The 72,089-nt window shown below is 36.3% G+C and overlaps 3 protein-coding genes across 11 annotated transcripts; 2 read left to right on the top strand and 1 right to left on the bottom strand.

Moving 5' to 3' along the window:
- The first annotated feature begins 20,681 nt into the window (after positions 1-20,681).
- Positions 20,682-26,532, top strand: LOC121996418. The gene is made up of 4 exons (XM_042550392.1): positions 20,682-20,976; positions 24,688-24,896; positions 25,874-25,934; positions 26,013-26,532. The coding sequence occupies exons 2-4, from the start codon at positions 24,700-24,702 to the stop codon at positions 26,253-26,255; spliced, it is 501 nt and encodes a 166-aa protein (XP_042406326.1). The 5' UTR covers positions 20,682-20,976; positions 24,688-24,699; the 3' UTR covers positions 26,256-26,532.
- Positions 26,533-27,228: 696 nt separating this feature from the next.
- LOC121996417 lies at positions 27,229-49,677 on the top strand. 9 transcript variants are annotated; one of them, XM_042550388.1, is made up of 11 exons: positions 27,229-27,598; positions 28,111-28,215; positions 28,432-28,553; positions 28,855-29,040; positions 35,919-36,026; positions 36,902-37,105; positions 37,174-39,182; positions 41,999-42,547; positions 43,269-43,330; positions 43,428-43,536; positions 49,205-49,677. In XM_042550388.1, exons 1-8 carry the CDS (start codon positions 27,523-27,525, stop codon positions 42,522-42,524), a joined length of 3,336 nt encoding a protein of 1,111 aa, XP_042406322.1. In that variant the 5' UTR covers positions 27,229-27,522; the 3' UTR covers positions 42,525-42,547; positions 43,269-43,330; positions 43,428-43,536; positions 49,205-49,677. The 9 variants fall into 9 exon arrangements, with proteins under 9 accessions (XP_042406322.1, XP_042406321.1, XP_042406319.1 ...); XM_042550387.1 differs by having other exon boundaries at positions 28,420-28,553; XM_042550385.1 differs by having other exon boundaries at positions 28,111-28,553; positions 49,205-49,547; positions 49,630-49,677.
- A 14,180-nt stretch (positions 49,678-63,857) lies between these two features.
- On the bottom strand, positions 63,858-65,115 carry LOC121993993 (probable BOI-related E3 ubiquitin-protein ligase 2). Its single transcript, XM_042548199.1, has 2 exons — positions 64,637-65,115; positions 63,858-64,546 (listed from the first exon to the last, which is right to left on the bottom strand). Exons 1-2 carry the CDS (start codon positions 64,877-64,879, stop codon positions 63,986-63,988), a joined length of 804 nt encoding a protein of 267 aa, XP_042404133.1. The 5' UTR covers positions 64,880-65,115; the 3' UTR covers positions 63,858-63,985.
- Positions 65,116-72,089: the final 6,974 nt, after the last annotated feature.

Below are 72,089 nucleotides of genomic sequence, written 5' to 3'. Positions count from 1 at the left end.
TTCCAGCTCTAATGTACCCAAGAGTCCATCGGCTATAAGCCTTTGAATACTACTTAAATTAATATGACCAAACCTTAGATGCCAAAGATATGTTTGGTTCATCTCCGAAGGTTCTTTTCTCTTATTAGAGTTAGAAGATGTGTTATTAATTTCCATTTGTTGCTTTATGGAAGAAATTGGATTTAATGTATATAAATTGCCAACCAATGCATCAGAACAGATAATAACTCTATTTCTCTTTATAACTACATTGTTACTGAAAGAAACAGAATATCCATCCAAATACAGTTTAGAAACTGAAATTAAATTCTTTCTAAAACTGGGTACATAAAGACAATTTCTTAAAACCAAACTTCTATTCCTATCAAAAGATAAGTAGACGTCTCCCACTGCAACAGCTACCATCTTAGTAGCATTGCCCATGTAGACGGTTATCTTTCCTTCAAATAGTCATCGGGTTTCTTGGAACCTCTGCAAAGAATTGCAGATATGATCAGTGGCTCCCGTATCTACACACCAGGTGCTGGTAGATAACACCACTAAACATGTTTCAACTACTAGAGAATGAGATATACCTTTATTGTTTTGATTCCTACGAGGACAGTCCGCCTTCCAATGTCCTGACTGCTTGCAGATGAAGCACTTGCCCTTCGGTTTCTTCATTCCAGCTTTTTGTCCTATACCTTGAGGTTTATTCACTTTCTTTGCTGAAAAAACCTGTTTCTTCTTCTTCTTACCTTTCAACTTAGAAGTAGAACCATTTTCAGTATAGTGAATCTGAGAACTGTGACGAAATATACCTTCTGCTGCCTGTAGTTCTGTAAGAAGTTCCGCCAACGTATACTCCCTTTTATTCATGTTATAGTTCAGGTGGAACTGCTCAAAACTTATGGGTAGCGTTTGAAGAATTATATCGACCAGGGTTTCCCCATCGGTTTCACCTCCAAGGACTTGTATTTCATTCAGATAAGCCATCATTTTGAGGATATGATCCCTTACGGGTGTCCCCTCCAACATGGTGGTTGTCATTAACTTTCTCATTGCCTCTTGCCTAGCAGTCTGAATCTGGTGCCCAAAGAGTTCTTTGAGATTGTTCATTATATCATAAGCAGTTGGTAAATCTTGATGCTGATGTTGGAATACATTTAACATTGAAGCCAAAATGTAACACCGCGCCATCTCATCTATTTTTACCCATTTCTTATGATACTTAATCTCCTCTAGGGTAGAGTCACCATTAGGTGTATCTGGGCATACCTCTGACAGTACAAACTTATAGCTTTCAGCAGTTAAGACAATATCTAGGTTTCTTTTCCAATCTATATAGTTTGGATCAGTAAGTCTATTCTCTCAGAATAATGGCCAGTGGGTTGAAAGTCATCCTAAAAATCACAAAAATAAACTTTGGTCAAGACTCTAAATTTAGAATAATATTGATTCCTCAAACAATACTATTTTAAATTAACCAACACCTCAAATCACCGTGAATTTTGCATGCCATGAAAGTGTGGACGTATACAAAATCAAACATTTGTAAGAGGAGGTTTTACCCATTAATTTTATTCTTGTCAACCTAACTTTATGACAAATAAAATTAATAGTTGATTTTTCTTCGGTCACACAAATAATAGCAGTGACTCCGATGGGGAGGATACTATTAGACGTGCCTAAGTGTATACCATTACTTGACACTTAGTCCATTAATAAGATTGTGCCTCTTCCGATGGGGAAGATCACACGCTCTTAATTAATTTCCTATAGTTATCCAAAATGGAAGTTTGATCTAGTGATCCACAAACAAACTCATCCGATATGGAGGAATGCACTTAGAGCCAACGCGCAAGTTTGTTTGCATCACTTACAAACCAGTAATGGAGACCGTGGAATTTATTTTTTAAAAATCCCTCTCCCACTTAGTTATTTAAGGTGAGGAATTTTAACCTATGCTAGCATACATCACATGCACACATACATCACAGTAAATAAAAGCAATAAATATGAAAATTAATTTTCTAACTATTATGGCCTTATCTGTCACTGTTCTCCGTATGCTCCAACCCTAGCTGCTGCCATCTTTAGCCACTGCCATCGGGTCGAGTTGTTGCATCTATCTTGCTTCTTATTCCGCTGCGCCTCTAGCTCTCCAATAAGACCACACCTTGCAAAGATACGATCCGCGACAAATATAGAATTTTACATATATCGATCCTATATTCCATAAAGGAATGTACATGTATTTTAGATCGAACAAAAAAGTAAAATTCTAAAACTAATACAGCTCCTACTGTATTTAATACATACAATCATGCACACACAAAATAATGCCCTTGACATATCCAAGGGTCCAATCACACACAATATCTAAATGCCATAATAGTTGGAGCCTGCAACCACAAAGTTAGCACATCCTTCTATTATCCTGCCTAAATTATGTATGACATGTGCATAATTAATTTGAAAACCAAAACACACAGAGGCAAACCCTAGCTCTGATACCAATTGTTGGTTAGTCCTAGGAAGATCGTACCGGTTCCACTGTACAAAAATTTTGTACAAGTGTCAAACCTTTCCTTAATAACCTATTGTGTTCTTTATAAGTTAAATTAGGAATCGTAAACGGATCTTAACATTATTGATTCCAAATTTAACTTATCTGTTCTTAATAGTTTAGACTTGGATCACAAGCGGAACTTAACACTATTGATCCAAATCCACCTATGTTATAAATTCAATAAAATATTAATTTCCAAAATTGGCTTCCAGGTTAAACATGGCAAGGCACAAGTCCTTCTTGGATATGGGAGCTATTGGGACCGAAAAGTAGCTAGAGGGGGGTGAATAGCTCGTCGCGTGCTAGGTGCTCGTAGTTGCTTGTTTCTTCAAAGATGTGCAGCGGAAATACAAGAAACAAACCACACAACGCTAACAAGGTTGGTTTACTTGGTATCCACCTCACAAGAGGTGACTAGTCCAAGGATCCACACCTACTCACGCACCCTCCACTAAGAAAATCCTCCTTTTCGGTAACTACCGAAGGCGGAGAAGCCCTACAAGTTCACACTACAAGAGGAAGGGGAAATGATACAAAATACAAGCACAAAGCTTACAATGAGTACAAGAAAACCCTAACCCTAGCTTTCTTCCTCTTGCAATAGATCCGCCTCTTGACTTGGAAGAACCTCCAAGAACTTCAAGAACTGGCGTGGAGAGCTCTGTGGAGTCACTGGTGAAGATCTGAGCTCTGTTGTGGAAGCAATGCCGAAGGAAATGAACGCCTGCGGCTTAAATCGACGCTAACGGTCGAATCCCGATCGATTGGAATGCTCCCAATAGATCGGGGAGGCTTTGGATCGATCCACGGATCGATCCAGAGCGCCTCTGTGCTTTGGAAAAATGCCTGGATCGATCCACGGATCGATCCAGCGCTTATCGCGGGAAGCAGCAGCGTCCCAATCGATCCACTGATCGATTGGGACCTCTGGATCGATCCACTGATCGATCCAGAGGCTTTCTGTGCACTGGGAAACTGCCTGGATCGATCCACTGATCAATGCACTGATTGATCCACTGATTGATCCAGCTCTTGGTTTTTACCCAAAACCAAGTCCCAAGCCTCCCAAACCAACATTCGGTCAACCTTAACCTGTTGGTACGTCATGCCTAGCATCTAGTCACTTCCTTGACCTGCTAGGACTCCCTCACCAAGTGTCCGGTCAATCCCTTTGACCCACTTGGACTTTTCTCCTCTTGCCAAGTATCCTGTCAATTCCTTTGACCTACTTGGACTTTCCTTCATCATGCCAAGTATCCGGTCACTCTCTTGACCTACTTGGACTTTCACCTGATGTCTGATCAACCTTGACCCATCTGGATTTTCCCCCGTGCCTGGCTTCACTTACCAGGACTTCCATTTTGCCTAGCTTCACTCACTAGGACTTCTCTTCTGCCTGGCTTCACTCACCAGGTCTTTCACCTAGCTTCACTCACTAGGATTTTCCTCTGCCTGGCTTCACTCACCAGGACTTTCACCTAGCTTCACTCACTAGGATTTTCTCACTGTCTAACTTTACTCGCTAGGTCTTTCACCTGGCTTCACTCACCAGGACTTTCAACCTGCCTAGCTTCACTCACTAGGTCTTTCACCTGACTTCACTCACCAGGATTTCCCTTCTACCTGGCTTCACTCACCAGGACTTCTCTTCTGCTTGGCTTCACTCACCAGGACTTCTCTTCTGCCTGGCTTCACTCACCAGGACTTTCACCTAGCTTCACTCACTAGGATTTCTCCGCTACCTGGCTTCACTCACCAGGACTTTCATTTCGCCTAACATCCCAGTTAGGACTTCCCAGTCAAATATACTGTCAATCCTTGGCCTACTTGACTCTTGTTCAATCAACCTTGTATTGTCAAACATCGAAACTCAAACCAAGACTCAAGCTTGGTCAACCAGGTCAACCTTGACCTGAGAGATGTTGCACCAACAATCTCCCCCTTTTTGATGTTTGACAATACCACAAAAACACTTACAATACCACATGTAAGTTAGGCTAATCCCATAGCCTTATTCTTCTTCATGCCACTAGGTAATGAACACATAAGTTAAGCTCTCCATTCTCCCCTTAAAAGGGAAAACTCCCTCTAGGTAATGAAAGTCTAACTTACTCCCATTCACAAGTCCTTTCATTCTCCCCCTATTGGCACACATCAACCTATCTTTGAGCACACATCAACCCATGCCCCAATTGAAAACTCTCCCCCTGAAGAGTTGCTCATCATGGTTCACAACTTCACTCGTTGTGATCAACACGATAATGAAGGGTTCATTCCCTTCATTATCAACAATGCTCGCCCTGGAGCAATAACAAGGTCCAATGACCCAAATGAAGGTCTCATACCCTTCATTTACCCTACATTCTTCCTCAATGTAGGCAAATGTCCATCCTTGAGCATTATCCACTTGAAATCAGTTGAAGAATGAGGATATCCACTCCCCAGTAAAGTCCAAATGCTCAACCTTGAGCATTTTCTAACACAGAAGGTTAACCACCTTCCAAGGTTCATGAAAAATAATTTTCATGTCTTTAAAGAGTCCCTCCCCCTAAAGACATGGTGATAACTTCTGCCATTGCACCAACAATGACTTGGAATCCCTAAACCTTTAGGAAACCCAAATTTTGAAGTTGTGAGATTCAAATATTCAAAATTTGAAACAAACCTCAACCTAAACTTCAACATAGTCTTCCTTAACCAATTCATCCTTGTTTTCAACATGAAAACTCCCTTTTATCTATACAAATGTATTTTGAGGGGTTTAGAATGGTTACCTAGACTAAAATAGGTTCAATATGCTGAAAATAAGCTTTCCCAGTCAAAATCAGCATCTTCGATCGATTGGAGTTGGGTTCCAATCGATTGAACATTGCTGAATCGATCTACTAATCGATTCAAGAGGGCTGGATCGATCGGTGGATCAATCCAGCGAGCTTCTGCTCACGAGAATTGCCTTCTGAATCGGTCCACTGATCGATTCAGACACTCCAATCAATCCATGGATCGATCGGAGCTCTGATAGTTGCTGAATTTCAAATTCAGCCAACTTCAGAAACCCCTAGAAAATTCTACAAAAATCCAAAAATCATGAAATTTCGTGTAGACATTATTTAGGGCATACTTTATCATGGAAAAATAGTTTTCTATGAAAATACATCATATTTTCAAAGAATGACACAAGCTTGAAAACTTGCTAAAACTTTAGCGTTTTCTTTAAGTTTGTGTCTAACTATTCAATGGTGATTACTATCAAAAAATAGCCTTCACCAAGGTTTTCCAAAAGCCTTTTAAAATAATTTTCAAAACCAATATCCCATCACATTCCTTGGGCTTAATGCACATGACTTGTACATTAGCTTTCCCAATGATGGGAAAACACATAACTATGTGTTTTGATGAACCTAAAACTCAAAAGAATGCACTAAATCAACATCTTGAGTTTTATTCATCTTCCTAACATCTCACTTGTATCTAATGTGCACTAAAACACATACAAGTCATTTTATGTGTCTTTGTGAGATGTAAAATTTGGTTTTGCCCTAATCTAGGGATCATGCATATCTATCTGGCCATTTTGAGTGGTAAACATCCACCAAGGATGTTACTTGTTGATTCACTTGTTAAACAACTGCCACTTGTTTATTCCACTTGTTAAACAGATGCCACTTGTTGAACTAATGCCATTTGTTCTTAATTTAAAGAAAATAAAATAATGCATGATAATGTTATGGCATACATCAAAAAGAAATAGCTTTCAAAAGAAAGATTCCTATAACTACACGATGTATGTATGACATGACATGGTATTTTTATATTTTTCATAATAAAAGAATGAATGCAAAATACAAACCTAAATATGATGTCATGGCATATCATGGGAAAACAAGCATGGCAAGATTTAGCATAAATAAAGTATACCTAGATTACCTATCTAAGTATCTTTAAACCTTAGCTAAACTTAAAAATTAAACCTAGATCACCCTAAATGCTTCAAGAAAATGCCAAAACATAAATTGGCATTTCTAATTCTCTTGATTAACTTATTCCAATTGAAATCGAGCTTATTCCTCAAATGTTGGCATATTTCACAAGAGTACCATTTTAAATTAAGGCTTAGATTTGCCGTAAATTACTAAGCAAATACCAAAATCCCAACTTGGTATTTCTTATGTCTTTCCTAAACAGTGCCATTTTAAAATAAGATCAAGACTTCTCAAATTTGACACATTTTACTCTTTTCGAAGAGTAAACAATAATCCTTTTCATTCTCAAAGATTAATAATAACCTTAAAAATGCTCCTTGAGTGTCAATTTCTTCAAAGTTGGGTTAACTACCCTTCTTCTTAGAGTTGACACTCTCTAACCCATCTATGGGGTAGAGAAGATGCTCCTAGGAACCCAACACCTATTGGTGCTCCTTGGATGCTCTAGGTATTCACTAGGGATAACTTTCCTAGATACCTTCCTAGTGACCTTGTTTGGCTTCTTGGAAGCCTTGGTCACTTTTTCTAGGTCAACTCTAGGGATAACCTCCCTTGTGACCTTGTTTGTGACTTTCTTAGACTTCTTAGAAGCCTTAGTCACATTTATTGTAAAAATACTCTTAAGGATGACTTCCCTAGTATTCTTGACTTGACCACTAGACCTAGGGTTAGTTCCATAACTATATGGAACCCTATGGTACGAAATTTCATCCTTCTTAGCCTTAGGTTTGTATCCCAAACCTCTATGGCCATTAGATGACTTTGATACTCCTAAACCTAGATTTTTACCCTTAGACCCTTGTGTCATATTTATGATTTTTCTAAGGGTCTTTTCTAATTTATCAAATCTTGATCTTAAGACTTGATTTTCCTTCCATAATCCCTCAACCATAGATTTTTCACTAAAATCATGATTTTTCTTCTTCTTAGGTACATACCTAGAATCCTTAGGGTTCTTACCTAAGTTTCTATCTACCTTTCTAACCCTAGATTGAGAGGTTTTGGCATGATAAGCTACATGATTTTCCTTAACGTTATCATGCTTCCTATTTTCATGGTAAATAGCATTAAAATGATATAAATTTGACCTAGCATGCTTTTTACCATTTTGCAAGGAAATAGGCTCAATAAAAGATACCTTCTTTTTTACCTTGGAGGCTCCCCCTTGAGTTGAGCTTCCTCTATGAGCCTTGACCACCTTCTTCCCATTAGGGCATTGACTTCGGTAATGCCCCTTTTGATTGTAAGAGAAGCACACAATGTGCTCCTTGCTCTTCTTTGTTCTGGGGATGGTCTCCTTGGGCTTCTTCTTGCCCTTTAATGCCACTTGGCCCTTCTTCTTGGCCAATTTAGGGCATTTGCTCTTGTAATGCCCATGTTCCCTACATTCAAAGCATATAATATGATTTTTATTATTAATTGAAATGTTTATACCTTTTTGTGTAGGGATGACACTTTCTCCTTTGGATCCGGAGGTAGAAGCTTCCTCTTGATCCGAAGATGATATTCCTCCATTTGATTTTGCTTGACTTGTGGAGGTGGAAGCTTCTTCATCCTCTTCTTCTCTTGACCCGGATGTGGAGGATTCTTCTTGCTCTTGTTCCGGTGTCAATGAAGATTGCTCCCCCTCAATCCTAGAGGTGGAGGCTTCACCTTCTTCTTCATCTTCATCCTCTTGTACATGAAACAAGGAATATACTCCTTCCTTGCTCTTTTGATTGCTCTCCTTTGAGGATGAAGCTTCTTGGACCTCCTCTTCGGAGGTTGAGCATCTCTCAACCTCGGAGTCCTCCTCTTCTTGGTTTTGATCTATTGAGTCGCCCTTTTTGGATTCTCCTTGATTTGGTACAGTGGAGGGGATCTCATGAATCCTTGCCAATTTGCTCCAAAGCTCCTTGGCATCTTCAAACTCTCCAATTTGCTCCAGGATGTTGCTTGGCAATAAATTGACCAAAAGCTTGGTCACTTTGTCATTGGCCTCACATCTTTGGATTTGGTCTTGGCTCCACTTGCTCCTCTTGAGTACTTTGCCCTTGGAATTTGTGGAAGCTTCAAAACCTTCCATGAGAGCAAACCATTGCTCTATCTCCACCATTAAGAAGTTTTCGATCCTTGATTTCCAAAGATCAAAGCTTGTAGATGTGTATGGTGGAGGCACCCTCGTGTCGAATCCGAGTCCATCTCGGAATTCCATTTGAAGTTGAGCTTCTTGATGAAGTCTTGGACTTGTAGAATTTTGCTCCAACTTCTTCACCCTCTAGCTTTGCTTGTTTTGTTTGCCCCTTTCGGTGATGATTCCGGTGAAGAGCGACCTTGCTCTGATACCACTTGTTGGGATCGAAAAGTAGCTAGAGGGGGGGTGAATAGTTCGTCGCGTGCTAGGTGCTCGTCGTTGCTTGTTTCTTTAAAGATGCGCAGCGGAAATACAAGAAACAAACCACACAACTCTAACAAGGTTGGTTTACTTGGTATCCACCTCACAAGAGGTGACTAGTCCAAGGATCCACACCTACTCACGCACCCTCCACTAAGAAAACCCTCCTTTTCGGTAACTACCGAAGACGAAGAAGCCCTACAAGTTCACACTACAAGAGGAAGGGGAAAGGATACAAAATACAAGCACAAAGCTTACAATGAGTACAAGAAAACCCTAACCCTAGCTTTCTTCCTCTTGCAATAGATCCGCCTCTTGACTTGGAAGAACCTCCAAGAACTTCAAGAACTGGCGTGGAGAGCTCTGTGGAGTCGCTGGTGAAGATCTGAGCTCTGTTGTGGAAGCAATGCCGAAGGAAATGAACGCATGCGGCTTAAATCGACGCTAACAGTCGAATCCCGATCGATTGGAATGCTCCCAATCGATCGGGGAGCCTCTGTGCTCTGGAAAAATGCCTGGATCGATCCACGGATCGATCCAGCGCTTATCGCGCGAAGCAGCAGCGTCCCAATCGATCCACTGGGACCTCTGGATCGATCCACTGATCGATCCAGAGGCTTTCTGTGCACTGGGAAACTGCCTGGATCGATCCACTGATCGATCCACTGATTGATCCAGCTCTTAGTTTTTACCCAAAACCAAGTCCCAAGCCTCCCAAACCAACATTCGGTCAACTTTAACCTGTTGGTACGTCATGCCTAGCATCTAGTCACTTCCTTGACCTGCTAGGACTCCCTCACCAAGTGTCCGGTCAATCCCTTTGACCCACTTGGACTTTTCTCCTCTTGCCAAGTATCCTGTCAATTCCTTTGACCTACTTGGACTTTCCTTCATCATGCCAAGTATCCGGTCACTCTCTTGACCTACTTGGACTTTCACCTGATGTCTGATCAACCTTAACCCATCTGGATTTTCCCCCGTGCCTGGCTTCACTTACCAGGACTTCCATTTTGCCTAGCTTCACTCACTAGGACTTCTCTTCTGCCTGGCTTCACTCACCAGGTCTTTCACCTAGCTTCACTCACTAGGATTTTCCTCTGCCTGGCTTCACTCACCAGGACTTTCACCTTGCTTCACTCACTAGGATTTTCTCACTGCCTAACTTCACTCGCTAGGTCTTTCACCTGGCTTCACTCACCAGGACTTTTAACCTACCTAGCTTCACTCACTAGGTCTTTCACCTGACTTCACTCACCAGGATTTCCCTTCTGCCTGGCTTCACTCACCAGGACTTCTCTTCTGCCTGGCTTCACTCACCAGGACTTTCACCTAGCTTCACTCACTAGGATTTCTCCGCTACATGGCTTCACTCACCAGGACTTTCATTTCGCCTAACATCCCAGTTAGGACTTCCCAGTCAAGTATCCGGTCAATCCTTGACCTACTTGACTCTTGTTCAATCAATCTTGTATTGTCAAACATCGAAACCCAAACCAAGATCAAGCTTGGTCAACCAGGTTAACCTTGACCTGAGAGATGTTGCACCAACAGGAGCAACCACCACTTCCTAGACAAAGCCTTTTAAGGAAAGCTAATATTTAATTTCCTTATATAACTCTAGGTTTAACTAAAAGGAACAATCGAATCATAAATTCGAAAAACAAAAACACAAATTTGAATAACAAATCCGAAAAACTAGAATATAATGCCTCTTGTGTTTGGAATTCTAACAAAGAAAAATAACTAGCATGATGTGGAAGAAAATTACTAGTTATACCTTTTCTTTACAAGATAATGACCTCAAGATCTTCTGTTGTATTCCTCGCCTTGCCTTGGACGTCGTGTGGGTGACGATCCTCCAAGATGAACACCACCCAAAAGAGCTTCTCCTCCTTCTAGTATTCAGCCACCACCACTAAAGAGAAAAAGAGAGCAAAGGGAGAAGATAGGGAGAGAGAGGGTCGGCCACTTGAGGATCACCAAGCAAGAGAATAAGAGTTGTGTTCTCATGAGGCCTCCTCACCCCTTCTTTTATATTACTTGCCCAAGACAAATAAGGGAAGAATTTTTACAAAAATTAAAATCTTCCTCTTATATTTTCCTTTTCCCTTTTTATTTTTCCTTTTCTTTCCTCTTGATTGAATCAATCACAAAATCATTGATTGGTTTGATTTTATTTGGCTGGCCCCTTGCTTGGGCACCAAGCAAGGGTGGTCGACCCCTTAAAGAGGAAGAAAAATATTTTTTATAAAATTTTATAAAAGAAGAAAACCTCTTATAAAATTTTACAAGCTCTCTTTCTAAAAGTGGATGTTAAAAAAGGAAAGTTTTAAAAATTAAAACCATGTTTTAAAATTTAAAACTTCTCTTCAAAAATTTCCTTTTTTAACATGCTTACAAAAATAGAAAATTTTAATTTTAAAACTTATCTTCCTTTTTTCTGAAACCATGAAGATGGTTAAAAAGGAAAGTTTTAAAACTTTTAAAACTCTCTATTAAACCATGTGGCCTAATTCAAATATGGAAAGTTTTTAAAATTAAAATCTCTCTTTTAAAACTTGTAGTTTTCTACAAAGAGAATATTTTAAAAATTCAAAACACTCCTCTTATTTGAATTAATTATGGGCAGCCCCTACTTGCTTGATCACCAAGCAAGAGGGTCGACCCTCTTAAGGAGATGGTGGCCGGCCATTACTTGGTCACCAAGCAATGGGCCGACCTCCTTCTTGGACACCAAAAAGGGCTTTTATTTGGATGGACTTGAGGCACTAATCAGGCTACGACGGGGACCTAGAGGAGAAATTGGTTTTGGCCTTCCGATGAGCTTGAGTATCTCGTGTTCGCCCCGAACACACAACTCAAGTTCATCAACAATAACTCATTCCACTAGAGAGTTATTGTTGCACTACCGCACCAATCCCAAATTACATTTATGGGCTCCTTCTTATCATGAGTGTGTTAGTCTCCTTGTGTTTAAGATAACGAATGACCACTAATTAAGTAAGTTACTGACAACTCACTTAATTAATATATAAGTACAAGAGTAGTACCACTCAACCTCATTGTCATGTCGGACTAAGTCCATTTGCAGGGTTTAACATGACAATCCTTATGAGCTCCTCTTGGGGACATTCTCAACCTAGATTATTAGGACACAGTTTCCTTCTATAATCAACAACACACACTATAAGTAATATCATTTCCCAACTTATCGGGCCTATTGATTTATCAAACTAAATCTCACCCTTTGATAAGTTAAAGAAATAGATACTAAATATATATGCTTGTTATTATATTAGGATTAAGAGTGCACACTTCCATAATAACTAAGGTCTAGTTCTTTTATTAAGTCAGTATAAAAAGAACTTACCTAAAATGTTCCTACTCAATACACTTAGAGTGTACTAGTGTAATTTATTAGTCAAGATAACCTAATACTTAATTACACTACGACTTTACCAATGGTTTGTTCCTTTCCATCTTAGTCGTGAGCAACTGTTTATAATTTATAAAGAGTTGATAACATGATATTCTGTGTGTGACACCACACACCATGTTATTTATTTTATAAATTAATTGAACAACTATATTTAACAAATAAATATAGACATTTGACCAATGTGATTCTTTTATTTCAAAAATAAATGTTTACAAAAGCTAGGTTTTTAGTATAGACTCTAACAGATAAGTCAAAGAAATAAATACTAAATATATGTGCTTATTATTATATTAGGATTAAAAGCGCACACTTCCATAATAACTAAGGTCTTGTTCTTTTATTAAGTCAGTATAAAAAGAACTTACCTTAAATGGTCTTACTCAATACACTTAGAGTGTACTAGTATAATTTATTAGTCATGATAAACTAATACCTAATTACACTATAACTATTCCAATTGTTTGTTCCTTTCCATCTTATCGTGAGCAACTATTTATAATTTATAAAGAATTGATAACATGATCTTCTGTGTATGACACCACACACCATGTTATCTACTATATAAATTAATCGAACAACTACACTAATCATGTAGACATTTGACCAATGTGATTCTTATTTCTAAGTAAATAATTACAAAAAGCTAGGCTTTTAGTATACATTCCAACAGGAAAGTATTGGAAACATTTAATTGTCATATCGGCCAATTGGGGCTAACAGCTATTAATAGTAGCAATCTGATAGTTGTAATTTTGACAACTGGACTAAACGTTTATTGAAGTCAATACCTGGTTGTTGATTAAAGTCTTTAGCAATAAGGTGAGCTTTGTAATGTTCAATAGATCTATCTGCACGATACTTAATTCAATACCATTTAGAGCCTACAATTTATAGATGGAGTACAAGGAACTAAGCTTCAGGTTGCATTGCAAAGAAAAACATCAAATTCTATAGTCATTGCAGCACGCCAATTTGGATCTTTGACTGTCTGTCTAAAGCTAGAAGGTTCAAAAAAAATTGAAGAAGTAATAAGAGAATATGAAAGAGGATAACAAGTGGAAACTGGTTGACATCGTGCATAAATATCACTTAGAGGAAGCATTCGTCGATGAGTATCATCATTAGAGCTACTTGGAGATGAGTGGTCAAACAGATGAGAATCAGAACTAGAGAGTGGATCGCCACTAGCCACTGAGTCTACAAGAATATGTGGAGATGGAGTAGGACCCAAGATATCATCCCCCCTTATACTTTCAATATGTCCCGATGAATCAATATGTGGGGATTCTAGTATATTACTCGGTGATATTAAATAGGTGTCATGATTATCTGAAAGAGGATCCAAGGTAGCAACTACAAATGAAAAAAGATATTAATAAAAAATAACATATCAAAAAATATTTATTCCTTCAATCGAAATATAAAGGCAACAATACCCATGATGTAAATTACTATAACTAAGGAAAACACATTATAGAGAGCAAGGGTTGAACTTATGTTTAGAGTAAGGTCGTAGCCAAGGATAACATGCACAACCAAATATATGAAAGAAAGAGTAAGCTGGAAGATGATTATAAAATCTTTCCAATGAACACTTATTTTGAAGTAGTGAAGTGGGCAAACAATTGATAAAGTAGACTATAATTTGGATGGTATCATTCCAAAATTTAAGTGGAATTGAGGCATGATTAAGAAGAACTAAGGCAGTTTCAACCACAGGACAATGTTTTCTCTTGACAGATCCATTTTGTTCAGGAATGTGGGGACAAGATACTTGATGGAGGATGCTAGAGGAAGTAAGATGACGATGAAACTCTTGATACTCTCCACCCCAATCCGAATAAAGAGAGAGTATTTTATGATCAAAATAACGCTCAACATATTTTTGAAAATGGCAAAAAATATCAAAGAGATCATATTTTCTTTTTATAGGAAAAATCCAAGTGAACTTGCTAAAGTTATCAATAAAAATAACATAGTAAAGAAAACCCTGATTAGAAAGAATAGGAGTAGGACCCTATATATAAGAGTGAATAATTTTCAAAGGAAAGCTAGAGTTGTGAATAGAGGATATAAAAGGTAGTTTATGATATTTTACTTTCATAGAAGCTTCACATAAATGAGATGATAACGCTAAAGAAGTTGGTAAACCAAAATGATTAATAATGTCCTGAACAAGATGTAAAGACGAAAAACCAAGACGTGCATGCCAAGAGAATATGTCCGTGCGCTCTCCAACAAAGGTTTTGAGAGAGGTGGGTTGAAGATGATAAAGATAATTTTTAGTATCCCCTTGGAGTAAAATAGTTCCTGTCGTGGGATCCTTCACAAGACAATGATGAGGATGAAATCCAAAAAATACATTATTATCAAGAGCAAAATGACATACGGAAAGTAAATTTTTAGTGATAGAAGGAACAGGAAGAGTGTTGCACATGTGAAAAGTATGACCACATAAATGAAAGGATGTGTTTCCAATATGAGTAATTTGCAAACCTGAGTCATTGCCTATTTGTATCATGTTAGGTCCATGATAAGGCAAAGCTTTTATAAGAATATCATACTCCGATGTAACATGATGAGTCGCTCTAGAATCCGGATGCCATCTTGGTGGGTTTCAGGAATCGATGACGTTAATTAGGAGGGATGGAGAGTGAGAATGGATAGAATGAGATGATTGAGTACTAGATTGCCAAGATGAGGAAGGGGGGCAATTTGATGATACAGGTCTTCCTTGTAAATTTGAATTATATCTTTTGTAATAATTTTGAGCATAATGACCATAGTTGAACAGTGTCCTTGACCTCAACCTCAACCTCGACCTCTGAAACCTCCAATCTGATTTTGATAACCATGTTGGGGAGGAGATTGATTATGTTGATTAGATTGTGGAGCTTTACTAATTATGTGTGCCGATAAAGATAGAGAATCTGACATTCTTTGAGATTGTATTTGTAGAAGCCTTTCATGAGAGGATAGCATACCATGAAGAGTTTTGAGTGATAATTAATCCATGCGAGTCGTCACACTAAGAACAAAGCTATCATATTGAGGACCCAAACCTGTAAGAACATGCATTAATAGTTCTAGATTAGAGACCATATGTCCAATTGCAGCTAGGTTGTTGGCAATGGTCTTGGCTGATTGTATATAGTCAATGATAGAGATATCTCTTCGTTGCACAAACTGTAATTGTAGATGAAGTTGGAGAACCCATGCTTGAGAGTGGGATGCAAAAGAATGGTCACGAGCTTCCCAAACCTGACGAAGGGTGTTGAGGCCAACAAGCATGGGAAGTATATGCTCAGTAATTGATGAGATTAACCAAGACAATACTAATTGATCCTTCTTAAACCAAATAACATAGGATGGATCATCTTTTTAAGGCGGGGATGAAGTACCATCAATATGATCAAGTAAATCATGAACACAAAGTAAAGAAAAAAATTATAATTTTCAAAGTAAATAGGTATCATCGTCAAGCTTAACAAAAAAAGAAGAAATCATGTGAAAAAGGAAAAATGTATTTTGTGATGGCGTAGAGATCTCAGTAGAACTGAAAGAAGACATTTTTTTTCTCTGTTTTTTCTCCTGCTATGCTTTTTTCACTTTTTTTGCTATTTTTTTCTTCAGTTTTTTTCTACTTTGCTTTTGTTTTTATTTCTACTCTACTTTTTTTCCTTTTTTTCCTGGTCTAACAGAACAGAAAAGAAAAGAAAAAAAAAAGAGGGAAAGAAAAAAGAAAAAAGAAAAATGAAGAGAAAAATAAAATGAACAAATAATAATTTTTCCTTGCTACGATTGGCGTTGTCGAAGTTGTTGTCGTCAACGGAAAAGAGATGTCGATGAAAAGAGAAGAAAAGCTACTGCTACTGAGCTACTGCTATTGCTAAAGTTATCGTTGTCGACAATGATATCAAACTTAGATGTAGAAACTCCTTTAGCTGCTTTAATAAAAATTCGGAAGAGGAAAATTAGGAGGAAGAGAAGATGACTCTGATACCATAATGAAACTAATAGATGAAGAAAAGAAATAGAATAGAGAATAATTCTTTTGATCTGTATTTACTAAAGGCAATAAGCTTATTTACATAAGTTGTCCAAACAATAATGGAAATATTAACTATGTCATATAATTTATAAGCATAGTAATAAATATAATAGATTTAGAAGTATTATTTTTACTATTTGATTCATGTCGATCTTGATTGTGATGTCAAATATAATAAATCTCAATTGATTGAAATCAATTCGATATTATTTTCCATTATTGTCAATGACAAGGTGGGGCTTCCAAGTTAACCTCGACACTCATTCTTACCTCTTGCTGAGTGTTGCAGGGATCCTAAGAGCTTTTCTTACCACCATGTAATCTATGACCTTCTCCAAGGCAGTTGCTCTTCGCTGACTCACCCAACAACGATCTCAAGCAAGAACATTGACCTTCTCAACATTTACAGAACTTACCATTCCATCTGCATACAACTACACTATGGCATTGGAAAGGATTGCATTTTGTCATAGATGTCAGATCTTCCCTTGAGCTCTCATCAATTTTAGCCAATCCTCCACGAGAAACCCTTGCACAAGTTTGTTCTCCCAAACCAACCCTACCAAGGAACTCCTTGGGCACTCAAAAGGTTGCACACTCCCCTCCCCCCAACCACTGCCTTGCCGAACAAGTGGAAGCGGTTCCTGGACCATGGCACGATGGTTTTGTGAGCAACCCTACGCAACCGTGGTTCCTGGACCATGGCACGATGGTTTTGTGAGCAACCCTACGCAACCGTGGCAAGTGGAGGTGGAGCGACGTTACGAAGAAGACAATGACCCACTAGGGCGAAACGCCAGACTCAAGCTCGCTTCCGAGGCGAGAAAAAGGTGAGTTAGAGCAGGAATGAAGATTTTTGTCGACAAGTCTGCACAAAGGAGACGACATGATTGAGTTTAAACACCGAATTGAAACCAAAAGAAAACCTCAGACCACGGGCTCTCAAATAAATGTGTTGATGCATCATTTTACGGTGGTGGTGAAACGTCAAAGATGAAAAATCGACGACGTAGGATTTTAGCAAAATGGGGATCGATTGTTTCATTTTTATTGAGTGGAAATATATTAAACAGTAAAGGAAAAAGTGTTTTAGCCGGTTCAACTTATTACTTCAGTACTTAGAAATTATAAATTTATTTCGTGACTTATTATTTTATCAAATAAATATTATAAAGTAAAATGTCACTTAAATATAGGAGTGTAATCGAGTTGAGCCGAGTCGAACTCATGAATGTTTGAGTTTGACTCGTTTATAATCAAGCCGAGCTCAAGCTTTATTTAACAAATATATTCATGACTTACGAGCTTTTATCGAACCTAAACGAGCTTAATAAATATAAATTATAAATTTAAATATTATTGAAAACTAAATTATATATATTTAGAGAAAATTATAATATTCTTATTAAATTTTATAATTTTATTCTAATAAATAAATTTAATATATTTGTCTATATGTTTCATAAGTAGAGTTTAAAATCTATAAATTCAATATCAAAATTATTATTTTTTATTTAAAAGTTGATTCATGAGCTTAACGAATATGTTCACGAGCTAATGAGCTGAATATTGTGAAGCTTGAGCTTGGTTTGTATATTTTAACTAGTCTCATTAAACGGGCTCAAACGAGCTTTTATCGAATCGAGCTTCGAATATCTTATGAGCAGCTTGGTTCATTTACACCCCTACTTAAATAGAAGTGAAATTCGTGTTTTTTAACATATGAAGTCTAAAACGGTATTTTACCGTGTCAATTTTATATTTGAAGTTGATTACCATATATTATTTCGTAATTGATAATCGTTGAAGTAATAAGTGGCAATCTATTAATAACATTCTACTAGTGAAGTTTTACGATAAATTATTAGAAATATTTTTTTATATGTTGTTACAATTTATATGTTCATTATTTAGAACTTTTCGATTGTATTTGGCCATCGTTTTCTAATCATCTATCGAGTCAAACAATGCACGAGGTATTGAGGTTTGATATGCATAGAATTGGTAAATAATGGTTGAGAACCTAGAAAAGTGGGAACTACTTCTTCTCTTAAAAAAAAGGAATGGATGCTACTATCGAAGTTGATGGAGACCAACAAGTTAGGAACTATTCGTAATCACACACCTAACCAACCATCTATCAATCCTACTCCTTTACCATGAATCGATCTCTTCCTCATAGCTTATGATTCAACACGCACTTGCTATTTTGCATTCGTATTGCATCGCAATCTCGTGCCGACAAATCGAAAGGATGAATCGGAGACGTGAGAGATTGGGGTAGATGCATAAATCATCTCTTCTATTGCTCGTTTCTTAGACAAATGAAAATGAAAGATCAAATGCTTCGAACAATAATTTAAGAATATAGAAATCGATAGTGCCAACAAGTTTTGCTTTTTGCCTAAGGAATTTGTCGTAAGATCACTTTTCATGTCCAACATATCACGAGGAAGCTTTTTAAGTTTACATCAATGATTGAATTAATGAAAATTGTATATGCTCGATCAATTTAGTTAATTAATTTGACATTTTTTTCAAAAAAAAATATTGCTACCATTAGTTTAGCTAAGCATAGTACTATGAAACAATATATTATAGGTGATAGATTTTAAAAATAATTAAATGGGGAAAAAATTATAAAACCGTGTGTTTGATTTGTGTATTAACTTTAAAAAAAAAATCCAAAATCTCAATCTTGTTTACTCATGCCAATTAATTTCTCCAAGTATAAACATACATTCGAACAAATGTGTCTTAAGTTTAATGTACTCCTTTTTAAAAAAAAATGATTTAATTGCATGTATAATTATTAATCTCATTATTTTAATTTTACTCAAATATTTTTCTTTCCATTAAAGATTCGGTAAAAATAAATCTATTATTTTTAAAAAGGGTAATTTAATTTTAAAAATATTTAGATAGCACTTCATCCTATTTTTTATATGAAAATACTCGTCTTCCAATAATTTCAACTAAAACTACTATAATATAAAATAAAATTGATTATAATTAATCATAATTATCAAATTATGACCCATAGAATATTATTATATTAAAATATTTACACATTATAATAGTTTTAAATAAAACTACTACATACTATAATAATTTTAATTCAAACAACTATAATACATCTAGAATAAGAATATTTTTATAATTAAGGAATGAAATGTTTTCTTGTCTAAAAAAAATTAGAGTGTTATTTTAACGAAAATAATAATATCAATGCTTTTTGAGTTTTTATTCTGAAAGAATCCACAGTTTTAAAGGAAAATTGAAAAACTTAGGGGTAAATAAAAAAATGTCCAAATTATAAACACTAAGTTTAGTCAACATCTAATTCAGCTATAAGTTATAGCAAATTTTAATATGCCCCTAAAATTTGTTGGGTTTCAATTTGCTATATAGATTTTTAAAAAATAATTATTTGTGCTCTATAGTTTAGTGTTTGATTAGAGTAAAAGATGATATTATTGATCTCAATAAGTAAATTATCAAAATATTTTACCTTAACATATCAATCCGTTTAACAATCGAATTATGGATCATTGGGAGATTGCATGACGCTTGCCGAGAAACGGTAATTTGAGAACTCTGAAGCTAGACAGTTATTCTTTAAAACACAGAGGTAAATTAGAGATTAAATAAAGTCTGGGGAGCAAACTGGAATTTCGTCCCGTATAAAATCGTATAAAATATAAACGTAGGTGATTTATTTCCATATTGTATTTCCTTATTAGTGAAATTCCACGTCATTGTTCGAATCCGGTACTTTTAACGGAAATAAAGTTTTTCCACCGTAGGATCATAATCGGACGGTTATTAGAGAAAGTACGCTTCCAAATTTGAATCGGTGCCGTGCTCAAACGAATGACGGCCGTTTTGTAAAGTAACGGCAGGTCGGGCGCTCGGGTGGCGGGAATCATAATATCCCGGTCACGCGTACGTGGCAGGCCCGAGGCGAGATTCGTATCCCATTTAATCACCGAATACCCTGTGCAGATAGACCCGCTCTTCTATTAGTTAAAATGTGGGCCCTCGTTTTGCGCCATAAGGAGCTTACCTTCTAAAATTGAATAGTCAGACGTGTAGCGTCCAATAAAGAACGTACTGCTTAACAAATTCCCAGTAACTGGCGAATCACTGATTTGGTAAAGGTTGGGTACATTACCAATGTGTAGTTGGTTAATAAGAGGAGAGTAAAAACTGTCATTGGAAAAGAGAAAAAATTAGAGGAAACGAACGAGATTAATTAGATTTAAGACGAGGGATTAGGACGTCTGTAACCTTCGCTTAGGAGCGAGTATAAATGCCGCAAGGGAGCAGCAGCTGGGGCTCGAGGAGGCGATTTTGCAGTTGTTGCTCTCCCTGTTCCTTCCGCGCTTGGCTTCTCGGTGAGTGCGATGATCGCCGTCGTGGTCTTACTAGCGCGTTTGCTTCGATCCTGTTATGATCTAGCGGAGAGTCACGAGATCTGTACATTTGGGGCGAAATAAGAGCTAGATCTGGTGTTACGCTGGCTCTGGGCTCCGATCTTATGATCTAGGAGGAAATCGGCCTTTTTTTCTTAACCCGGTGAGAATGCGAGATGCGCTAGTTGTAAATGATTTTTATTATATTCTGGAGATGAAAATTCTTGGATCCTACATTTAAATTTTGATTGTTCCGCGATTTCAGTTCGTTTATTCCCTGGAATTTCTGATAGGTATTAGATTTTAAATTTCGGAGCCACTGATGATGTTGTTTTGCTGGTTTCTTACGGTCATTGTTACTTATTATAACTATCTGTAACTTGGGTCATCTGATCTGTTAATATTTTAATATTTGACTACCAGATGGATAATTGCTTTTTCCCCAAAAGGGGAACTTTGTATTGGACATGCTTCGATCTATGATTTTACCTTTTCTTTGTAGCTGTAATATACTCTGGTCGAGTTCAAATGTTCAATTGGTTGGGATTCCTTGTTTCCTGTCTTTTCTTATCGGGTTTTGTAAAAAATTTCCTTTTCCTTGACTGTTTTTTTTATAATGTAGTCATTGGTGTTTGCTTCTGAAATAAATTCTAGCATATTAATATCAATTCTTTTCTTCTGTATTTTTTTTCTCTCTTTTCAGATAAACTAACTTCTATTTTGGTAGATGAAAAGCATGAAACTTATAGTCATCTAGCCGTTTTTGTTTGTATAAAGTCTCTTTTTGAAAGTTTTTTCTGGTTAGTTAAATTTTCTGCATTTTATTCGATTTTCTACAAAAATCATGCATATCATCAAACGGTAGCTAACAAAAACTACCATTATCTACGTTTTTTCTTTTAAATTCATTGATTCTTAGTTTAACCACGTTCATCGTTAAACAAAAAAACAAAAATAAAGATTCATCATATAGGTAGTCTCTTGTTTGGTTTATTTCATTGTGTCCTAGTGGATCATGTTTTTTCCATTTTAAGCATCATTCTATGTCAATAATCTTAGATAGATATGATGAGACGAAATAGTCAAACACGACCACTAATGGATATTTATATCACACCTCTCACATTGAGAGAGAGAGAGAGGATTGATATCCTACACATCTGCCTATGTGTGTCGTGCATGGGCAACTAAGTGTGCGGGACGCTGGGAAGTGATCATTGCCCAGATCACTTCTCGGCATCCCACGCACTCAGTCGCTCATGCACATCACACACGGGCACCCGCACACCCCATGAGCACCTAATGTAATTTTTAAATTTTTTTTTTAGACTTAATAATATACTAACTCCTTAACCCTAAAGCCAAAACATTAAATGGTTAAACCCTAAGCTTAAAAAAAACAAAAAAAAATGATTCGCAGTCACACACCTGTGCGCTGCGCGGTGCACAACATAACAATAGTGTGTATGTATATATACACACACTAGATGCAAAGATTCTAAAATTAAAATTGCAAGATGACCTAGACTTATGAGAACTTGGACAAACTAATTTTTTTTATAGAAAATGATGAAAATAAAAAATAATTACTCTTTAGATAATTGTTAGATGATGGCACAAAAACTATGATACCTGATATAATAAGACTCTTAACTTGACCTATATGAGATGGTACATGGAGTTGTACCAACATTTTTCATACATATGCATTGTGTCAAGACAAACTATGCAAAATTATCATAAATTGTCTGATTTCCATGAATGTTGTTTCCACAAAGGCTAGTTCCTACCTTATTGATTCCTGGTAGAAAACAGAAGGATCATTACTTGAGCCTTAATACTTAATTAAGAATAGTCCATCATTAACTTACTGTTATCAAGAAACATTCAATACATGTAAACAAATAAACTTGTATCTTATTTGATCCCTTCCATGAGGCCCACGGACATTTAAGAAAACCACCCTAATACGTGACCGTAAAATTACCTCTTAACAAACTACCTCCTTCAAAAAGCATCCAAGATGATGCTAATCATACCTACACCACCATGGCACTAAAATATGAATCCAACATGATACTAATCAACTCACATTTAGTTACACTTCTCTCATCTCTAAAGAAGGAACATTTTTATGTGTTATTAATTCTTACCTCAACTTATAATTACACTACCCAAGGGACATGTTTGCTTAGACAGATAAGTCAAAGATGAGATGGGTGGACGAATACACTTATATGCACATTTGTAATTTGTTTGATTGTTTGCTTAGAAGGATGAAACAATTAGGAGGGATAAGTTGGAACAAAAATTTCAATTTCTCCCTCATTTTTTGGCTAATGTAGAATGAGTGAACTAAGGGGAGGGTAGATGAGAATAATTAGCTAATTAGTAAATTAACTCTGTAATCTTTATAAACTAAATGATGACACATTTACTGTCTCCTTGTGGAATATTATTACATACATCTGTCACATATTTGTGAAGATTTCTCATGTGGCTCATGCACTTATGTCATCCACACACTAGCAACACCAATGTTGTATGCCACTTTATCATCAACATTTTTCGCTATAAACACTAACATCAACACACTATTGATTGCTTGCAATGACACCAACATTTGCCACCTAACCACCAATGCCATTTGTTGTTGGCAACACCAGCCTTTGCAACTCACAACACCAATGTCGTTAGTGACCTTAGCTCCAATGTCCACCACCAGCAACACCAACTTGTTTGCTTGACCAACACTGCTTAGCGTGGTGCCGTCATTGGCTTCCACTACATAGCTGCAACACCTTGCTAAATAGGGAAATCAATGCAAGGAAAATTGCATTTATTAATTACATTAATTAGTTGGATTCATTTTGAAAGAGATAGGAGTTAACAAGATAATGATATGATTACCATTTTTAAATTTAGTTATCGTTCCAGTTGAACAGTGAAAAGATGACTGAATGGATGGATCATTTCATTAATTTGTCCATCCAAATGAATAGACAAAATTAATCCCCATCCATATTCTCATTCATGTATTTGTCCCTATTCATCCTTTGAATTATACACAAACCCTAAGGGTCTGATATGACCAATTAGGCTAAATGTTGGAAAAATCAAGAATGCAATTTTCTGTTTTTCTAATCGATAGCTTTCCTTATAATTATTCTGTTAAGGCGTCTGTGAGTTTGCGTCCATTCATTTTCACTTCTGAGTCTAAAGCTATAGTAAATCTTTTTGATAAATGCTAATAGATGGTGATATTGTTTCTTTTGTGAAGATGTTATTGCTCTGTTATATATAACTAGTTTTTAAACAATACCCTCCAAGTGTATTTACTATCCTCATCTCAGTCTCCTAATCACTCAATTGTTATTCATTACTCTTCATATTAATTTCTTAATTTCTACAATCTTTCATGAATTTCTTGATGTTAATTTTTGTAATTGGTTAGAACCCTCTGATATCTTGTCTTAGTTGTCTTCTACTATGCCAAGACATATCTTTTAATAAAATTTATTTTTTATTTTTGGCAACTTTGTGTATCATTCTTGAGATTTTACTATCCTTGACAACACTTGGTTTCAGTCAATGAATTCATTGGTTTTTGCCAGTGTTCCTTTTTTGCAATAAACCTGGACATGTAGAGCAGTAGAGGGATTCTGTAGCAGGCCTTTGTACAAACCAAATTCCACAGAAGATTAACAGTTTCACACTTTATATTCTTGATAGAATACTAAACAATCTAATAAGCCGGAAATAAAGACTAGGCTTCAATCATCATTGCTTGATTTTTTTTTTTTGTTTGTTTACATTGAGGCATACTTACTGTGATGATTTTTGGTGGTTAATAATGACCTATTGTGCAACACAGGAAACATTCAAAATGGAGAATTATCCTGTGAGAGTTAGTGGCATTGGACAATTCCTTCCAGATTGCATGGCAGATAGAAAATCAAGGTTTTGTCAAATTGATAACCAACCAAGTCCAAGATCTGAAGTCATCTGTCCTCAACCTCATCGTGCTACAAGAGTTCCGTGTTTGATTAATACTCTCACTAGAGTCAGTTCCAAGACGAAGGGGTGAGTTCTAATTTTATTCAAATCATTATGAGATATGTTGTCTTCATTTTCTCAACCTCCTATTATTCAAAGGAGCATATGCCAATTTACGATTTTGCACCCTTTTTTTTTGGAGTTTGTATTGGAAATAAGTTAGCAGGAGTTTCTCTGTTTTATCTTTTGGAGTTAGAAAATTGCAAATTTTGCCTCTACGAAAACAATATGTTCCTGTAAATTATTCAACAAGTTGTAGTTATTGCCATAACTTGTAGGTTTTATTCAATCAAATTATGCATGATAATCATATGGAGTAGTGATATAGACGTATAAATAAAAAACAGACACTAAAATACTCTCTCTTATTGAAGCTAATAATTGTTCTGTATTTTTTCATAAGAATATTAATGGCAAAGATTTTTTTTTTTTTGCTTATAATTAACACTAATATATGTCAATAACAGAAAATCTTGTTGACATAGATACTAAACAGATTCTTTTAATAGTTTAAATATTTAAAGTTTTTGTTTATTATTCCATCCTGCACATAACTTATAATGACATTAGAAGGTTTCAAATTTTACAAGGTTAGTCATCCTAGCATCAAGCCATGTTATTCCCATAAGTATGGGGTTGACTTAATGGATTTTCCCCCCTCCAATGTACTCTAGATCACTAGGAATGTTCAAATTTCTTAATTCACTTTATTTACGTAAGTAAAGTTTTATCTGACCATCTTGTGTTTGTTGCATGTTAAATTCTGACGGATTGAACTTGTTTATGAATCTATTAGTCATCACATATTTAAAATACAGACAATTATGAAAGACAAATTTGGGTTATAGATGTCCTTACTTTCTTCAATCACTTTTCTTTTCTTAATGTTTCTAAGAACTTGTTTATGCTCATTATTCATCGTAATTATATCGAGGCTGTACTTTCAAAAATACCCATTTATAGTTTTAATCTTCTAAATAAGAATCGAATCTACTTCACTTCAGCATGAAGTCTATTTACCGAGTGGACTGTGCTCCTGAGATTCTTGATCTTCTTCTGAATCAGGTAACTACCCCCCTCTATATGATACTTGTTGCTCTCTTGTTCTTTTGTTATTCATCAAAATAAATTGTTTCTTACCAGGACTATGACTCAGACAACGACACGTTCTTCGCCGGTTCTCCTCCCGCGCGTACTAACAATCCGGTCATCCAAGATTCTCAGTTTGTCAAACAGTCCTCTGCCGCTTCCCTGATGAACTCTCCCTCTGCGAACCGAGGGTCGCCAACCTGTGGCTCTTCTTTTGGGGGGAGCCCAAAGGTGAGAATTGAAGGCTTTGCTTGTGGTAGCCCGGAGAAGCATCGCGTTGCTGCTGCTCTAGCATAACCTCTCCTAACAATGACCATCCCATTGCCAGTGTAAATTCCACCTTCTCAATTCTAAGTTTCTGTTTTACCTTTCTGATCTTCTTGTCTACTGATCCTGGCTGTTGAAGTTGCCTAACTGACGGCCCCAACTAGAGTTTCGTGTTGTAAATACGTGAGGTATCGAAAGTTAAGAGTATGTATAGTAGTAGCTATATGGTGCCTACGAGTTGAAAGTCATGCTAGCATAATGGAGCGAGACTGGTTCTTGTGAATATGATCTTTTATCCTTTAGTATAGTTTGCATGTTTCAGATGGCAGTGTTTTTTTTTTTTGGGTGGTAATCGATGCTATGATTATTCAATTGGTGTGTTTTTCTTAGCAATGCTGTTACTACGAAATAGCTCAATGGATTGATAAGAGGTTTCATATAGTTGATTCAAAATAATTGAGACAAATATATTACGATGAATGATAAATTTTGTGAATTATTTTAGTTGGTAGAGTGCTTGTAGGGAAAGAAGGATTCTGTCAGTTTGATATTAAAAATTTAGTTGTTCATTATTCATTGTTAGAGTTTTTTTATTATCAAGTTTGATAAGAAATTTACTCAGAGCCATAATTTTTCTCACTGGAGGAAATATAATTCGGGTAGAGTTTTTTTATTATTAAGTTTGATAAAAAAATTCCTCAGAGTTATAATTTTTCTTACGGGAGGAAATATAATTCAGGGTTTGGGATGACAAATCCGTCCCACCCTACTCCATTATTATCTCTAAATTTACTCCTGTTTAATTTATTTACAACTTTATTATACTTATATGGTCAAATATAAAAAAAAATTATAATAAATATTTTATTTTTTTACAATCATTAAATTATATTTTTAAGAAAACAACGGAAACAAATTCTCATAAATCACAGATGGCCTAGGCCAATCCTTGTCTAATAATATGGGCCTTGGCCTCTTTAATATCGCCATAGAAGGGCAGGCGGCCTGGTCTCGTCTCACTCGTTCTTCACGCGCCGCGAGCGGGCGCTTCCGTTGCTCTTCTTCGCGATCACTGTCGAGCACAGGCGGCGCAACTCCTGTAGTTCCGCGTGCTATCGCAGGTATTCGTCGTGCTCGGTGGTGGCGGTACGAGGCGCATAGATTAACTAACTTGTCTGGAAAGGAACCCGTGACTTTGAAGCTTGCTTTGGCGGCTACTCTCCGAAATTTGGCGGCCTCTGAAAGCCCTCGAATCTGGTCTCCCTGTCTCCTTTATTTACTGGTTTATCGCCGGGCGATGGAGAAAATTCCAGCGGCCTGCGCTATGACGTGGAGCATCGAGCTCGAGAAGGGCCTTCGCTCCAAGTGCCCAGGTTGGTCGTCTCTTCTACAGAATTCTATCTCTCTACAACCATGAATTTATCCAATGCATTCTTTGCAACCGTAGAAAATGAAAAGGAGGTTTTTTGGAGGCTAGCATGAGCACACTTTATCTATCTGGAAATATGATTCTCTGTTATGTTTTCTAGTTTGCTCAGAAGAAGTGCGCTTTCTTTATGTATGAGCATGAAAAGTGAAGAGTGAGACCTGGAGGTTTATTTCAGCCATGAGGTCAATGATAGCAACTTACACAAATTTTGTTAGTTACAGCTAAATTGATAAGCGAACCAAATTCAGAACTAGGATTGCAAATTGTTGTTGTATCATTGGGATATGGGATTGATGAAATTATGGACAAAAAGAAGCAAAAATATTGTGAATATTATATTTAAAAGCCTATTGTAGAACAATGTATCTCAATGCTGCTTGTTGGTGCTTCTTGTCATTCTCACTTGAAACTTACATTTGCTTTATGCTCTCTATTTACCCATGCTTGTATATCCAGATAAACGCATTCTAGCAATTGAGAAGATGGGACCAATACTCCAAACATGGAGTGAGGAGCTAAACATTACAAGGGAAATTGCGGATATGTACAATTTGGTTGTAGGTGAGGACAGAACATTTGCAAACACCATTCTTCTTCGGCTTGCCAATGCATTTAAGTGTGGAGATAACCATACAAGGCAATGTGTCTTGAAAGTATTCCTCTTAGAAATGCCACATATTAGGAAGGAAAGAAAACGGTATAATGGAATTTTAGCAAAGAGAAGAGTACCTAATTATATAGAGATGCTTAAAAGAGTGAAAGTAGTTTATGACACAGGTGATGCTGAAGCTAAAACTTTGTCGTTGCGGCTTTTTGGTTGTTGGGCTGATCTTGCCAAGGATAGTACTCACATAAGACACATTGTACTTCAGAGCCTGCAATCTTCCAATATCTCTGAGGTGATCCTAGATTTTCCTACTTTTCTTTCTCTTCAAATACCATTTTCTCAGTATCTCATGTAATGATATCATTGTCTTTTTACTATGTACACATTTGAGAAATAAATAGTGAAACTGCAATGGAAAGCAGAAGGCCTGTTTTCAACAGCCTAAGCGTGCTCTTATCTTATGGTGTTTATCGGCATCATGTATTAAACACATTAGGATATATTAACTATTCACTATTTTTAGATATAAATTATTCACTATTCTTATACTAGGGACACTAATTTGGTATGTCCTGTGATCTGTTTTTTTGCAGGTAAAAGCATCTTTATTTGCTGCAGGATGCTTTGCTTTGTTATCTGAGGATTTTGCGCTCATCACTTTGGAAATACTGCTGAATATTGTTGGCTCATCAATGTCGCCCTTTGTTGTGTCCATTGCTGCAATTCATGCCATTCCTAGAATGCAATGCTCATCTATGGTTGCATCCAAAGCATACAAGGTGCATCATGCTTATGACAAAAAGTTGCCTTAAGTTGATTTACTATTAGTTCTGAATAGGAATATTGAATAGTCATTTTATAACTTACAGTATAATTATGTTCAGGATTCTAGTTTCCTTAGGCTGAGATGCTAGGTTATGGTTGAATTCTCTTACAACTCCTTGCTTTTTCTATGACTACATGGGTTATATTGATGGTTTTTGTAAGGAATTATAGAAGAAAAAACAATGGTCAAGGGATGGCATTCTTCACTTATTTTCTTTCAGGTTTTTTAAGTTCGCAAATTTCCGACTATGCAAAACATTAGATATGTCCTATTTTCTTTTGGGCAGTGTAAAAGCAGAATCTCATGTTTAGTTTCAATGACTTGCTAAGAAGTGCTCTCTTGGCCATTGAAGTTAGGCACTTCGTTCACATTCATTTCTCATAGCATGTTGTATATTATGTCTATCAACTTTATATTTCTTCGGTTATTAATTTACTAGCAACTAGAAGTGAACTAGACCTGACCACGATTCGGAACCGACGGTTCGACGGTTCAGAACTATCGGTTTGACGGTTCTAGGCAGGTCGACCCTTAACCTTAACCGTCCAAGACGGTTACGGTTCACGGTTCGGTTCATTGTTCATCACGGTTCAAGATTATTTTGTTAAAAAATTTAAAAATTAAAAATTACAAATTACAAATTACAAATTACAAATTAAAATTTATTGGAAAAAAAGGCTTGCACTTATTTAAGTTGTCTACATATCCCCTTAGGGGAATCAAAGTCCATGTAGTTCTTTTACATTTTTATTCTTTTACATTTTCACTCACTTCCATTTCCCGTTCCTGTCGTATTCGTTCCTTCAGTATCAAAATCTTCAACTTCGTCATCTGAAAGTTGCAGTCCTTGGATTCTTTTCTTCGTTCTAGTCCAATCATCCAGTAATAATTGGGCTTCCAATGAGTCGGGAGACAAAGTTGATCGGCGTTTATCTAATATGTTGCCGTCGGCACTGAACGTCTTCTCCACAGCAACAGTTGACACTGGACAAGCTAAAATTTTTTTGGCGATCACAGAGAGGACGGGAAAGCTTTGAGCCTTCTGTGACCACCACTTTAAGATATAAAATAATTCTCAAGTTCCCGTGGAACTTGAGAATTCTCGACGCTTGTCCGTTCTTTTGTCCTCTTCGCCGTGTACAATGGATCCTTCCCCGAGACCCCGCATGGCGGGAGCTTCGTGCACCGGGCTGCCCTTTTTTTTTTGTAAGTTTTAAATTACTACTAGTAGCTTGTTGTATTTTAGAAATATTAATTTGTGTTCCATATTTTGCATAATATGGATTATAAATATCATATAAATAAATTCTAACATTATATATAATATTAACTGGATCAGGAGAAGAATAATCTTTAATTGGAATTAAAGCGTCATAATATAAAGTTAACATTTCTTGTAAAACTTCTAATTTAGATCTAGGATCTAAAGCAAATGCAATTAAATAAATTTCAGGAATAAAATAAAAATATTTTTCCCATTTAATTTTCATAGCTAAGATGCAAGGAGATAAAGATTCATTATTAATATGTTTATTTAAAACTAATACTATATTAGAAAAAATTTCTAAAACTAATTGAGCAGTGGGATAATAAACACTTGAAAATTGTTCGTTTGTATCATTAAATACTTTTAAAATTTCACAAATATTACTACAAATATTCCATTGTTGTGAAAACAAATATATATTAGTATTAGTATTTTGTGCAAAAAATGAACATAATAATTCTTTATATTCAAATGAATCTTGTAATAATTGGTATGTTGAATTTCAACGTGTTGGTACATCACGTGGAAATTTTTTAGGTCTCATTCCATTAGTTTTACAAAACTTACCCCATTGTTTCATTATAGATGGATGAGACCATAAATAAGAAATTGCAATTCTAATTGGTTTAATATAACTTTCTAAAATTTTTAAACCATCTTAAACACATAAATTTAAAACATGACATACACAACGAATATGAAAAATAAACCGCCAATAATAGGTTGACAAACAAATTTTAGATCATCTATACAAGCAGTATTGGAACTAGCATTATCTAATGATATTGAAAATATTTTATGAGATAAGCTATATTCTTCTAAAATTAAACATAATAATTGTGCAATGTTATGAGCATTATGTGATTCATCAAAAACTCTATAAGCTAACAATCTTTTTTTGAGGTTCCAAGAGTTATCGATCCAATGACAAGTCACACTCATATACGAATGTGTTTGCCAATGATCACTCCAAATATCGAAACATAAAGAAACTTTATTATCTAATTTACTAAATTCATCAATTAAATTCTTTTTTCCTTGTTTTACTAATTTTTTAATTGTACGAGTAAGTGTAGTTCTAGGAATACATGGATTAAAAGATTCTTTACAAAAATCTTAAAATGTACATTTAGATCCAAAACTAAAAGAAAGATATTCTACAGAAACAAATTTAGCTAATGATTCTCTTAATTTATTATCCGAATATAAAAATAAACTGGAATCGGTATTACCGCTAGTTGAAAATCTTGATAAGTGTGTTTGAGAACGGTCGAGTCCAAATTCCGTCGGGTGCTTCATTTCTACATGTCGTTTCAACGATCCATAGCCGCTGCCGGCTTGGAATTTGTAGGAAGTATTGTAGTGCTTACATTTTGCACGCATTTCTCCCTACGGAAGAGTGACCTTCTCAAAATGTTTAGTGAAAATAGAAGACTTTAGAGGAGGAAGTTCCCGAACCTTAGAAGTAATTGCATCGGTACTTCCTTGTGTTTCGGGTGTCAGATTCGGAAGATGCTCGATCTCATCATCGGTGGATTGAATGTTGGGGTCCTCCTCCCGTGGATTCATTATTTCCTTTCCCTTCCGAGCTTGAGATGGCGCACCTCCGCGACCTCCTTCCATTGTAATTGAAAATTGAAAACGAAAGCGTGTAGAGAATACGAAATTGAGATTAAGAGCAGAGAAGATGTGTGTGAAAATGATGAAATAAGCTCTCTATTTATAGAGTTTTGATAGTAACGGACACTAAATCATAGCCATTGATCAAAAAACGGTCAAATGATCCTAACCGTTGAAAAAAATACCCAAAAAAACCCCCCACCCTCTCCCAACGGCTATGAACCGCCGGTTAACCTGCAGTTCAAGTCGGTCAAAAAAAAAAAACAAATGTTGAACCGGCGGGCCGAACCGGCGGTCCGCTGGTTTTGCACCAACGGAACCGGCCTGACAACTTGCCGGGCCGGTTCCTGTTCGACCCGGCGAACCGGGTCAACGGGCAACCGGCCCGTTGACCTGGTTACGGGCCCAGGCCGGGTCCAAGTCGGGGTTCGGGCCAGACCCGGCCTGGGGTCGAGTCTACATTGAACTAAACCATTTATTGTGGAAATCATGAAGAGTACTTAAGTTTTATATATGTATATATATAGTTTTGATGTGCTTTCGGTAAAGATTTAAAATTTCACTTGAAGGTCTTGAGGAACTAACATAGGTGAGATTTTTTTACATTATATTTAAAATTATTTAAGATTTTAAAGTTGTTTATGCAAATCAAAATTTTAGAGGTTATTATATTTCTGGAAAAATTTTAAAAATTATTTAGAATTTTAATTTTTATTGTAACGAACTGAATCACTATTTTGTGAAAGAACAAGATTTTACTATCAATTTCTAAAAAGGGTTGAGATCCCACATATTAGAGCATATTTTAGTAAATAAAAATTTCTTTTGATTTTGCGAGGTCTTTTATGTTTGTGTGATTGTTTGTGATATTAGCATTGTATTAATTGGTATTTGGTATTAGATCAGAATTCTTAATTTGGTGTTTGCAATCTCCTTCACCACTTCAGCGTGATTCCTCGCAAGTTTCATCCATTTTTATCACTTTTGTGCTCACATTGTCAATGCCATTTCATCCTAACCCCTTCATTCTTTCACTATCCATTTTGTTGCCAACAATTTCATCACCACTTCCTTTTGCAAACTTTCTTTCCAACAACACTAGCTTCCATTAATCTCTCGAGCAACTCCAGCCACAACGAACCCTTTTTGTTGGTGTGAGAGAAGAGAGTAATCTTTCTTTCTCCTACCACACTCTTCCAACCTATCGATCCCTCCTGTCATATTCCGTAATCAAAGCATCTCTTTCTCTGCCTCTGCCCTACTGTTGCTTCCCTGAGTTGCCTCGTTGGTTCTCTTGTATGCTGTCAGTAATAGATAGTGCTGCTTGCATAGAACCTAGCATCACCAACCTGCATACTTACACTGCTTGACATCCACCCCTTCTATCGCGGCATCCCATACAACACCACACCACACCACACCACACCACACCACGAACAGTTTTGAAGCACTCACGCCTAATTTATTTAGCTACATTGTGAGGAGGAAGAGTCAAGGCTCACAAGAAAAGTAAAAGTGTAATACTTTTAACTCATTTGAAATGTCGCTCATTGAAGTATAGCAATATAATCATGCTCAATAGACTTGACAAGGCCATCACTACTTATGCATGGAAACCATGAGAAGAAAGTTATAACTATTCGCTTGGAGCTAAGGTTCCCTTGGTTAGGGAGAATCACACATTTGAGATTTTCAAATTCTATTAACAATTCTTTAAAATTTTGAAGTTGTCTAAGATGATTGAAATTTTAGATTTTATTATATTTCTAGGAAATCTATTAGAGAACTTTGTTTATATTTTACTGAAAAAGTATGAACCAAGTCATTATTTTATGAAGAGTGATTCAGATGAATCTAGTCATTAGTTTATGAAGAACGAGTGATTTGGATGAATCGAGCCACTATTTTATCAAGAATGAGTCATAAAGTCTTATTGTCTAACTATAAAGCACTTACGATCTCATCTATTAGGCAGTTTTTAGATAATAAAATTTCCTTTTTAGATTCTAATGTCTTTTTCCTTTGTGTGAGATACTTATATTTGCATCAACACTTTCTTCTTAAGTTTTTATGTGATTTGATTTGAGGTTTGATTTTGGTGTTGCGTCTGGCACCCTTCTGGAGAAAAATTCATTTGAAATAAAGAGCTTACTGGTGCCTTGAAAGCATTTGCAGAAAAAGTTAATATATTTCTGCCTCACCAACCTTTTCTTTTGAATTCTTCTTATTTGCAAATGGTGGTGTTAATAAGTATTTTGTTCTGTTGTCTAAAGAAAGGCATTTGAGTGCTTTGTCCAAACACACAATGAGGGCAAGAGAGATCTGAGCACCTTGGCATTGCTGCTCATAGTATCATATTACACAGTACAAGAAACACCCCTTTCATTTGTTGATTTGAGATGGTTTGGTTGCTTAAGTAGAACAAGGTGGCAGATACAAAAATCCTGATTAAGCTATGAAGCTCATTCAAGCCTACTTAGACATTGATCCTATTTCTATGTTATATGCAACATTCCTTGTATCTTCATAGTGCTTCAATTAATATCCATGCTCCACTTGTTTTTGTTGAATGTTGCTTCTTTGTCATTGACATTATGAGATCTCTGAATCCATCAGGAGTGCCGATCTGTGTTTAAATCCCAATTGTATATGCCTAGTTAGTAATTAATTTGCACCCATTATTTGGTGAACCTCAACCTAGTATAGTTTTATAATAACAATTTTTCAAAGATAACCATTTTCTTAGTGTTTTAATGTTCACTAGTGTGGGATCAGTTTTCTTTATGTTTTTTCTACCATAATTTAGCTTGTAATGCAGATTTGCAAATTTCAAAAATTTGAAAAGAAGCCATTGAATGTGGCAAATGCAAAGAGCTCCCTTCCCCAACATAACACTCTCCATTCACAACCTTGCCTTACAATTCATTGATTGTTTTCTTTCTCTCAGTTGCATTTACCTTGGAAGGAGAGAGAACTTGTGAATTTGCTTAAAAAATAGTGCATCAGTCAAAGTTTTCTTCTTCTACAGAATCACCTTAGTGAGTTGATGATATGTCCAAGTTCCCCATACTATAAGGCTAATTAGCTTTAAATTTGGATGTAGATACATATTTTACATCAGTGATTATATTTACCTCTAAATATTTATATTACTTAGTGCCTTGCTTTGGTAATAATAGAGGGCCTTAGCTTTTTAGTTTGCCTAGTGGGATAAGTAACATTTTTTTTTCAATAAAAAACACTGTTTGTGATGAGAAGATTTCTTTCTGGTAATTGTGCTTGGTCTGCTTGTTTGATGGTGGACAGGTACTACTTATTGTCTATGCTTGTAGTGTTGGATTGGTTAGATAATTTATTTGTATACTCTAGTGGAATCACTTCATCCACTAATTTTGTATGGAAATTCTTTTGGTCAGGAGCTATAGCTGCGGCATTAACAGTGGTAGTACAGAAATTTGCTAACGAAATCGTATATGCCCCATCCTTTTAAGTATATAAGTGAAACTAAAAAAGGTAGAATTAAATGCATGAAGAAAGATCTGATACTTGGATGCAGTTTTTGGGCTTGGAAATGCACATTTAGTAAAGAATATTCTCCTAATGTGAATTATTGATGAACAAGGCAAGCTGGCTTGAAGTTAACACTAAGATTTATTGTTTTTTGTTTCCATATTTTCACCAATAATAAAGAATTAAATTTTGAAATATTTTTCCTTCTGTAGTTCATGATTAACTGTGTGAGAAAGAGTGAGTATCTATCCTGCAAGTAATTTCATATAAGAGAAAAACATACTTATAGTTCAATACAATTGTGATCTTTTTTTAAAAAAAATTAGTTCATTTACAGTCTTGTAAGAAACTATTATTGGGTGCTTTAAATGATGAGTTTAAGGCTGAGATGCTGTCTGCTTGTGATCTTTTTTTAAATTCTAGTTCATTTACAGGCAGGTAAGAAACTATTATTGGGTGCTTTAAATGTTGAGTTTAAAGCTGAGATGCTGTCTTCACTTTCAAAGCTAGCCTTCAAATCAACCACCTTGTACTTTGAACAGGTATCTTCGTGTAATTTATAATTTTATGCTTGACGAAATGCTCTCTCCGACTAAAGTGTGCCCAGCAGTTTAGTTTCATTGATTTTTTTCTTTATATAATCATGTTAGAACATTTGCCATAGTTTTAACTTTTAACGCTGGTTGGCAACCTAACGCAATTCTCATCCTTTATCCGGGCTTGGGACCGGCCATGATTGGTTTGTCATGGGCAGAGTTAGACGGCTTGGTTGTTGTTGTATATAATCATGTTAAGAAGGTAAACTCCTATAGCTAATGGTGTGTAACATGGTTATAAATCTTGATCGGAAGCCTAAAATATTGGAATATGGGTACTACTTATCACTTAAGAACCATTAATTATATGTTTTAATATACATTGCATGTCATCCAAGCCCAAACCATTTTTGTAATTTGAACACGTGTGCTAACCTTGTGGATTATATTTCTATATTCTCAAATTTATTGGAAAATTCTAGTTCACCTTTCATATTTTTTTTTTCAATTACAATTGTAAATGAGGAAATCACTGACAGAACATAGTAATTCGGCAAATAGGGTTTGTCTATACATCCAGTTCACAGCTATGAATTTGAGGAATGGCATTTTAGTTATTATTTTCTCACACAAATATTTGTATAATCTGCAGATGGACTTTAAGACTGTTCTATAACTTTTTTTTTGGTCTTTTTTGTATCTTAAAAAAATGCTTTGGTTATGTTAACAAATAGTTAATGCAGTGAATGCTGAAGTGATACTTCCTGCATCATTCTGTACTTCACTTTGTTTCTTCCATATTTAGACCTAGTGTGTGTGCTAATATGCTTTTCTATTATCTAGAATAATTTTTTTTTACTAGAGTTTCTTTATTCTTGCAGGTTGACTTACTCCTATCATTTCTAAGCAACGATACTACTTATCCTTTGAAAGTTAGAGCTTTAAAATGTCTATATTTCTCTTTTGGTAGACCTACTTGCTGCTTTAATGCCAATGAGAGTGTAATTTTGAAATTACTGCATGTTGTTGATAACAATGATCATCAAGTGCATGTTCAATGCAAAGCTTTAAAGATTCTATGCAAGGTACATTTTTCATGTATTAAATTGATCTTTTTTGTTTATCCATAGTAACCATATATCCTTGTTTGCAGTTGTTCAGCAGTGTGCTACCAGATGTAACATATGTGGACCTGCACGCTTTTCTTAAGAGGCTTCTGTTGATATCAGAACAAAAGTCCAGTAGGACAAAAATAAGTCTTGTTCATCAGCTTCTTGTGCATATCTTGTGCAGCCTTAAGATGGCAGAGAGAGGGCATTGTTGTACAGTACCTACTAAGTGGTGTAGGAGGTGCTTTGAGCTGCAAAGAAATCCAAATGTTTTGACCTCTGAAATAGATGCTTCAGCAATTGAATGCCAAGTTATATCAATGATTGTAGATTATTTAACACATATGATTAACCAAACTATAACTAATCCCAGCGAGAGAGGTATAAACATGGAGACTGATATGTCCTGTACTGATTTAATACAGGAATGCAGGAGAAAATTTAGACTTATTCTACTTCTGGCCACAGAATATCCTCTAGCACCTTTGACAGGTCTAGATAGGATAATATGTATGTTACAGACCCTCAAGGGTATACATGATAAATCTTCGTTGGAAGGCATTCGTGAATTAGTTTCTCAGGAAGAATTTCATATGAAAAGTTGGGGGCTTCAAGTGTGTCATAAGCAAGATCTCTTTTATTCAGAAATAGCAATTTGCATAATCAGATTCATGAATGCTTATATGAAAAAACTAAATGGTATTGCTTCTCTTAGTAGTGAAGTTCGTCAGAAGGTGAAGCTTTTAGTGGAGTGTATACAGCATAGCTGGTATGCCAGTAGTGCTGCTTATGAAATTTTCTGCCTCTGCCAGGATCCTTTTGTTGTATGCTCCTTAGGTAGAGAAGCTGATAATCAAGCACAAAATTCAGATGAATCAGGGTCTGGTAGCATTGATAGGATATATGATAACATTTGCTGGGTCAATCAGGAGTGGAAGTCAATGGAATTCATTCAGAGGATGCTGCAAAAGAGAAATTACTGGGCAGCATATAGAGCTGGAAAATATTCTTGTCTTGAAGGTCTGTGGTTTTCAGCAACTTTTGCCTTCAGGAAATTGATGGATCATATAGATTCAGCAAACCTTTTTTGCTGGTTGAAGTGTTTGATGCTGTTGGCTGGTAGTGAGAGTGAAATTAAACTGCTACTTTTTCCCAAAGCAGGCAGAGAATTGGTCAATGGGTTGCAGACAGTTAAGAACTATAGCAAAATCTTGACCTCTGTTATGGGAGGAGATAATGATACAATTGCAAATTTGAGTGGATGGGATGGGAAATTCACAAAAGTTTGTGGTAGAATATGCTCTGCAGAAGAAACATTAGCATCAGCTGGTGTTTCAGATGGCATCTACTATTTCCAGAGGTGGTTCCTCCATCTTAGAGCTAAGTTGTTTAATATCCTGGCTGATACACTTGTATTGCTCAATTCTAGTGTACCATCTTTTATAAACCTTTGTAATGAGGAAGAAAACAAAATGCTGCACGGTACAAAATTTACACAAAATTTGAATGTTTTAATGTCTGGCTTGGCCTACGAGTCATTCAGGTTGAACAATTTAGCCAAATGCTATGATCTTCTTGCTTCATCTTTCTTAGATATTGACAGCCAAAGTTTTAAGGCAATCTCATCAATGGCACTTCACTGCTCTTTGTTGTCCTTTTGTATTGCATTTACCATGCACTTCCCATGTTCACCTGCTTACAGAAATGTCCCGAAGTTTTCATCCACTTTGATCTTGCGAGACCTTATTGAGCGTTTTTGGACCACAGATGACAAAATTTCTAGGCAACTCATGTCCATGGCTGCCTTATGCAATGAAAATGGGCAGTCATGTTCAGGAATATGTACTGCTACTCCTGATTATGTAGAGAGAGATAATTTGCAGGTATTTAACTTCTGTATATCAAGTACTCTTAGCATCCAAGAAGAAGTGAAGGGAGCGAAAAGTGAGGAGATACCTTTATTGTCATTGCGTGGGCTGCGGCTTCTTTGTGATATTTTCAGAAGATGGATGGAAATACCTTTCCATATTCCCAAATATTTTTTCACTCTCAGGTTGGTATCTCTAATGTTATACTTATGGACAGATGTAATTTATTTCAGTCTTGTGGTATTAAATAAATCAATGGCGCCCTTTTTTGAAGTAAAATTGCATTTCAAGATATATCTTATATTGTTAGAGTTACTAGGTTCGTCGGTTATAAATGTTGCAAGGGTAATCCCACATTAGTTAAGTTGTAGGGTATTGTGTTGAATCCTATATAAATATGATATGATTGGATAGTTCTCTTTTTTCAAAAAAAAAAAAAAAAATCATATTTTCATTTCTCTCGTCTTATTAGTGCAAGTGTTCTCCTAGGGTTGTTGTTCTCTTCTCCATTACACTTAGAGTAAGACTGCCAGTTAATTTGAGGATGTGGCCTTCTTTCTCTTCACCACCACACTCTATTTTCTCTATTATTTTTCATCAAATGAACCATCTGTTATAGACCACCTCTTCATCTCTCAACCTTTCCCCTATTCCACATTCTTCACACCATGGCCTACATAGTAACAGACATTAGCTAGGTCAAGCAATGAATATCATTCAACCTTCATAGGTGAACAATCCCCAAATTTATCTTTTGTCCTCTTTGCATCCATTATCATTGAGTGGAGCCATGGATGGGTTCCTCCTCTGCCATCATCAACACTTTCTCAATCCACTGCAACCTCGTCTCTGCCAAGGTGGTAGTCCCTTTCTACTCCCAGCCTCCTCTCTACAGCAAGGAAAGACACCCTTTTCCATTGTTGGCTTTGATGTAGTAGAAATCTTCCCATTTCCTAGACAACATCCCTCAGATGTAGGTTTAACACCAACCTTGAAGAAAGATCTCCTCTACTTCATTGGATCTAACTTCCTCATTTACTACAAACATCATTCCTCTCCACTCATATTCTCTAACTATGGTACTCCGCCCCACTACTAGCTATCACAATTCAGTAGGTGTCATGTCAAAATAAAGCTCCTTTGCTCCCTCATCTCCATTGCATCATGCCTTGTTGAATGCAAAATCAACTCTTGATATGTTAACGGTTGTATGTTGTGATGGTTGACATGTTCCTACCTTGTTTCCTGATGATTCTTGTTGTTTGGCTTATGCCTAGCGGACCAAGCCCATTAACAAAAGAAGGTACATTCAAGGGGGTAGGAACAAAGGCAAGCAATCTTTTGGACCCAATCCTATATATATAGAGAGAGTTAAAGAAAGGGAAGTGGAATAAAAATGGCAAAGCAGGAGAAATACTCAAAAAAAAAAGGAGAGAAAAATGAAAAGAAAGAGGATTGAGACAATTAAAAGAAGCAAGAAAAAGGAGTAGATAAAAGGGGATCGATAAAAAAGAGACGAAACATAATAGTAGTAAGAAGAAAAGTTGACTAATATGAAGCATTTACTTTTGCAATCTTCAAATGTTTCTCTATCCTAAAGAACTGCTAGTTTCTGTCTCACTTCACACCATCACTTTTCCTTATTGTGTACATCATTTAAAATAAGATTAATTTTTATCTCTCCTTTTTCAATATAACTCCTCTTTCAGAGACAGTGTCAGGTTTTACTCTGTTTATCTTAACACCTTTTTCAAACTAAAATGATTGAAAACTTAATTTCTTGCTCATTAAGAATAGATGCTTAGAGCCTTTATCTCACTTTCGCCTAAAAGACTTCTAACTTTGTTAGTCATGACTTTGAAAAGATAGGCGAGTGTTTGTTTCTCTACATCTGCTCTTTGATATCGTTATCTCTTGTGGTAAATATAGACCTTTACTTGGTCTCTTTTCAATATTCACTTTCCACCTTAAGGGTAGATGTTGGCACCACAATCTATCTATTATACTCTCACAAGCTGCCATTTTAATCTTGTAAAATTCAAAAATCCTATGGCCTCTTTAGTTTGAAGGGAATTAAGAAAATGATGGTGTCAAATCCTTTAAAGTTTGTCACCAGCTTTATCTTTTGAGATCTCTCTTCTGAAGATTGTTGTCAATGATTTGATCGAGTCTTGTCATTTCTTTATAGATCAATCAACAGCATTGCGCCATTGTACTTCTCAACTGCTGCTCTAATATTATCCTTTTGTTTTCATCATTCTGAAGTGTATTAATCTATGCTAATTTACTTTTCTAAGCTCTTTTTCAAGTTTATATGACAAGCTAGGTATAGATTAATATCTATGCTACAGTGATTGTGGGATTGTTAAAGTTCTTAGGATCATTAGTTGAGTTATAAAATACAATATTGAGTCCTATAAATTCTGTGTGCTAGTTTTTTTTTTAATAACAACACTACAATATTTCAATCCTTGCAGTTTGTCTATAATTCAGTGAAATACTCCCCAAGCTCAACTAACAACGGTAACTGAAACACAGTATTCCATAATTTCCATTTCCCATGCTTTTGCATACATGCATTCCCTTTCAACTTGACTTATATTTGCTAATTTTGCATTTGGGTTCAGTTTAAGAGAGTTCTGATTTGGGGGGGAAAAAAGTTGGTTTCAATTGGTTTAATGTGAACCTGTCTGTTATCACTTGAAAATGGAGATGGGTTTTCACTAGTGCATTTGTATTTAATCAATTCAGTTGCTTCTGTCTCTTTGCTGGGATAGAAGTAGTAGACATTTCTCTCCACTCCATGGCAGCTTGAGTTGTATTACCCTTTTTTAGGTTGCTTAGTTTCTCTAGTATTCTAATTGATAAGCCCTCACCGCCTGTGCGCTCGAGTATAATTAAGTCATGTTCTGTGACTGGGGTCTAAGATGGCTTTTTGGACATTATGGCCTATGTACAGAAAAGGAAAAAAAACAAATGCTAAGGGAAGCTGCTTCTGCAGGTCTTGTATTGGTGCTGAGCTCTTCATCCTAAATGCTGACCCTGGGAACAGAAGTGAACTATCTGTCCTACACGGTGATTGTATGTCCCTAAGTCTGTGCATCCAACTGAAGAATGCATCAACAGCCCTATGCCCAAAAGTTATGGAAATTTACTCCATTCTTGCTGCAAAACCATCAAAGCAATCATCCCCTGAAAAAGGGAAAGAAGATTGTTTCAATGCTTTCAAGATTGATGAAATGCTCGAGTTGAATAGTCTTCTAATGATGCATGTAAAGGATACCACTCGGAAGGACAATAAAATTAACTTTATGGATAGTCCTGGATATGAATGGGTGATTGCATTTTCATCTTTTCGACCAAATAAAAGAGGCCAGGGATTTTCATCTTGTTTGCTGGATGTTTCTGCATTCCCTGAGGGCATTTATCAAATCCAGTGGCATAGTTGTTGCATTGATGAAAGTGGAACCTATTGGACTTTATTGCCTCTGACTCCAGGTGCATTCTTTACAGTAAAAATGTCGTGACTATCAGAATATGTTTTTTAAAGGTACACATCTTGGTTCGATCGCTACTAAATAATGGCTAATGGGAAGTTGTATCTCTAGTTTTGTAGAGTTAATTCTTAACTCTAATATAGGTTTACTTTATCTAGGCTGAATTTTACATGTAACAAATCTAGCTCACTGAAGACTTGTTGTCAACTTCGGTTAATTATCTTAAGGTACGAGCCCGTGTGGTCTGGGTCCACATGTGAGGTCATGAGCTTGGTTAATTCAAATCTTGCCAAGTTTCAATAGAAACTATATATAGTTTGAATTAGCAATTTAGCATGCCTCGTTGTATGATTTAACATGCCAACTCATCAGAAAAGAAGTGTTATGCAATGCTGCTAGGATTATCACTGACTTAGTTGATCTAGAGTGAATGATGAGCTAGATTTGGTAACATGCAAATTTCATGCCAGATCTGTAAAATCTCTAAAGCAAAGATAAATAGAGTATCTTGCTTTGCTTAATGGTTTGATTCTTCCAAATATAATTAGTGCTTATAGTTTGTAGTATTCTGAATGGAGTGTTATTGAATGTCTGTTGCAGAAAGAATCTTAATAAACAAATTCAGATTTGGAACTTACATAGTAAATGACTGTTCATGTTTACCAAATGTTGATGCAGTGATGCTATACAGAAAGAAATTATATTTATGATACGAACTTATACACAAGTTAGTTGATCTCAAATATTGACCCACCACCATGAATTGTGCGTCAGGTGTTTCAATTTATTACTTGATGCCGCCAGTTGGCTGATTTTCTGGAACTGAAGCTGAATAGGTGCCTATTTACAACACCTTTGAGATAGTTCATTTTCCTTTTTATAAACTTATTTCAGCTGTGTAATACTTGAATAACCTGAAATTTCCTTTTGCAGCTTGGTGACCGTATATGGTTTACTATGACATCAATACACTGCACTAAACTGCAGGATTATTAAGGAGTACTTTTTTCTCAAGAAGGCATCAATTTTCATCAACCAATTGGTAGGTTTGAAATGATCACTCCATTTCTTCAGTAAAGAAGTTAATTATTCCTTATTTTTAACCATGGAAGAACCATGGGTCCTATCCTCTCTATCGATATACTTTATCCAAATGAAGCATATTTGAAATGGTGTTGATTTGAGAAAAGATAGGACCCTATGATAACGGCATGAATGCTTTAAAGCAACATTAGCCTAACTAAGCTATGCTTAATTCAACAGTTTAGTCAATATACACAGCTGTTACCTCACCTGATTACATCAAAATGTCTATGCATGCAACTAAGCTAGCAAAGAGACTGGACTTGTCTACATGTTAAAGAAAAACTTTAACATCTTTTAGTTTTAATCTAATTTGATGTCAGGGTTAAATGTTCCATTTGATTCAGAAGTTGACTTCGTTGGTTGCAGAAAACAGTTGATCCACTATTTTAAGAGTTGATGGATGATTTGTTTCAACTAGCATTTCCCAAGTTAAATTTGGTAGCTGAACTCTTACTCGATGCTGAACTAAAGTTCCAACGTAAACAAATATAATACGAGATCTTCTAAAATTAATCCAAAAAGGAAAAAGAAATAATGCAAAAAGAGAATGTGCTGTTTTACATACTATGTATCCTGTAAGTTACAAGAAAATGTCTATTTTTCTGTATAGGTCAGTTTAGAAAGTATATTAAGTTCTGTGAAACTTAAACTTTGTGGTGGTCAGCACCTTGTGCGTGATAAATCGTGTACTAACTGTCGTAACTCGTGCAACAGCTTTAGTAAGTCACATGTGGATTGTCAAATAGCATGCGTTCCGATGCTAATATGGATGTCAATCACCTTTCTGAAACTCAGGTTGTTTTCAAACTGGACAACTTACTACCGAGATTAATCTTTTATCTTTTGCAAAGGGGGGAAAGTAATTAAAAACCAGTACATTATAAGTGCTGCTATGGACATTAAGAACGTCAATTGCTTAATATCACACAATAGCGTTAGGTGTAGTACTGGGTTTTATTGTTTAAAACACAGTGCATGCCATAATAATATTAGAAAATTGAGCCTGATAATGAAAAAGGTAGTCGATCCTCTTGATGCATGTTGTTCAAGGAAAGAGATTACCTATAAACTTTAGAGTGAAACTGTTGTTACTTGTAGACTAGAAGTTGTACATAGTTGCGAAGTAGAATAGAAATCATCAAATACAAGGAAATAACAAAGTAGGAAGTGTAGAATATCTGAAACCACCCACCCAACCTTGTCCTTCCTTTTCAAATTGGAGATGCTAGGAGTATCTTCAATTTGCATTGAGCATGAATAAGTTTTTCGGAATTATCAAGTTGGCGATCGCTTTGCCTAAGGATGATTTGCACAAATTTCAGGATGACAATATATATAAGACATGTTCATGGTTTCCAGATTACTGCCTAATGCCATATTAGAAGATCCATATGGCTCAAGGATGATTTGTGTATTATAGGATGACAAGATACTTTTCAAATGAATCTTCAGATGTTGTATGTTGTCTGTGATCAACCTAAAGGCAAGGGTGAGGTCACAAGGTGTTCAGTTGGGAAAAGCCTCTGACTAGAGAGTATTGTTAATGGACAACAATTCTATAAAGGAAGCATTATGGATCATCAAATCAATGGAATAGTGGAGGAAATAGGGGAGGAGAGCAATGTTGTACGAGAAGGAAAGGTCACAACCATTCTACCAAACACAAGGGGAGTTGACTTTCTCGTTGATGTTTCAAACACGAAAATACTAGTGGTACGAGGTGATTGTAGTGAGAACAAAGTGAGCTTATGATGATTGTTGAACGAGAATGACAGAGAAGCTTTAATAATCACTTAAGAGTTTGGGAGAAATAATTCTTCATTTAATATGTTTCTCTAATCATATATGGTATAAAAGGAAATATAATATATGTTGATATGCTTAATGGAAGTATACCAATGTGAATCAAAAGGTTAATAATCTCTTATAGATATAATTTTATTTAGATCCGTATCTAACTAATTCTCAATTGACCTCTAGTATGTTTCTCTAATTCTTGATTCACATATTAACATATTTGCATTTCCTATTATGATGTGTTGTAATTCCTATATAATAGTGTAGCATTTATGATTAGAGAAACATATTGAATGAAGCAAGGTTTAAAATCTTGACCTGTGTCGAAGTTTCGGTCTCGGACCGGAACGATACGATTTCGGTATTGTATCATACCGTACCGATATAGTTTTGATATTTTTTTAATATAAATATAAATGTATATTAATATTTGATTATTAATGTTTATATTTTGAGATGTTGAATTTATATTTTAATATTTTCTCATAAAATAATGCCTATTAAATTTTTATAAAAAATATTTTAAACAATAGGTAATTTTTAAAATTTAAAACTAAATTTAAAATTATAAAAATAAATATAAAATTATTTAAAAATTTTAAATTATTTTTTAATGTATTTGTAAATTTTTAATTTTAAAAATTTTATTTGAAATGTTTAAGAATTATATATTTTTTTAATTTTTTAGATTATTTTAAATTTATATTTAATTTTAAAATTATTTAAAAAATTTTAAATTATTTTATAAAATATTTATTAAAATTTAAAATTATTTAAAAATTTTGAAATAATTTTTAATATTTTATAATTATTATTATTAATAGTTTATTTATAAAAAATAGATATTTGAAAAATAAAAAATTAACTAAATCAAAAAGACTAAAAATCGTGATCCCTCAAGCATGATCTCTACCGCGGATTTTAGAAACATATAATATTTTATTAAAATTTTTTATTTAAATTAATTTTTATATATTTTAATTGAATAATTTAATTAGGTTTTTAATTTTTTTTATTATTTATTTAAATTAGAGATAATTAGATTATTAAAAAAAATAATTGCATAACTAATAAATAAATAAAATATTTATTATATATTTTTAAAATTAAAATAAATAAAATATTTATTATATATTTTTAAAATTAAAATAAATAAAATATTTATTTAATTAAATATTTTTATTATGATTTAATTAAGCCTCATTGAATTTCCCCATGCATTCGTCCGTCCATCCTGAGAATTGTTTTAATTTTAAAAAACATTTAATTAAAAATCTAATCACAACCTCTAGCACAGGCACAACCTTTCCGGCGCTACCATCAAGGTCGCGCGGCCCCTCTGGCATGGCTACGGGGGTCGTGTAACCCCTCTGGCGAGGTCGCAGGGGTCGTGCGGCCCCTCTGGTGCAACCGCGGGGTCGCGCGGCCCCTCCGGTGCGGCCGTGGGGGTCTCGTGGCTCCTCTTGTGTGACTGTAAAGGTCGTGACGCCCTTCTGCGCGGCCGCGGGCACCGTGACACCCTTCCTTCACGACCGTGGGTTCCATGACGCCCCTCTTGTGCGACCGCAGGCGTCGCGACGCCTCTGCGACTGCAGTGGGATTGGTGCCGAGTTCGTGCAGGTGCTGGTCGGTGGGCTAAACGAAATGCTTCGTCCGTTTTGACCGGCTCAGCACGAGATCGCAAACGCTAGAATGAAGGATTATTTCTCCTAAACTCTTAAAAGGTATCAAATCCCCTAACGTCCTTCATTATCTATCTCCCATTGTTTTCATTGTAATTGCCTCAAACCATCATTACTTTGTGTTCAAAACGTCGACGAGTATTCCATTGTTTGCTCTCCTCCATTTCCTTTACTATGTCATTGATTTAACAATCCGTAGTTCTTCCTTAATCGAGGCACCATTTAACATTGATCCTCATAATCATGGACGCCCCTTAATTGCTTATGCTACTTTTTTAGTTGAGGCATTGCCCACTGTTCATGTTCCAACAGTTGCACACCTTTTGACCTCATCCTAAGCTCTAAATCAATTGCAAGTGACATCTGAAAAATCTTTTGAAAGTTATGTTGATATCCCATAGGACAGGCCAATTTTCCTTGGACCATGTGAGTTGTCGAATCTAGCATTAGGTGGTAGTTCAAGATCCATGGATATTTCTCATATGTGTTGCCTCCATAAAATAAAACCTCCAAAATGTCCTGTTTTCTCTTATTTCATCTTGTTATCTCAACCCACAACCAGTACTATTCATTCAACCAACTGAAATAATCCATTAGTAAATTGGAATTGGCTAAGCACAGACATTTGTAAGGTAAAATGGTTATTTTCACCTTGATGGACCTACACAAGTCCAAATTCAAATAGGAGGGCATGTCTGGGTTCTTGGAAGTCCAAGTTATGTCCTTGGTTAATCTCGTTATGGATCAAATTTATTAGTCTCAGACTTATCTTGTAGATTGAGGATATGTTTTAAAGGTCTCCCAATAAATATAATCTTAGTATTGCACATGAAAAATGTCTATACACAAGTGGTTGTGGATCTTGAAGGTTATAATAGATGCATTTGCAAATATAGAGTAAGCGAATATTTTGTATTTTTTATTCTAAATCTGTTATTTTTGATAACTAATAATTCTAATAAAGGATTGGAATTGAAACTTGAGTCAACTTGAGTCTCCATAAGTTATATGAAATCCTTTATTGTAAGTGAAATTTGCAAATATACAGGAAGCAAAATTTGATTCAAAAATGAATATATATAAAATGACTCAAATTTCATATAAAATTTTGAAATGCAACAATAATAACGGCGTCATATGGATCCTCTTATGTCATTGGATTCAATTCCCTACTATATATCTATGTTTAAATAAATTTTATCATATTTTATCGTTGCTAACCAAGTCTTCTTTGATCTTCCTCTTTCTCAAATAATTTTAAAAATGCATATAGGAATAGTAAAAGTAGACAAAGACCACACGATCTATGCAATTTGACTGGACCCCAAATATGCTTAAGAGAAAGAAAATTCAAAGTCCCTAATATATAAATGGATCATACAAATTGATCTATTTATGAAGTAAAATTAATTTTAATAGAAGATTTAATCAATCTTAGCTTATGTAAAATTATTCTTGATAAATATATAGTAAAATGTTGTAGTATATTATATTGATAAAAATAACTGAAAGGCATGAGTTGTCGCCTCTACTCTCTTCCCCATCATAGTATCTATCAGTCACTTTACTTGTATCTATCTAATGATGCTAAGGTGATTATCCATGCACATTTAAATGGGTTGAGTATCACCGAAACCCTTTTCCATGTCTTGTATCTTCTACATCACCTAGACTCACCTTGTTTATTGGTATCCAAGTCCATTTAAACTGGTTGGAAGCTACGAGTTCTCAAAAACACTCATGTCGCCATTCCAAGTTGGATGCATGTATAGTCACAATGGACAAAGGTGCAATTTACTGGCTTTACACCATACAAACTAACTCTTAGCCAGCTTGGTTGAATATTAATTTTAGAGCTTTTGCTCTTGTCTGGGATGGACCCTTGAAGAAACTGCTAAGGCTTTTCTGCACTTTTGTTCAAGCATGGATCATAATAACTGGCTACAACAATGCTCTCTCATCTTCAATTGTTAGTCTAGATCAACGGAAACCATTTGGTTGGAGTTTATTTAGCTGTGGAAGCATCGGATCCTGCCTGCCTTCAATAACTACACATTGTTGTGATAGATTATTATCTGTTTCAGACTCGTGTCTGTGATATATTCAAAGCTTTTGAATCATTTCAGTGTTTCAACTTTCTTGTAGAGATTGGAGAAATTAGGAGGCGTGTGGACCAGTAAAACTTCAGACTAGTTGGATGATGACTACTCACAATCAATGGCACACCTAAACCGGCTCCCCCCCTCCTCAATCAACCTCACATTGATAACTTTGCACGAGGTTGGAAATTGCAGCAGCTCGTGAAAGGACGACAGTCATCCTCCACTCCAATCTGAAATCCTCTTTCTATGACAAACAACATGCATGATCAAGCACTGCAATAATCTCTTTAGTTTGTTCAGATTTGTGAGTCAGTCAAAAGGCTCATCCATCTCCCCCACACACTGCTCCATGGTGCTCATCATCAATGCAGAGGGGGACCTCCCTAGTGTGTGCATAGTGTTTGAATAATCAATCTCTCTTTCTTTCACCACACCGACTATGTATGCAATGTGTCTTGTCTTTTGCAGTGTTGCATGGCTGTGCGTCCAAATCAGCCAGATGAGATGACCACACCTTTGCATCCCTAAAAGAAAAGTTCATTCAAGTAGTCACAAGTTTTGCAGGAACAGTCCCTGCCACTCCGTGGAGATTGCTGATGCCTTTTGGTGCAAGTGCAACAGATCCCCTTCCAAAAGCTAAGAAACTGAGTGGGCACAATGATATAGGCTCCACTCTGACCGAGGTTGGTTGTTTGGCACCAAGAGGTAGGAAAACAAATCATAAAAAATTGCTGCTCATCCATCAAGTCTTTTTCTTAGGTAAAAGTCCTGTCACTGTCCCCATTTGTCTAGGTTTTCTGTGTGGCCCAAGAATCTGATCCCTTTCAGTAAATCTAGATTTGGATAAGTTACAAATGCCACAATTAATTAATGCTCCTTGATCATGTTTTGCACCAGCATTTTGGAAGGAGCAACCAGATTTGGGACAGCAACATCTTTGGTCCTTGTGACTCCATGTCATCTCATGTCCTTGCAAGAATAATTTTGATGAAGGCTTGGCATGTCAGGGTCAAAAAGGAAGGGGCCCACGAGTGGGACCCAGCCCTTGCCCCCAACCAGCACCATGTTGCAGGAGGACCACAGAGGAGGCAGGGATGGATACAAGGAAGGAGATGATGAAGGGGTGCTTCGAGGGGTTGAATGCATTGACAATGAGATGAGTATGGGGGATGCCAATAATTTATACTGCCCCAGGGGGGATCATGCCTTAGAACATAGGGAGGGGTGAGTAGGGAGGAGGTTGGAGGATGCCTTTCGGAATAAATACGACAAGGAGGAGCATGTTATCAGCGGTACATGCCCGAAACCGACTCGCGGTGTTTCGACGGTCCTTGAAGTTGTTTCAAAGTCTCCTCTAGAGATTCTACGAATGATCTAGACGTTTCATTTACCAAATGTAGGGGTGATAATTCTCATTGTATCTTGAGTTTAGGGTTGAGCAAAATATCGGTTAATTCAGAAATTCATTTAGTTAATTTGGTTCTGCTTCAGTTATTAATCGATTGCTCGTCTCTACTTGTGTCTCAATCAATATAAAACTGAATTTTTGTCATTTCTGATTACATAGTGTTTAATATTAATGTATCTATCTTAACCTAATTAAATGCGGTCCATCAACTCCGCTAGACTCTAATAAGGTGGGTTAGCTAAGAGCAAAGCTAAATTTGATCTATGGATGATGTCTTGATCAGCCGGGAGGCTCGTGGGTACGGTCGCCGGCCGGCGGGGACCCCGTCCTATGGACAATTAAGGACAGTGCCATCGCCAATCAATTCGATGCCTCGTGCATTCATGTTGGACAAACTAATAAACATCATCATGAAGTTATAGCACTCAAAGCTTGGACCACAGTGTGGGCAACCATGTAGCATATTCCAAATATATTATTAAGAGATTGGAAATACTTTAACTATTATTAACGTTTTCTTTCCTCCTATTTTAACCTTTATAAGTATTTATTTACCTCGTTGATCCACTAATTAAATACTTTCACAATTTATCAACGGTCCTTTGTTCCATCATTCGGAGTAAATAGAGAATTAAATAATTAAATAAACTTTTAAAATAAACAAATAAATTTATAAAATCAAATTCACCTTTTAAGCCAATTCATTTAAATTAATAAGTTATTTAAATATATTTATTTAATTGATATAGTACATATTGAACTAATATAAACAAAATTCTTATTTGACCATGAATATATCACATTTAATTCATTTATAACCCTAAGTTCTACCCTTAATTTTGACTGATAGCAACAAGGTGGTCCATGCCCATGCCACGCGTATAGACTCTATTGTTAACAGAGGTGGTGAGAGTTTAGACATTGTTTGTAATGGAGATTCGTGGGGGTGTGAATAGCTCGTGCATGGATGAGTGTGGGGACACTTATCGTAATAGCGATTAAGGTTTAGGCTACATTTAGTAGGATGTAATTTATCATGTAATGTAATCAGGATTATATTACAAAGTTAATTATTTTGTTTGTTTTAATTTTAAACCTGTAATGTAATGTAATCTCGATTACAAAAGATAGTGAAATTTTGTAATCTGGATTACAAAGCAAATATTATGTAATCCGATTACATTACGAGATCACTGTTTAACCAAAATGTGAATGCCGAATATACCCCTAGTTAGCCGACCGCCCGTTGGCCGTCGGTCGTTGATGGCCGGGCGCCGTCGCCGGTCGCTAGTCGTCGGACGCTGCTGCCGGTCGTCGGTCGCAGGTCGTCGTCGGCTGTCGCCACCGGTCGCCGGCAGTCGGTCGTCGGCCGCCACCGGACGCCGTCGGCCGCCGATCGCCGGTCGCCGTCGGCCGCCGATCGCCGGTCGCCGTCGGCCGCCGATCGCCGGTCGCCGCCGGCCGCCGGTCGTCATCGGCCGCCGGTCACCGGTCGTCAGTCGACCGCCATCGATCATCGGACGCAAGCTCCGACAGAGATGCAACAGCCGTCGGTAAAAATCACAGGATATTTTTATCATTTTATAATAATATGAATTACATTCCTTATAAAAAATAATAGATACCAAACAAAAGAATGTAATCATTTTTGTAATAAAAAATTACATATATTATATTACCAAATATACTAATATAATCAAGATTACATTATATTATATTCAAAATTTAATTACATTATAAGCTAGATTATATTACACTCAATCAAATAGCCTTAGAGTTTAATTACTCTCATCAAATGCATAAACATGTATAATTTTTTCATTAAAACAAATAATTACGGTTTTAATTTGGCATTCAATTTTAAAAGTATTAGTGTACAATTAATGCAAATGGCCAAAAGCAGCCGGTCATACCTGCAAATCATCATCCCGTCGCTATTCTCTGATAGTAAAAGATAAAGTTGTCACCGTAGTGACCTTCTGGACGACCCCGCACATGATTATTAATGACTTTTTTTGGTCATATTGATTAATGACTTTCTATTTGTCTTTTAATTGATTACAACTGTTTTTTATTTCTTCTATACCACCGAGAGAGTCCACAAGATTTCAGAGGCGTCACAATTGATTGATCAGATCGGCTATAGCATGGGCTTAGTCAATTACGTGTCGTATCATATCGATTTATCATCTACGACATGTCGGACATGACTTGTAATGTCGGTAAGGGATGCCCGACCCTCTCCCTCGTCTAACCTGCAGGATCAGATCAAGCCTAGCCCTGACGCAGTCTAAATCAAGTTTAGTGTGTCCGGCACGATCTAAATTAAGTTTAGTCAAATTTGATCGCCGACGGTCCGACCCAACTCACACCTAAGCACATTCCCATCCCATCTGCTTCATAATTCTCGTCCATTACTGCATCATATATCTTTTAATCTTGGACCTGGTCCAATGGTAATGGTACAATGGCCAAATACCTTTTTAATTTTTTTTAGATATTTAAATTTTGATAAATTAATCTATAAATTTTTAATAATGAATAGTAGATCTAAGAATATTAGAGTGATAGCCAGTTTAGTGGTGAGTGCTTACTAAATTACCTATTAACCAGTAGAAAATTTTTATAAGACCAGGTCGATCACCCTCCAGATTGATCAGTGTAGGCTGGATACATGATATTAACTAACAAAAAAAGAACTAAATATCTAGGCCCGAGACAATGGTGCAGTGGCTGGTGATTACGTTCATCTCAGACGCTCCTTATAGTATGTTCTCAAGTGGTTAGAGGGTAGGAGTTTTTCCCCAAGCATAGGAGTATAAACAAGTCAAGCCGCTCATGAGTTATTCTGGTCTCGGTTTGAAAAAAAATGTTCATTTGATTAAGTTAACAAGTCGAGCTTGAGCCTGATTTCGAGTTTGAAAATATTATCAAGTCAAATTCGAACTGACCTTAGTTTTAAACAAGCTATTTTCGAACAAGTTTGAACTAACTTCATTTAACTTTTAAATGAGTCATTTTCGAACTGAGCTTGAGTTGTCTGCGAACTATTTAATTTCATTATGATCCAAGCTCGAGCTTAAGAATTAAAACTCGAATCGAACTCGAGCTGAGCTTGAGCTTAGGTAAAATGAATCGAGCTCAAGCTCGAGCTTAAGCCTCTTCCTGTTCAACTCAAGTCGGTTCAATTACACCCTTATCCGAGGGTATACTTCCGTCGAGAATTAATATCTGTCCCATTATAATAAATCTGTAAACCTTTACTCAACTAAACATCTCGGGGAGACAATAATTATAAAATTACAACTGTTATACATCATCGTTAGAATCTTATAGCTGTTAAATGATACAATAACAACAACAAAGTTTTATTCCACTAGGTGTGGTCGGCTATATAAACCCTTTTATATCATTGAGTTCTATCCCCGACTATATCATTATCTATACTTAAATAAATTTTATCTTATTTTATTATCGCTAACTAAGTCTTTTTTGGTATTCCTTTTCCTCGTTTGATATGCGTGTTTGTCATAGTTTCACATTGCATAATTAGAACATTTATTGGTCGTCTAAGTACATACTCATACTATCTTAAACGTGTCTCTTGGAGTTTTCCCTCAATAGATGTAACTCCGACTTTCTCTCTAATGCTCTTATTTCTTATTCTATCCATTCTCGTATGTTCATACATCCACCTTAACAACTTCATCTCTGCAATTCTCATCTTTTGCTCATGTGCTCGAGTCACAACCCAACATTCAACTTCATATAATATAACAGATCTAACTGCAGTTTTAAAGAATTTTTCTTTAAGTTTTAGAGGTATTTTACGATCACATAAAACACTTGATGCTCTCCTCCATTTGAACCATCCTACTTGTATTCTTGGTAAGACATCGTTCTCAATTCCTCTATCATTTTGCAAAAATGATCATAAATATCTAAAGCTCTCGGTTCTGGATAAATCATCATCTTCTATCTTAACAATTATCTCATTATGTCTAATATTACTAAACTTAAATTTCATATATTCTGTCTTTATTCTACTAAGCCTAAAATATTCCACTTCTGGTGTTTCTCGCCAAGATTCTAGTTTAGCATTTACTCCTTTACGTGTTTCATCTACCAAAACAATATCATATGCAAATAATATGCACCACGGTTCTGTGTCTTGAATGTGTGTAGTGAGTCTGTTCATAATTAGTGTAGAAAGATAGGTACTTAGAGTTAATCCTTGATTTAACATTATCTTTATTGGAAATGCTTCAGTTACTCCTTGAAGACTTTAATCTAGTCGTTACAATAAGTAGCCGTGGTAGTTTTGATGTAGTAAACCGAGTTAAGTTAGATTATGTTTGTATTTGATGCCTTGTGTTTAAGTGTGCAGGAGCTTAGGAACACAAGAAGTTGAGCAGAAGACGTAGCGGATGAGAAGAATGACACGGGAATCGAGTCGACGGGCTTGATGCATCTAAGGGACAAGAAACTACGAAAGATTATGCCGGTGGAGCGAGAAGGATGAGTGCGACGCTTCTAAGGGACGATAAGTCATAACGGAAGTCTACTTGAGGAGAGAAGGTTGGGTTCGGATGAGCTCAACTTCGGATGGCCGAAAAATCACCCAAACGACCGGAGTGGAAGATCGGACAAAGTCAACCTAAGTTGACCTTGTCCAAGCGCCTAGACTAAGTCTAGGCGTCTGGAGTCCGGGCGCTAGGAGCTGGTCCAGGCGCCCAGGCCACTTTAGTGCCCAATGGGTGCCTCGTTACAGTGGATCAACTTTGGGTCCACGTTAGTAGCGGTTCGGGTGTCCGGAGATGGTCCGAGTGCCCGAGAGTGGATAAATGCTTATCCCTTTACCATTGCAAAGAGGTTTGAGACGACCAACTAGGTGACCAGCTGGGGGTACTCGGATCGAGTTCTGGTGTCCGAATCGCGCCACGTCATCAAATGGTCACTTCAACCAGTGAACCTATAAAAGGAGCCATAATGCTCGAGATTTAATACAACACTTCTGTACTTCGAATTCTTTATTCAGTTTACATTTTTTGTACTTTCAATACTTGTAAGAGGCTTATCCGCCTATGATGAAAGGAGAATTTTGTTAGTGCTTTCAACACTTTGGATTAACAACCTCCCCGGTTGCAACCAAGAAAAATCCGGTAGCCTCTTTATTTCCATGCAATTTAGTTTTGTTTATTAAAGTGTTTGTATAACTCCAAACAAAAGCTTTTTTTAGAAGGGTACAGTTGTAATTTCAGGCAATTCACCCCCTCTTATCGGCCGCACGAAACCAACAATTAGTATCAGAGCAAGGGAGTTTCAGAAATACTAACTGCTGACCGAAGCAAACAAGACGATGGTCTGACCAAGTATCTATCTGCCAAAGTTTGAGGGGGGAGTTCGCCCTATGGAAAAAGTGAATTGAGGTATTTTTTTAAAACCAACTTTGAGGTTTTATTAATAATCAAATACGATTTTGTAGCTCTAAAAGATCAAAAAGGCGAAGAAAAAGGAGAGTACCTTTGGAGAAAAAAGGAGCAAGTCGACTTTTTGACAAATAGACTAGCTAAATTCTACCTGCTAAGCTTGCTTCCATCTCAAGAAGTCAGCAGGATCGGCGCCTACGAATCAACAAAGAAACTTTGGGAGAAGTTCCTGGAGCTACACGAAGGACTGTCCAAAGCAAAGCTCGAGAAATAAGACCTGCTCTGGAACCAATTGATGAACCTTCGACTGAAAGAAGGAGAGTCAGTAGTGCAACTTCACGCTAAACTGAAGGAACTGATCATTGGACTCACGAATCTGGAAGAAAAGGTAACAAACTGAGATTCACTAAGGTACTCTTTGAATGCTTTCCCTAGAATACAAAAATGTGCGTCCATAGTTGACTCCTACTACATTTATAAGGATCTAGAGGTAAATTTATTAGAAAATTTATTTTTGACTTTAGAACTTCACGAATCTAGATGTGTAGAATTAAAAAAAGAGCCGAGTCAGAGAATTGCCCTAAAGGCAAGAACGGGTAATCCAAACTCCGAAACATCAATCGATGAAAATAAGGCAACCTTAATGGTAAGAAATTTTAGTAAATTTCTTAAAACTAATAAATTTAATAAGTCGCAGGCAAAAAAGCATCATCAGAGTAAAAGAAAAGTTCAATACTATAACTGTCAAGAAGAATGACACATTAAAAATGACTACCCTAAATTGAAGAAGAAAGAGAAACACAAGGGTAAAAGACTAGCAAGATTGAAGCACAAGACCTTGAAAGCAACATGGAACGAATCGTCGTCATCAGAATAGAGTTAGAAGTGTACGCGCGGAATATCCCTGATGGCAAACCACCAAAGGAACAACGAAAGTTCCTCAGAAATGAGTATCAATAAAGGGGGAGGATCTTCAGAAGAAAATAACAATGGACGAATTAACATACCACGAGGTAAGTGAGGTACGAGCCTTACTTCCTGAAGAATCTTTTAAATTTATTAAAATACTTTCCAAAAATATGCTAAAATTAGAAAATAAAAATGCTATGCTAAAATTAAACTTAGTAAATTCATGTCCTTTAGTAATGCATGATAATTTAAAAATGAAAAACTAAAAGCACAAATAGAGAAACTGGAAAAATGACTATGCACATTCAAATGTTTTCAAAATTCAAGGTTTAGAAATTATGGTAGAATTAACTGGTACATTAAAAATCATAAGGGGCAAATAAAGAAAATACCTAGGAATTATGTACCGCCAAAATTTTTAGTAAATCCAATAGGTAGGAACTGATATTGGGTTCCAAAATTCTTTTTAGATTAAATTCCTAATTTTTTTTATTAGGGTAGAAATTGTTTGACTTATAATTTTTATAAAAAAATCTTTTATTTGAATTTTCTATTAAAAATTTCTAGACTAATAGAGAATAAAATTTTTATAAATTATTTTTTAAAAATTTAATTTTTAATATTCAAAATTTAAGAAAATAGAAACTTAGAAACTTTAATTTTTTAAAATTAAAAATATGTTTTACATATCTAAGAAAATTAGTAAAATTTTAGAGTTAAAAATATATATTTAAAGATCTATTTTCAAAAATTAGGTTGCTCTAATGAAATAAATCATTTATGTTAGAGTAAATAATATCATTCTATAAAAAGTTTTCTACTAATCTATCTTATTTTGTTTAATTTGGACAAAAAATTTTAGGATTTTTTTGAAATAGAAAAGTAAGTTTTAAATTATTTTTGTCAAAATATAAGATTAATTAGTAAATATAGAATATTTTTAAAAATTATTTCTAGAAAATATTAACCTATTGGTAATTCATGTTTTGTGCCCCTAGATTTTTTTTTATTTTTCTAACTATTTATTTTATTTTTTTCCTATTTTTTGATGTGATTAAAGGGGGAGAACTAGATATAAGTTAAGGGGAAGGTGGGATAATTAAAAATTTATTCCTACACTTATATGCGAAATAATTAGTTTTCACTTATTTATTATATTGCATTTTGTTTTAACCCTAACTTTAACTCAGGTTGATACACATCAAAAAGGAGGAGACTGTAAGTACCCTGTGATAGTTTTGATATTGTCAACCGAGTTAAGTTAGGTCTTTTTTATATTTGATGTCTTGTATTTAAGTGTGTAGGAGTTCAGGAATATAAGAAGTTGAGCGGAAGATGCAGCAGATGAGAAGAACGATACGGGAATCGAGTCGACGAGCTCGGTTCATCCAAGGGATGAGAAGTTGCGGAAGAGTATACTAGTGGAGGTAGAAGGATGTGTTCAGCGCTTCCGAGGGACGAGAAACTAGAGCGGAAGTCTACTGAGGAGAGAAGGCCGAAGTTGGGTTCGGGTGAACTCAACTCTAGATGGTCGAAAAATCACTCAAGCGACCGAAGCGGAAGACCAGACAAAATCAACCTGAGTTGACCTTGTCTGGGCGCTTGGAGCTGGTTCTGTTGCTTGGACCACTTTGGTTTCCAACGAGTGTCTTGTCACAGTGGATTTACTTTCGATCCATGTCAGCAGCGGTCTGGGCGTTCGGAGATGGTCCGGGCACTCGGAAGTGGATAAATGCTTATCCCTTTATCATTACAAAGTGGATTGAGATGACTAGCTAGGCGACCAGTTGGGGGCACCTAAATCGTGCCACATCATCAAACGGTTACTTCGACCAGTGAGCTTATAAAAAGAGCCCTAGTGCTCAAGATTTAATACAACACTTCTGTACTTCAAATTCTTTATTTAGTTTATATTTTCTATACTTCCAATGCTTGCAAGAAGCTTCTACGCCTATGACAAAAGGAGAATTTTGTTAGTGCTTTCAACGCATTGGATTAACAACCTCCTTGGTTGTAACCAAGTAAAATTCGGTAGCCTCTTTTATTTCTATGCAATTTTGTTTTGTTTAATAAAGTATTTGTATAACTTAAGACGAAAGCTTTGAGAATGGTATGTTTGTAATTTCAAGCAATTCACCCCCTCTTGTCGGCCACACGGGACCAACAGTTATATCTTCATATATATCCTTAATTAGTTCAATATATGTTATGCTAACACTTTTCTTTTCTAGAATTCTTCATATAATTTCTCTTGGGACTCTATCATAAGTTTTTTCTAAGTCAATGAATATCATGTGTAGATCTTGTTTTTGCTCCCAATATTTTTTAATTAATTGTCTAAGAAGATTTATAGTTTTTATTGTCGACCTTCCAAGCATGAACCCAAATTAATTTTCAGTCACCATGGTCTCATTTCTTAATCTTTTTTCTACTACTTTTTTTTTTCTAAAGTTTCATGGTATGATTCATTAGTTTAATACCCTATAGTTTATATAATTTTATACTTCTCTCTTGTTCTTATATAAGGAAACTAGAGTATTTATCCTCCATGGATCAAATATTTTTTTCATTTTTAATATCATGTTAAATAACTTTATAAGTCATTCAATACCTTGTTTCCCTAGGCACTTCCATACCTTTATCAGAATATCATCTGGTCCAACGACTTTTCCATTGTGCATCCCATTTAAAGCTTGTTTGAAGTTTGAATTCTAAGATAAAAATTTAAATTTCTATGCTCATTTAAAGTACCTAAGTTAAGTTGGTCATTTAAACCTTAATTAAAAAATTGATGAAAATACCTCTTCCACTGTTCTTTTATTTCTCCATTGTTTACTAGTACTCTATTACATTCATCTTTAATACATTTTGTTTAGATAAGATTGTAGGATCGAAAAGAATTTAGATATCTCCACAATTGTATGATATTGTCCACTTTGGGCCTAAGCCCTCATGGTTTTGCTCTTGGGCTCTACCCAAAAGGCCTCATGCCAATGGAGATATCTTTTCTCTTATAAACTCATGATCTTTCCCATGTGTTTCCAATATGGGACTATGTTTGTAACCTTGCAACCCCAACAATCCCCCCTCAAACAAAGGACCATAGGCTTCCCATGTCCGATCCTCGACCCACCAGGTCTTCCTGCCCCTCGGTCCACCCAACCTACTAGGACTTCCTTGCCTAGTCGCAACTAGGACTTCCTGCCTGGTGTCTGGTCCTCTTGATCCGAATATAGGAGCCCCCACTTTCTTTGTTCGAGGTCAATATTGTACCCACATGGCTCAATCAGACCATAGCTCTTATGCACAGTCGGCGGTTAAACCTTCTGGCAGTCCGGGCTCTGATACCAATTGTAGGATCGAAAAGAATTTAGATATCTCCACAATTGTATGATATTGTCCACTTTGGGTCTAAGCCCTCATGGTTTTGCTCTTGGGCTCTACCCAAAAGGCCTCATGCCAATGGAGATATCTTTTCTCTTATAAACCCATGATCTTTCCCATGTGTTTCCAATATGGGACTATGTTTGCAACCTTGCAACCCCAACAAAGATCTCTTATCTTATTTTCTTTTACTTTACCTATTTTATAAATGTCTATTTTCCCTTTTTTTGTATTCAATTTTTGATATAATCGTTCAAAAGTTTCATTCTTTACTTCATTCACTACTCTCTTAACTTTTTTTTCTTAACTATTGTATATATTTTTTTTTTAAGTTTGTCTCATTTTTACAAATATATAATTTCTTATAAGCTATTAATTTTTCCTTTGCTTTCTCTTGTACTTTCTTATTTCACCACTAAGATTCCTTACTTGGTGCATGCCCTTTTGACTCATCGAGTACACTCTTAGCTACTATTTTTAACTTTAATACAATCTTATCTCATGTCGTATTAGAATCACCATATATTTCATCTAATGCTTGTATTTCTACCTCTCCTTAAATATATTTTGCTTCTCATCTTTTAACTTCCACCCCTTAATTCTAGAAGTCATATATATTTTATTTCTATTGATACTATATTTGAGGTGTATATCCAACATTACTAACCTATGTTGGGTATTTAAGCATTTTTCAAGGATGACATTGCAATCTTTACAAATTTTTTTATCATTCTTCCTGACCATAATAAAGTCAATTTGTGATTTATTATTCTCACTTTTGAATGTGACTAAGTGTTCTTGTCTTTTTTAATAAACATATTAGCTAATATAGGATCATATGCTATTGCAAAATCTAATAAAGTTTTTCCTTTCTTATTTCTCGTTCCAAACCCATAACCCTCATGTACCCTCATATATTTCTCATTTTTCACTCTGACATGTCAATTTAAATCACCTCCTATTAAAATCATTTCATTAGGCAGAATGTTTTGTAATATTTTATCTAAGTCGTACCAAAATCTTGATTTGGTAGTTTCATCTAATCCTACTTGCAGTGCATATACACTAATTATGTTCATAATTTCTTTTGCCACTATTATCTTAAGAGTTATAATTCTATTCCTTTTTCTAATTACTCCTATAACTTCATCTTTTAACGAACTATCTACAACAATATCTATTTCATTTCTTGCTTTACTCTTTCCTGTATATCATAACTTAAAATCCAAGTTTTCTATTAGTTTTACGTTTTCGCCTACCCATTTTATCTTTTGTATACACAAAACACCAATTCTTCTAATCCTACTTTTTTCCAATCAATGATGTGAGAACTCTTGCATATTTAATATTACACCTAAATTCTTATGGAGATATAGCGGTCTTTACTGATACGTTACAGTCAAACTCTATAATAGAAACTCTTACATATTTAACATTATACCAAAGTTTTAAAGATATATCGATCTTTATCGAAATATTACAATGAACCACCTAATATTAATATAATAATTTAATAAATTTATTCATTAAATATTTATTATAATTTTAATATTAACTGAGAACCTAATATAATCATCTTCTTTTATTTTAACCAGGGATTGATCGTATCACTAACGGCGTTGGTAGCTGTTAAATGATATCTAAAATAAAAGTAATTTTGGAAATAACATGCGCGGTGGTGGATGGAGACGTACTTTTAATTTAAAAAAAAACAAACATTAAAAAGGCTCTTTTGACATTACAATAAAGTAAAAGACGTCCTTTTATTTTTATTTTTTGATATTTACTCTAAAATCTATTCCTTCAAAACATATCTTTATATATAATTTATATGGTAAAAAAATTCGAAGAAATAATTTTCAAAATCAAAATTTAAATTCCATTAAAAATAAAATATTTCATTACTCATCTGTGCTTCTATAAAAAAACTAGTGTTATTTTTTAATTTTTTTATATCACAATTAGTGTTTAATTAATACGGTCCCAGCTGGTGCTCATACATAATTCATTGCATGCTCTCCTCTGACACGTCTCTCTCAAATCTCAATCCTTGCAATCCAGCTCCGTTGAACTTTTCTCCCCTCCTAAGTCAATCACACTGAGAATTATTGATTACATGATCACTTTTAAAAAGAACGTGGCACGAAAATCTATGATCAGTTAATTAGAAAATGCCAAATTTATTATAACGGAGGATGAATCCATTTGCGACCGATATATATTATAAATAAAATATTATTCTTTAGTCATGTAAAGATTGATTATTAAATTTACTTCATAATTTATCTCATTTTATATAATCAATAGATTATGAAGAATATTTAGAAAGAATATAATTATTTTTTACTATAATAATATAAAATTCTACCTATCCGATGCCATGATGGTTGATAAGTGATCTCACATGTTGGTATGGTATTATTATAATAGATGATGAGATTGATTTCAGTCTGTACGAAATACATCGCGAGCCATTTGACCCATATAAAGAGCCACTATCTTGTTCTTTAAAAAAATCTCGGGATGAGAATTATCAACTTTTACTGTAATGATGGATGGTAAACACGGTGAAATAAACTTCTTAGATAATCAGAATTTAAATCTCATCTGGACTATGTTATATTGAAAGAGTTCGAATTATTTGTAACCTTGATAGTCTATTAGTAAGCTTCCTGATTATTTTGATAGTCAATAATTTTTGTTTTTATATAGAATCAATCATATCTAAGATTAATAGGCTAATAAGAGCAAAATAGTATTATAAAAATAAATTATATATATATATATATATATATATATATATATATATTTGCTTCTTTCCTTTCAAAACGCAAGTGTATACAGGTGGCACAAACTGACAATTGTGGAGATAAAGAGGGTAGGTCAGCTTCAGCTTTCATCACCTTCGCCTGTAAATTGATTAACGGAGATAGGGACTTTTACGAGCACCATTAGCCCCATTCATTTGGTTGGGTACTGAAAGCAACAGAGCCAGCAACGCTCGAGTTTTAATGGTGGCAGGCTAACGTAGTAGTCATATACGTTCAAAAATATCTGAATATCATCTTAGTTATGCTACACAATCTACACTCCGTGTGTCTCTCTCTCTCTCTCTATATATATATAAAGTCAAATTCTAAAATATCCATTCGAATTTTGATCTTCTTAACTGTTCTTATTATTTTATCACTGTATCTCATTCGTGCTTTTTATCATTTATGTTAATGTTGTTGTATCTGAATAGAGTGGTGAATTCATAATAGGCTTGCTAGTACACGAGGAATATTTGCTTATGCGAAATGGATTTTTATGTGATTCGAAAGGGAGATGAACGAATTTGAATGACGGGAGATGAAAATATGGGGATAAAAGCAAAAAATAATTTGTTTTTTTTGTTGTTAATCGACCTAACTAACCTACCTCCACGATCGAAAATCCATTGTAAAACCTGCCCTTATTCCAGTGGGATTTGTAAGGGTGATACTCTGTGAATTCATCAAACGCCTGGTCGTTATTAGTGTGCCGTGCCGGGGACAAATAACAAACTTTTTGAAATTATAAGGAGCGAAGTGAAATTTGGTATTAATTCATTGATTTGAAGCGTATTGAATTAACAAATTGGAGGATTGTCGGATCGATGGATTGATCATGCACGTCAAATTTACGACGCGGTGAAGTGATCAGCTCATTTTAATTAGCACGTGAAGACCTGGAATCCGGCAGTCTTGGCGGCGCCACAGACGGGGCACTCGCCGACGCCCGGCTCACACTCCTCGCAGAGGCACAGGTGCTTGCAGGGCAGCAGAAGCGTCCTCGCCTCCTTCCGGCCGCACGCCTTGCACCACCACCCGCTCCGCCGCCGCCGCCGCTGCTGCTGCTGCTGCCCGCGTCCCTTCTCTTCCGCCTCGAAGCAGCACGACGACTCGGCGGCGGAGATAGCCTCGCTGTCGCCGTACCCCTCGCAGCACCCTGCACTGCTTCTGCTTCTGCTCTGCTGGAGCAGCAGAGCCCGCTGCAAGCTCCCCCTGAGCACGCCGACGGCGGCCTCGTAATGCTTGGCGGCGGCCAACCGCATCTGGTTCTCCGCGGTCAGCTTCCGTACCTTCTCCTCCAACGCCGCGTTCGTCAGCCGCGCCACCTCCAGCTCCACCGCCTTCTCCCTCAACCTCCGCGCCGCCTCCCGTTCCGCCGCAGATAAAAGCCCCCGGCAATGCCTCTTCGTCACCTCCCGCACCTCATTCCGCAGCCGCTCCGTCTGCAACTCCAACAACACGAAACCAATATAATTCAAGAAACTATTCCACAATACAATTTTATATATTTCGAGAGATAGATCGACACGTACATGGAGACTGACGATGGCGTCGATCTCCAAATCTTGCAGGGCCGCTGGCGGCATAGCGAGTACCGTGCCGCTCTTAGAGGTAACAGAGGAATGTTGCAGGGCCACAGCCGCCGGCCTCTTCGATGGGTTGGAGCTGGTGAGATCGCTGAACACGGTGGGGTTGTTCGCTCCCACTCCTCCTCCTCCTCTTCCTCCTCGCTGCTGCAGACTGATCTGGTGTTGCAGCAATTGAAGCTCGTCCATGGCGGATCTGTTCTTGGATCGATTAATCCATTAATCCAGCAATACGAACTTATAAACCAACTAATCAGCGTGCATGCATGCTCTCCTCCTCCTCCTCTTCAGGACACGTCTCTCTCAGTCTCTTGAATCATTCATTCATTCATTCAATCACAGCTCTGTGTGCTTGCATGAATAATTAATAATGGTGGAAGACAAATAGTGGGGCGTTGTCACCATTTATATACACACACAAGACGCACAGGACGACAGATCAGTGGAGAAGGTGAAGGCATTTAATGACATTTTCATATTCAATTATTATATATCATTGGGCGTCGTCCCTCACTTTTTCTGGCTCGCAGATTAGATCTGGTTCTGCTACTGTTTCAAGTGAATGCATACACATCTTGTCAGAGCGACTTTCTATTTGTTTTATTTATTTTTTTTATCTACTTATTGGAGTGTTACAAGACGGAATTGTTTCCTTCTATTTATTTTATTTATCTATCTCTATTAATTTACAAGCGCAAGTATTTATTTTCAATAAATACCTTCGCGTAGTTCAACCATGCATTTAATTTTAGCGTCGTTATTTAGTTCAAATGGCTGCTATTCTTTTTTCTTTTTAATTAAATTGTACGTGTCACCTTTCTACTTCAAATTTAACATAACATATATATTTAACATAACATATATAATATCTTAATTTTATTTAGTATTCGTTTCTTAAGATGACTAATTTAAAATCTAATCTTAATGATTTATCTTCACTAAATTTTCTCCTTCTCGGGAGTTTTCTAAAGGAGAAGTCTCGTATAATAGATTTCACAATAATACAAAAAATACAAGATATATAACTAAATATAATAATATAAATAACTTTACAAGAATATCACTTTTCATCGTTGTTGATTACTTGAGGATGATTCTTGTTGATTTAAAAATGTAATAACACTTTATTCTCAAACCTCCAATAACTTGCACCTTCAATTTCTTCCGAAACCCTCATTTAAAGGGTTGCATTCGCATGGGCTAATTTTCATCTAGCAATCAATTACTTACCTTCACCAATCAATTGCTATCAAATCCAACCATTTAAACTTACATAATAACTCTTTTTTACTTTATCAATCACTTGGTGAGACTTACCAATCAATTACTTACCTCTAGTCGAATTATCCAGTCGATTCCAAAGTATTTTGTTTGTTGCTACAGTATCACTAATCGATTGTTGAAACTCACCAATCAATTGATATGATAGAAAAATATTGTAGCAACAAACTCTAAACTCAGCTACTATAGAAAATCTCGAGTTATTGTAGTGGACCCTAATTTTTAGGGTTTAGGAACTGTTGGACCAATTTCCCTAGGTCAAGTTTGACCAGTTTGACTAAGCTTAAGTTGAGTCAAGATTGAGTCGGGATTTGAGTTTTGATGTTTGACAATATAAGGAGATTGCTGGAGCAATCGTTCGGTTGTGGAGATGGTCAAAGGGTTGACCAGGTTGATGAGAATACAAGTCAAGCAGGTCAAGGTTGACAGGAGACTTGACTGGGAAAGACCTAACTAGATGTTAAGCTTTTGGAAAGTCTGGTTGTGGAGATGGTCAAAGGGTTGACCGTTGACCAGGTTGATGAGAATACAAGTCAAGCAGGTCAAGGTTGACAGAAGACTTGACTGGGAAAGTCCTAACTGGATGTTAGGCTTTTGGAAAGTCCAAGTGTGATCTTGGCAAAGGAGAAAGTCTTGGTGAGGATCCAGGCAATTGGAAAGTCTAAGTGTGATCTTGGCAAAGGAGAAAGTCCTGGTGAGAAGCCAGGCAATTGGAAAGTCCAAGTATGATCTTAGCAAAGAGTGTAAGTCCAAACATGTGGTCTTGGCAAGGTAAGTCCTAGTATGACATGGCAAGGAGAACTCAATAACTAGGATGAGGCCGAAGGAAGCTCTTGAAGGCAAGACGTGAAAGATGGGAGATATTCGAGGGACGCAAGGCTGATGGAGGAGGCTAGAAGGCTAGTTCGAGTTTGGTCGGGTGTAGCCAAATGCTATGCATGGAGACCGAACAGGTCATGGTTGACTAAGAGTTGGGTTGGAGATTTTGGACTTGAGTTTGAGTCAAGTCCAGGCTGGTCAATCGATCGGGCGATCGATTGAACCAGAGTCCAATCGATTAGTGGATCGATTGGAGTGTGCTGCGATTGTGGGAAGGCCCAATCGATCGGTCGATCGATTGAGATGTGAAATCACGTGCACAGAAGCTTTCTTAATCGATCGGACGATCGATTGGGAGCTGCCAATCGATCGGTCGATCGATTGGGTAGGGGAGTTCTCGCGCGATCGCGAGAACACAGAAAGCTTTTGAATTGATCCACCGATCGATTCAGATGTTCTCAATCGATCGGGTGATCGATTGGGATTCGACCGTTGGGCAGGATGCAAGTGATGGACGACTGTGATGGAGTGGTGTTGATGTGGCAATCAATTAGGGATTGATTGGATCGATTGGGAGCACTGTTTAAAGCATTGGCGGAGTGTTTTCTCCGCAGATCTTTGCGATTTCTTCCTGCGGTTTTCTACGATCTTCACCAACGATTTCCTTCGAGTTTCTTACCAGTTCTTGAGGATTCTTGGAGTGCATCTCCAAGATTCAAGAGGCAACAACAACACACAACAAGTAAGCAAGAAGATTGTGCTTTCACTTGTATTTTTGTATTTCTCTTCTTGTGTGAGTTGTATTTGTGTGTTTGGGTTTGTACGAGGCTTCTCCACCTCCGGCTGCGACCGAGAAGGAGTATTTCATAGTGGAGGAGTGAGTCGGTGTGTGGATCCTTGGATTAGTCACCTCTTCTTGAGGTGGATACCAAGTAAATCCTACTTGTTAGCATTGTATAGTTTGTCTTCGAGTTGTATTCCGTTGCAAACCATCAAGACGAAGCAAACGACGCAAGCGCGCGACGAACCGCTATTCACCCCCCCTCTAGCGGGCACAAAGGTCCCAGCAGGAACTACAATAAACCTGGGCACTGTAGCAACCCTAGTACTATAGCAGAAACTTTAGCTACTGTAGCAAACCCTAAAGATACTTCAAAACCTCCATCGGTCGATTGATACTCCCTATTAATTGACTAATACCCCTATTTCAATTTTACCGAGTTGAATTCTCATCTTACTTGGTATCCGATTGACTTCAACTTACCAGGACTTCCTTTGGTTAGCATCCAGTCAACTTTCATCCAGGACTTCTTGTTGTATAGCATTAGATCAACCTTCACTTGCTGAGATTTCATTGTTTCCTGACATCCGATCAACCTTGATCTGCTAGGACTTCTGTCATCACCAAGTGTTCGGTCCTTCATGACTCACTTGAACTTCACTTCTCTTACCAAGTGTCTAATCCTTCATGACCCACTTGGACTTCTCATACCAAGTGTTTGATCCTTAATGACTCTTGGACTTTCCTTCTCATGTCAATTTCTTGTTGGACTTTTGACCACCAAGTGTCTAATCAACTGTGACTCACTTGGACTTCTTGTCTTCGTGCCAACTTTATGTTGGTCTTCCAATCACTAGGTGTTTGGTCAACCATGATTCACCTGGACTTTTCTCGCCTCATGATAACACCACGTTGGACTTCTAACATCATTAAGTATTCAATCAACTTTGACATACTTTATGCCTCACTTTACCACCTACATATTTCTCAACATCGAAACCTAACTCAAGTCAACTCAACCTTGATTAACCCGGTCAACCCTTGACCAGAGGTCGATTGCACTAATAATCTTTGTCTTTTTATATTTAACAATATATTTAAATTAGGCTAACTCATTCGGCCAACATCCTACTTCTCATGTCAATGAAGGTTTCTTAATTAACTTGAACCCTTCATTCTTCTCCTTTGGCCCACATCAAAAACCTTCTTCCAAAAATCCATTATTCTTATCCAATCCAATCCAATCCATGCAAATGAAGGTACTATCAATTTCATTCAATGCTCAACCCAGAGTACACAATCCTTTAATCATCACTCATCCTCAAAATTTTCAAATCTTCCCTTTCATATCCAACTCATACCTTTATGCTTCAACTTCTATCATTATACCAATAATGATTTAAAGTTCCTAAACTTTTAAGAATTTTCAAAATCTAAATTACGAAGTTAAAAATTCAACCTCAAATTTAAACCTCCTCAATTCCATATTCTTTATAATTTTCATCAAGAAAATCACCTTTGAATGTTTATCTAAACATATCATAGAGTTAGGGATAGTTACAATATCTATGGATGAACTTAAATGACTTAAATATCCTATTTTAGTTTAAAAAATTATATATAGCTATCAATTGATTGCTAATTGACACCAGTTGATTGGTGGACTAAAAATCTGAAATTTAATTTTTAGATAGAACTTTATAAATACATAAGTAATTCTATTATTTTTAAAAAGTTATGATTTTTAATTTTTTAAAAATTATAAAATCTCATATAGTCATTGCTTAGGTCAAATACTATCAGAAAAAAATAATTTTCTATAAAAATATATTTTATTTTCAAAGAATGACATAAAGTTGAAAACCATTGAAAATTTCAATGTTTCACTACAACTTTATATCAACCTAATCAATGGTGATTCATATTAGTAAATAGACTTCACCACGGTTTTTTTTTCAAAATCATTTTGAAATAGTTTTTAAATCAAATTTTCAACCATGATGTATGAGCTTAATGCACATCACTTGCATATTAGATTTCTCCATGATTGGTCTTATAAAAATTCATTTGAATTGATGAAATTTGAGCTCATTTGGATACATTAAATTTCATCTTAACTTAGTTCATCATTCTAACATGTCACTTGTGTCTAAAGTGTCTCAATACACATGCAAGTTAATCCTATGTTTTTGTAAGATGTAAAGTTTATTTTTCCCTTAATACTAAAGGATCATACATATCTATCTAGACATTTTAAATTTTGAGCATCTTCACCTAGGTTGTCAACTAATGTTATTTTTATCCTTAATCACGAAGAATTGAAATAATGCATGACTATGAGTATGACATACATCAAATGCACAACTTTTCAAAAAAAAAAAAAAGTAATCATACTCAATTGATGCATGTATATATCAATCTCAAATAACATGTTATCATAACAAGATGTGGATGTATGATATGATATCTGTTAGGGTTGCAAGATTGCAAATAAAGTCCCATATTGAAAATATATAGAAAAGATCAATGGGCTTATATGGAAAAAATATCTCCATTGGTATGAGATTTTTTGGATAAATCCTAAAAATAAACCATGAGGGCTTAGATCTAAAATAGATAATATCATATCATTGTAGAGATATCTAAATTCCTTTAGTCCTAACAATTGGTATTAGAGCCCGAACTGTCAAAAGATATAACGACCGACTGTGCATAAGAGCTATGATCTAATTGAGTTATGTGAGTAGAATATTGACCTCGAACAAAAGGAAGTGGGGGCTCCTGTGTCCATATCAAGACGACCAAACACCAGGCAGGAAGTCTTGTCGGATAGTTAGGTAGAGAAGCCCTAGTTATAGCTAGGCAAAGAAGACCTAGTAAGTCAGTTGGATTGAGGGGCAAGGAAGTCCTAATAGGTCGGGTGGACCGAGAGGAAGAAAAACCTAGTAGGTCGATTGGATAGAGGGGTCAGAAGACCTTGTGGGTCGAGGATCAGACATCAAAATGGATAGACTTTCCGCTTCAGGGAGAGTCCTGTGGTCCTTTGTTTGAGGGGGATTGTTAGGGTTGTAAGTGTTAGGACCAAAAGTAGCTAGAGGGGGGGGGGGGGGGGGGAATAGCTCGCCGCGTTCACTCGGTGCTCGGCGTTGCTTGTTCCTTCAAAGATGTGCAGCGGAAATACAAAGAAACAAATCACACAACGCTAACAAGGTTGGTTTACTTGGTATCCACCTCACAAGAGGTGACTAGTCCAAGGATCCACACCTACGCACGCACCCTCCACTAATAAAACTCTCCTTTATGGTAACTACCAGGGGCGGAGAAGCCCTACAAGACTCAGTACACGAAGAGAGGGAAAGGATACAATAAATACAAGCTTACAAGCTTACAATGAGTACAAACCCTAACCCTAGCTTCTCTTCTTGACTTTGATCCGCCTCTTGACTTGGAAACCTTCCAAGATCAAGCTGGTGATCCGAGCTTGCAAGTCTTGTGGAGAAGTCAGAGAGATCCGGAGTGAATCGGTGAAGAGATTACAGACACACCGCAGCCTCAAATCTGACGCAACGGTCGATCCGATCGATTCAATATTCCCATTGATTGGGAGGCTTTGGATCGATCCACGGATCGATCCAGGCGCCTGCGTGCTCGAACGCTCGATCCGCTCCGGATCGACGGCGCGCTTGCGCAGCGCCACGTCGATGGAGCGCTGGAGCTTGTCGCGGTCGAACGGCACGCGCTTGCCCGAGCGCTTGAGCACCACGACCTCGCGGAGCTGCACGCGCTCGATCGATCGATCCAGCTCTGGATCGATCCATCGATCGATCCGACTTGGTTTTGCCCAAAACCAAGTCCCAAGCCTCTCAACCAACATCCGGTCAACCTTGACTGTTGATACATCATGCCTAGCATCCGGTCACTCCCTTGACTGCTAGGACTTCCCACCAAGTGTCGGTCAACCTTTGACCCACTTGGACTTTACTCGTCGTGCCAAGTATCCGGTCACTCTCTTGTCCTACTTGGACTTCCACCAGATGTCTGATCATCCTTGATCCATCTGGATTTTCCCTTGCCTGGCTTCACTCACCAGGACTTTCACCTGGCTTCACTCACCAGGATTTCCAATCTGCCTAGCTTCACTCACTAGGACTTTCACCTGCCTAGCTTCACTCACTAGGGCTTTCCTTCTGCCTGGCTTCACTCACCAGGACTTTCACTTCTGCTGCCTAACATACCAGTTAGGACTTCCTAGTCAGGTATCCGGTCACTCTTGACCTACTTGACTCTCCTTCAATCACACTGATCAATCCCTGATCAGAATCTCCCCACATGAATAACTGCACCTGCATTGTCCATGTGTCTACATGTATTGTCAAACATCGAAACTATGACCAAGACCCAAGCTTGGTCAACTCAGTCAACCTTGACCTAAAGGATATTGCACCAACAATCTTCCCCTTTTTGATGTTTGACAATACCTTTAAGTTAGGACCATTCTGAGTTAAGCTAGTCCCATAG

Source organism: Zingiber officinale, chromosome 6A (assembly GCF_018446385.1).
Source record: "Zingiber officinale cultivar Zhangliang chromosome 6A, Zo_v1.1, whole genome shotgun sequence".
Lineage (NCBI taxonomy): Eukaryota > Viridiplantae > Streptophyta > Magnoliopsida > Zingiberales > Zingiberaceae > Zingiber > Zingiber officinale.
The sequence above is the reverse complement of the archived record's forward strand: the minus strand, read 5'-3'. Positions and strand labels throughout refer to the sequence as shown.

Coding starts and splice junctions, on each gene's coding strand:
- LOC121993993 (XM_042548199.1), bottom strand. CDS start 64,879: ATGGACGAGCTTCAATTGCTGCAACACCAGATCAGTCTGCAGCAGCGA. Junction 64,547..64,636: donor ACGCCATCGTCAGTCTCCAT/GTACGTGTCGAT, acceptor TTGGAGTTGCAG/ACGGAGCGGCTGCGGAATGA.
- LOC121996417 (XM_042550385.1), top strand. CDS start 27,523: ATGGAGAAAATTCCAGCGGCCTGCGCTATGACGTGGAGCATCGAGCTC. Junction 29,041..35,918: donor TTGCATCCAAAGCATACAAG/GTGCATCATGCT, acceptor GTTCATTTACAG/GCAGGTAAGAAACTATTATT. Junction 36,027..36,901: donor CCACCTTGTACTTTGAACAG/GTATCTTCGTGT, acceptor TTATTCTTGCAG/GTTGACTTACTCCTATCATT.
- LOC121996418 (XM_042550392.1), top strand. CDS start 24,700: ATGGAGAATTATCCTGTGAGAGTTAGTGGCATTGGACAATTCCTTCCA. Junction 24,897..25,873: donor GTCAGTTCCAAGACGAAGGG/GTGAGTTCTAAT, acceptor ACTTCACTTCAG/CATGAAGTCTATTTACCGAG. Junction 25,935..26,012: donor TTGATCTTCTTCTGAATCAG/GTAACTACCCCC, acceptor GTTTCTTACCAG/GACTATGACTCAGACAACGA.